The 72,089-nt window shown below is 44.8% G+C and overlaps 1 protein-coding gene across 1 annotated transcript; it reads right to left on the reverse strand.

Annotated features, from left to right (window-relative positions):
* Positions 1 to 24,513: 24,513 nt before the first annotated feature.
* EIF1B (eukaryotic translation initiation factor 1B) lies at positions 24,514 to 38,438 on the reverse strand. Its single transcript, XM_078663537.1, has 4 exons — positions 38,174 to 38,438; positions 37,508 to 37,671; positions 28,746 to 28,847; positions 24,514 to 24,856 (listed from the first exon to the last, which is right to left on the reverse strand). The coding sequence occupies exons 1-4, from the start codon at positions 38,202 to 38,204 to the stop codon at positions 24,812 to 24,814; spliced, it is 342 nt and encodes a 113-aa protein (XP_078519663.1). The 5' UTR covers positions 38,205 to 38,438; the 3' UTR covers positions 24,514 to 24,811.
* Between the last annotated feature and the right edge of the window lie 33,651 nt (positions 38,439 to 72,089).

Below are 72,089 nucleotides of genomic sequence, written 5' to 3' on the forward strand. Positions count from 1 at the left end.
CACCTCTCTGCAAGGGAGCACCCTGGCCCATACTGGAGGCTCCTGGTGGGCTAGTTGGCCCCCAGGGACCCCCAGTATGCAAGTGGAATTAGTTCCACCTCTGCAATCGCGCCAGGGGGCGCGTTTGCAGAGAGGTGCAGGCAGGGGGCGTGGCCTCCTCCCGATCCCGTTTTTAAAAAAAATACTTTTAAGAAGGGGGGCTGTGTAGCCCCCCCTTCTTTTTCTTTTCTATTTTTTGGCCCTGGGGACCCCATCTCCCAGGGCCTGCCGCCAATTCTTTTTTTTTTTTTTTTTTTACGGGAAGGGGCCGTGTGCCCCCCACTCCCGTGGCCTTTTCCGGCCCGGGGACCCCATCCCCCGGGGCATGGCCAACCTTTCTTTTTTTGTGTGGAGGGGGCTGCATAGCCCCCCTCCTATGCCCCCTTAAGGTCCCGGGGACCCATCCCCCGGGGCCTGCCTTTTTAAAAAAAAAAAAAAACATTTTATGCTGGATGGGGGCCAGCTGGATGGTGGCCCCCCTCCTGGGCAACTTATGGCCCCAGGGACCCCATTCCCCGGGGCCTGCCCTCTCCGTTGGGGACCGTGGGGGGGTCCCCCATGGTCCCTGCCGGCTCCCCGCATCCAGCGGGAGCCGGCATTGCTTTTCTGCTTGGGGAACAGCTACCATGCTGCTCCCCATGCAGAAAAACAATATGCTTTGATTTTTGAAAGAGAGAGCAGGTTTCCTGCTCTCTCTTTCAAAAATCAAAGCAGTTTGCTGTGGTAGGGTGGGAGCCGCGAGGCTCCCGCCCAACCATAGCAAACAGCAATGTCCCAGGGGTAGGCACCCTAGGACACTGCAGGAGCCGGCCCTGGGGGATGGTGGTCCCCAGGGCAATCAAGGGCTCTAGGAGGGGGGCCGTGCGGCCCCCTCCCACCTGTTAAAAGCCCCAGGGGGTGGTGGTCCCCGGGGTTGGGGGGTCCGTCACGGACCCCCCTATTTCACATATTAGAGCCCCGGGGAGGTGGCGGTCCCCGGGGCGTGTGGGGGAGCCATGAGCCCCCCCACATACTACTTAATAAAGCCCCTGGGGTGGCGGTCCCCGGGGCTCGGGGGGCCTTAGAGGCCCCCCAACATACATATACAAGCCCCAGGGGGGTGGCGATCACCGGGGCTGTGGGGGGCCCGTGTGCCCCCCTGCTATTATAATTACTTTGTCCCGGGGGTGGTGGTCCCCGGCGCTCGGGGGGCCTTAGAGGCCCCCCAACATACATATAGAAGCCCCGGGGGGTTGTGGTCCCCGGGGCTGCGGGGGGCCTGTGTGCCCCCCGCTATTATAATTACTTTGCCCCCCACACTTTTTTTTGATTTTCAAAAGAAACCCCGGGGGTGGCGGTCCCGGGGGCTGCGGGGGAGCCATGAGTCCCCCCGCATACTACTTAATATAGGCCCAGGGGTGGCGGTCCCCGGGGGGGGCCCCTGTACCCCCCGCTATTATAATTACTTTGTCCCGGGGTGGCGGTCACTGGGGCAGTGTGGGGGGATTGGGGCCCCCCCCCACACTTTATTTTCACTATGCCCACGGGATTTGGTTCCCCCGAGGGCTAATTTGAAAAAAAGCAGACCAGGTTTTTTTTTCACGGGGTTTGCGTACCTACGCGTATCCCGCGATTTAAAAAAAATATTTATTTTTTTGGGGCCTTGTTGGTCCTTGTGGGGCCTCCTGAGCAGGCCTAGGGGGTCAGGGTTTTATTACCCCGCCCCCTTTGCGTGTTTTTCGCGTTTCTTTTACTGCTTTCTTGTGCCTTGGTTCTACCGAGGCACAAGATGGCTGCCAACACTTCCTGGTTTGAAGTGTTGACAGCCAATTAGCATAAAGCTTGTGCTCGGGAAGGTACGGAGTACACTACAGAGTACGGTACTTCATCTATAGATATATCGATGATTTTACTTTTGATTTTCTCAGGAACTACTGAACGGATTTACACCATTTAACAAAAAGCGTGATCTGCGAACCGAACTCTACCTTTTTGCCAAATTTAGTGTAATTCCGTTCAGCAGTTCAGGCTGTAGCCCTGGCTGAAGGTCCTATGGAAAATTGCACGGGGAAAACACGTTTTGGGAAGATTCGTCGACCGGCGCCAAAGTTATTCCAAATAGAATGTTGCAGATTTCCTATGGAAACTAGGTCCTAACTATAACTATCTACTGGCGACCGCAAGTAGGTAATACGTATATATATATATATATATATATATATATATATATATATATATATATGAGGTATGTCAAGCTCCTATTGTCCACCAGCGCTGCAATCTGCCACACAAACGAACAGGAACCAACGAGACCCAAATTGCGGTGCAAAGTTATTTTATTTCTTCAAACCCAGCACCAGTCCGCCACGACGCGTTTCGGCTAAAGATAGCCTTGTTCACATGACAACGTCACGAGGGCTGGCCACCCTTTTAAAGTGCATAGTCGCCATCACATGATATAGAAATGGAAGAGTTACTATAATGTTGTAAAGTAACTCACACATGTTATTAAAATTACAGCTTAAATGCTGTTAGTTTGCACACTATTGCACATATCAAAACAGTATCAATATGTTTCTCTGTACATTCGTTTGTAAAATACAAACTAACACCACATGATGATAACCTCCATAGACTCAGAATTATCAAAACATTCATGTATAAACATTAGATTACAATGGTTACTCAATTATCGATAAAACCTCAAAAGACATATAAAAGTTAAAAACATAAATATGTACATTTATAACCATGTCCTAATGATGGAACTAGCTCCTAGGTTTATATATAGTTGACCATATTAGCAGCTAAGTTCATGTGTAGATTATACAGTACAGTTGAATAATGTGCAAAATAGCAAAGTTTTGTGCAAAATATTTCTATATGTATAGATGGCTTAAAAGTGCTAACAAGAAAAGTGCAAAATAGTGAATAATACAATCAATATGATTAAAATCAGTTACTTGATAATTCAAGAAAGGCGTCCAGGGTGCATGATAAAATTATACGTCCTATAAAGCTACAGATAGGCATTCCAACCCTAGGCTATCAGTGGACAGAATTCATTACAGATAGGTGTGGCAATCCTCCCCAGTATTCAGACCCTGTGGTGCCTTAGTATCCAAAAGAATAATATAGCGCGTTTCTAATTTGCGCAACAGGGACTCTCTATCACCTCCTCTCCTCTGGGGAGGAACACAGTCTATCACAAAATATGACAAGAGGGAAGCATCTTTCCCATGCCACTTGTCAAAGTGCCGGGCAACTGGATATGAGGGGCCAACGTTGCATATAGCTCGTAAATGTTGGAGGATGCGCTTGTGGACCTGGGGCCTCGTACTGCCCACGTATCTTAGCCCAAAAGGGCACTCTAAAACATATACTGCAAACTCTGTCTATACATATATATATTTATAATTGTCATTGAGAGATGGAACCTTTCATAGTAGTTTTAAGGAGTTGCATTGTTTTAGTGCAACATAGGTACGCTTTTATTACTGTGGTAACACCCTGACAAAGCTGACAGGCCTGACTTTTAATAACTACACCCCATTATACGGTGTCTAGTATAGGTGGGGGCTACTGTGATCATAGGGTTCAGGGCTCACTAGGTGTATTATTCTGTGGGTCTCCACAAAGGTATTTAAACCTGCCATCATGTATATATTTGCAAATTAATGCATGGTATTGATCCATAGTGCCTAATAAAGTACTTTTCATAAGTAAAAACAATAACTGAACCTGATTTATTGGGTACTGTTTGTTGCGTGCTTGTGGACTGAGATACTAACCTACATCATCTGTTTTTTTAAGTAGGCTTTGGACTGCTCTGTCTCACTAACCTAAGAGAGTCAGATGCTACAATAGGATACTTGGTTCCCAGTAGATGAAAGGTTGCAGACTTATTACTTGAGAAGGACCTACATGCTTTGCAACTAGTAACCCACCTTCTTATAACTCGAGGTGTACTTTCTGCATTGCAAAAACTCCCCCTGTACTACTTGCAAAGCAAAAGTAGCACACCAAAAATATGACATTCATTAACATGAAAAACAGAGCCATACTTGGACAGCCTGGAACAAACTTCCCAGAAGATCTGGAAATGTTTCTTCATCTTTTGTAAAGCATGTCGTCATGGAAGGATTTCACATGCTTCTTTGTGTCCCTAAAAAGATGAACAGCAGCCACCTGGGTGTAGCCAAATAGCATTCCTGTGCAGTGGCATAATCCATAAGGAGTAGTGAGGGATGTCAATGACCGCGACTGCATCATTAACTCTTTCTTGTGATAAGCTGATCTTAACTCAAGAGTAGAGTAACTGCTAGCAGCTTCAAGCACAAAGACCATTTTGTTATAGATTTAACTTGCTATCCCCTTCCTACCTAAGAACATGGGAAAGGCCTACTCCAAAGAATCAAAAATATGAAGTAAGACTTGAGAAATAATGCAGCCCACTCACACACAGTCCAACTCAACATACAATCACATACACCACTTTACCACACAATCACCCTTCACTAAAGATATTGACAACACTGAATGATAGCAAACATTAAATTGTAAAATATTATCTAAGATAACATAAAAGAATACATTATTTGTGCCAATAAAATATAAATCAAACATATAAACCAGCAATCTAAGCAAATAGATTTAAAAGAGATATATCATAGAAAATGAGACGTTGAAGGTACATAGAAAGGATGGCAACAGGGCTCGGTTTAGTTTCTTACTGAACATTTTCACTATAATTGCTCCACAAGTCTTTCCTATGCTTTTATTAATTATTTGCCCCGTGGTCCCCAACATTTCAGAATGAAGCCAGAACCATGCATTTATCCTTCATTCTGTAATTTAATGCAACTCCTGAGCCTCCACCCACCATGACCACTTCTTTTATTTTACTTCATTTTATTTATTGCTTTTATTTAAACATTTGTCGAACCAAGTAGGCAGAAAGAAATATACTCCAGCAAAATTAGACTGAGGGAACAGAGAAGCTTCAAACGTGTGCTGCTTTTGCAAAGTATGGGCCCTTACATAGGCACAGGGGAAGTGAGTGGTTTCAAAGGATGGAGATCTGAAGGCTCTGTACTTTAGAAGAACCTTGCACCACAGTAGTGGTTAGCATACCTTAGGCACCCATGTACGTAGTAAAGGGCACCTATTCTAAAGCGCCAAGTATGCATAATTTGCTCACATATTACCTTTAATGTATCTGTATTTCTCCTCACTCTCTTTAAGCTCTTGCTTTTTTTCATAACTTTTTTTGCTGCAAGTCTTACCCCATCATGGTGGTGAACAGTTGGACTAACTCTAATTGATATCCTTTTAGAGATGTATAATGCAATCCTTAAGGTGAGGTTTCTCCAATGACTCATAACGTGATAACATAACATGCTTTTGGTGCAGGATATATTTCTATCTTTGCAACTGAATGCTTCTCGGGCTTTCCCCGTTGCATCAATGCCATACTTTGAGTTACTGGACAAGATAACATTAGATGTTTTATGTGTTTTACTTCCCCCAGTGCTCATCTCCTAGTGTTGCCTGGGGTCCCCTGCCAAGTGCACCACTTTGTACGTAACTGATTTGGATTGTAGTATCCACCTTTCTGGCCACTATCAAAGTTTTGACTTTTCTGCAGATCTGTGTCATTTACAATAAGGTTAACCCTCTCTTCCAGCCCTTCTGCAATATTATGCTTACTGCTGCAATTTGACTATCACCCTTTTTCTCGGTGGTCCATTTATTAGGGCATCGTTTGGCACTACATATGATATGTAAACTGTACCAAACTTGGTTCATCATGCCCTACTTTCGAGGTAATGGCTGATTCACTAAATGTGAGCATGTACAACTGCAAAAGATTCATATTCTCTATTTGCTATGGGGCACAAAGTTATATTTTGTATATGCTCATTACAGTCGGCAAATCAAAGACTTTGGTACACAGATACACACAGTCTAACATGTCTGGCAGGTGTCATTAATGAATAAAGGCAAATTGTATGAAATAAATGGTTCGGGTGGCTCTTGACTAAAATAAAGAAGTGATGACAGGATAAAGGTGTACGAGGCTGTCCTCTCCAGTAGCAAGAAAAACTGCCTGGCACAGGCAACAAGGAAGGTGTTGTGGAAGAGCTCAGCTGCAGATGTGTCTTTATTGGGAGTCTACCAGTCCCACAGGAATGCAAATGATGTAAACACAAAGTAAGATTGCCATTGGCAACAAAAGGAGCAGATGCAGATCCTGTTCCACTGGTAAGCTCATGGCTCAGGAGAAGGATTCCATGCAGTATTACCTAGATGGGATAGAGCGGGCCTTGCAATTATTCAACAACTATGCAGACTTTGATTATTCGTAGCCTGGACAATAGCCAGTAGCAGATTAAAAGTTGTGTGGATTTTGTGAAATCTCTCACAAATTTGGCATGTGATGGAAACAGATACACAGTATTATCCACCACCACTAACTATACCATGAAAACGCAGCCTTCTAGATGCATGTACACGTGTGTCACAGATCAACACCACCTACACTAATATATCATACAAATGACAACACATACAACTTTGATAGTTACTGTGTATGTCTCTTCTCTATACGAACCACGCATGATGAAGGAGCACATTCTTCACACAGGTGGACAAGGGAAAAAATTGCTTCTTCAGCTGGTGCACCAGACTACCAGGTCAAGTCAGGGTGATTGCAGTTCCAACACATTAATGAGAGATAACAACAGAAAAACCTGCTGCTCAGACAAGGCTTTCACAGCATATTCTGCTGACACGAAGAGGGATGATGGTGAATAGGCTAGGGTTGTGCAAAGTTATTATTTACTACAGCTACGTAGGTGGTGTAAAATGTGCCATGCCGTCACTTCTGATGATTTGTATTTAAAATAAATAAACAAAACAAGTCATTTCCTTCATGTGACTCGGTGTTCAGAATTCTGAGCTAACCTGAAGTCCTAATGAGGGCTCATTTGAAGCTGCAAGCCAAGTAAGCGCTCCAGGAGGCTAGCTATATTCTCTTAAATATCCCTCTCTGTCACTCGCTGAATGGGTAGTGCCCTAGAGTACCACGGGTGAGAAAGGGAAGTGTACTGGCCTGCCATGTCACAAAGTGCTGAGGCGGGGTCCTGCAGGCCCCGGGAAGGCCCCCACCGATTGGCCATGTGACAAAACTCTGACTGGGTCCCGCTCAGAGCTCTGGTTGGGCCTGAGTGGAAGGCCCCGTCCTGGGCTCTATTATCATGCCACCGTTTGGGAAAGTGGCAAGAATGGCGTCCTATTGGCCTGAGGAGGACTCACCTTTTTGGCCAAGTGAAGAAGCTCTGGATCAGAGTTTCAGCTGGCCTGAGGATGGAAGCATGTATCCCTCTGACTTGTTTTCCGGGCCCATGTGTCACAAAGTGGCTGGAACTGAGTCCCACAGTCTGGGGAAGGCTCCCCTCCTTGGCTGGGTGAAGAAACTGTGACCTGACCCCTGGTCCATTTGGCCATGAGGTGAAAGTCCCCATTCTGGGTTACATTTTCCAGGATGCTATGTCACAAAGCGCAAAGGATGGTGAATTCACAGGCATTTGGAGGGCTCTTCTGCTTAGGTTGTTTAAGAAACTCTGTCTGCGCCCCTGGTCAGAGCTCCAGCTGGCCTAGCCCTGGAAGCCTCCAACTTCCTAGGCTCCATTCTCTGGGCCGCCATGTTGCAAAGTGCTCTGGATGAGGTCTGGCAAGTCCAGAGAGGTAATACCTGTGTAAAGATGCTCTGACCGGACCCCAGATGAGAGCTCATTGAGGACAGGGGGTTAAAAACCTTTTGGACAACCTCGGCTGTTCTTTCAAGCAAAGGGCTTCCACACCACCTTAACTGTCAGGCTCAAAGTTCGGCCTTTTGTGGAGGCCACCTAACAGGTTGAAGGACAAGCATCCTTGCAGTTTGCCCTCCCCACCCCGCCTCCAAGTGGTCTGACCACAGTGAATGGGGTCGGGTGGTGATAGTTCTGAATGGTGTCTGCCAGTCTGGGCCCTGCAAACCTGACTCTTGTCCTTCTTCACCCAGTACATTTCTACTGGAGTTTGTAATGATTATTCCATGGGGTGCCCCAGCCACTGAGGCCAGCACCCCTATGTCTCGTTCAGGCTATGCCACAGCCTACCTCTCCTTTCTGTTGTCACAGAGCAGGCTGAGCCCACTGGTGTCCATGTGGCTGGCCTGGCCTTGCAGCCGAAAAACATCCTTAACAACGAAGTTTTTATTACGACTTACCTGAACAACGAAGTTCGAACGATGACAATCCTTAATGACGACTTTCCTAAACCATGACTTTTCTAAACCATGAATGATCTAAGACTGCCAAGGAAAGACACAAAAGGCTTCTATATTTGTGATTAAGCAATTTACAAATATGTGCCTGCCTGAAACGTTTGAGGTTGCGAGGACCCACACCATTTAGTTATGCCCCCTCCTATGAGTGCTAAAAGAGAAGCTTCAGTTGTGACTTCTGTTTCTAAGTAATGACAAAATGGTAAATGCAAGCGAACAGGGCGGGTGTGCACATTTCAGTCGTGTGCAAGAAGAGAAAGCTATTTACATTTTTAGTACACCAGTGGGTCACTTTATGTATTAAATCCTGGGCGGTTTCCCTGGTTTCTTGGGAGAGAGGGGGGACCTCTACGGAAATGCTACTAACGGGGCAGATGCAGAGGGCAAGTCAAGGGTACTTCAGTTCACAATTTTAGGTTTGCCATGATTTGGCTGATTGTGTGTGGATACAAGTGCCCTCTCAGGATCCAGGGGTCCTCTGGTCTGAGTTACCTCGGAGTTCTGGGCTACAGGTCCTGTTACTTCAGATATATTTAACTGACTTGATCCACTGTATATACCATTTGTTCCCAAGGCAGTAAAAACACTTAAACTTCGTCCAAGTGGGTCAGGTTGGGTTTGAATCTTATTTTGCAGTGGGAATCCTGCCCCTGTTAGGTTTGGCAGAATGGACGTAGAGCATTCATTACAATTGGTGATTAGTCCAATAACCGTCCTTGGCTCAAATCAGGTTGTGGAGATAGCTATGTCCGCATTTGTAGCCGTGGGGCTTTCCTTATAGACTTATTGTAGACAGTTTGTTTTCTCTTCGGTGGTGGTAAGTCTGGGGCCACTTTAATTCCCTCTGGTGATTTATCAATGGAGATATTAGAAGACGTGTTTGACTCGCCAGAAATAAGTATTTGACTTGGGGGTGCAGAAATTGGTAAAGCTGCTGGGCATTCTGGAGGGGCCCTATTGGCCACGGAGTTCCCTTGTTCTCCCTCCTCCCTAATGGTTTGGCTTTGAAGACATTTTCCAGTCTCTAAAGATAACCTCCACTTGGTAAAGGCTATCTCCTGCGTAATTACGTGGGCAGCTTTGGTCAGAAATGAATCAATTTTGCCCACCATGCATCCCCCCCCTGAGCACCCCCCTGTGTAGCGAGTGTTTTCCTTTTGCCCATTTTCAGACGTTAGTCACCAAGAGCCCCCTGTCTCTGTTTAAAGTCTTTTATGAAGTGCTTGAATGTTCAAATAAAACAAAGTGATTATGAGATACCTCACTATGGGCCAGATGTAGGTAAATGTCATTTACCGATTCTTAAATACCGAATGTTACCGATTCGGTATTCAAGAATCGGTAAATGAGATGTAGGGGAAAAAAATCGGTATTTTTTACCGATTCGGTAAAAATCGGTATCGGACTTTCGGAATTTACCAAATCGGTATTTACCGAATCTGTAACTACCAAATCAGTAATTCCCATTCATCCCTATGGGCCAAAAGGCCCATAGGAATGCATTGGAAATACAGATTCGGTAAATACCGAATCTGTAAATACCGATTCGGTAAATTCCGAATCGGAAAGCAAGCAAAAGTGAAACTAATGAAAACAGCCAATCAGGTGCTACCACCCTCCCCCTCCCTACCAGGAAGTGGCTACCCAGGCAGCTGCAACTCATTAGAAGGTTCTGGAGAGGCAGTCACAGCTAAGCAGAGACACAGAGAAGCAGGGAGAGTTGTTTGGGAGTTTTCCACAAGAAAAATGGCAAGCAGCAGTGAGAGCCAGAAGGCAGAGAGGAAAAGAAAAATTAAGTTCAGCAGCATGGAGCTGCAGGTACTGGTGGAGGAGGTTGTGAGGGTCCACAAGCAACTATTTGGCAGGCACTCCCTCACTGTACCTGAGTCTACAAAACGGAAAATGTGGCTTGCAATTGGAGAAAAGGTCAATGCAGTGGGAGTCACAAGCAGGAACATTGAGGACCTGAAGAAACGCTTTTATGACATCAGGAGCCTCACTAAAAAGAAGATGTCAGAAATACATAAGCAGGCTGGTGTCACCGGTGGAGACAGGAACCCAGCGCCCCCCCTGACTGACCTTGAGGAGTTGGTGGCCTCAACCATCGAGCCAGACAGTGTTGTGGGACTTGGAGATGTGGACAGCTCAGCCACAGCTTCAAGAAAAGGTAAGACGCATGCGCAGCATGACACCCCATACCAACCTGCTTCCCTTTAGCCTTTGTGTACAGGCCAACCCCAGTCCAGTACTGCTAGCACTATACAGGAGCAATGCATTATGGGAAATGTAGTCAGCTAACGTAAGACCATGTGTAACTGCACAGACATCAGCAAGGCACTGAAAGTAAAGCATTTATTGTAGTGACTGTTACACAGTAGCACTCAGTTGACATACGCTTATTTATACCTAGGGGCAACATCAGGCAGTCGAGCCACAGCAATAGAAGGGACTGCACCAGCGAGGGAGGAGAGTGAGGAGGCAGGGCCAATCCATGTACAAGCCTCACAGGAGGAAGAAGACACGACTGCTATCACCCATGAAGATGAGACAGTACAGACCCCCGAGTTTCCGCACTCCCCACACCTTTCACAATCCCCTCCATTGGTTTTCTCACCAGACACCTCCCCATCACTGTCCCTGTCTGCACCTGCAACCTCACCAGCCAGAAGGAGAGTCGTGGCCCCACTGCCAGTAATGGAGGCAGCAGAGGGTGAGGCTCAAGCCACTGTACATGTGACTCCTGCTGCACTGCAGTCCACCAATGAGTCATTCACCTCGCGCAGACGGCAACGCAGACCCAGCAGTGCAGGTGGACCTGGAGATGGCACTGTGTTCTGTGGGCTGGAGGGGAGTATGGTGCGCATACAACGGATGCAGGGAAAATCCATACAGGCCTTCCACCGCCAATTTCGACTCCTAAATGAACAAATAGGAGACATGGGGAAGGGCATCAGAGACATTGTAGAAACTAATAGGGAGGTAGCAAAAACAAATGCAGACATTGCAGCAGGAATGCAGCAAATGAGCAACTCCATCACCCAGCTCTGCTCAAAACTGGACAGCCTGGAACACACAAGGCGCAGGGATGCCTGTGTCCACAATAGGGCCATGAATCGTCTGGCCACTGCCACATCCCAGCTATGCCGTAGAGGCATTAATATGCAGGAGAGCCTCACACAGAACACGGCAGAGGTCACCAGGGGCATGGCCAGGATCACTAGTGCCCTAGAGGCAATGATCATATCACACACTGCACTGAATCCTGTCCTGGATGTGGCAGAGGCAGACAACAGCAGTAGCTGCAGCAGCTTGGCAAGCGCTGTAGTTGAGCCACGTATGAGTAGCAGGCGCCCAGCTGAGGCTGGAGGCCATGCGGAAAGCAGTGACCAACATCCCAGTGGCTCAGAGAAGCATGGGCGCAAATGACATTGCCGGTGTGGGTGAAGTAACCCGGGACATACAGTCCCCACGTTCACTATGTTTATTTTGTTGCACTTCAGTGCATGAACGTTGTGGCAACATTAAATTACGTTCTTCTCATTCACAACCTGTCTGTGTCTCATTACTTACTCAGAAATAGTTGCGTGTAATCTCCTCACGTCTGTACCTGCCATCACTTGGTTTTGAGACTCCAGCAGGTTGAGTTTCTGGCACAGCAATGTCATCGTCATGATCCTCATAGTCTGACAACTCCACCTCAGTACCCTTCTTCACAGCAAGGTTGTGCAACATAGCACACACAGCAATGATCTTACAGCAGGTGATGGGGGTATACTGCCTTGCACCTCCGCTCTTGTGCAAGCATCTGAACCTGCTTTTCCAGATACCAAAGGTCCGCTCCACGACATTCCTTGTGCTCTTGTGGGCCCGGTTGTATCTCCTTTGGCTGGGTGTTGAGGGGTTGAGGTAAAGGGTGAGTATGAAGGAGCGGAGGGCATATGCACTGTCACCTAAAATGAAATGGAAATACATTACTCACATGCATACTTGTACTTCTTACTGCAATAGGTGTTATGGGGGTCGCACACTGTGTCTCACCTAAGAGGTATCCTTCTCCAAATTCCCCTGCAGTCAGCCGTGCATAGATGCCGCTGTTTTGAAATATATAGGAGTCGTGGGTACTCCCAGGGAATTTTGCAACAAGGTCAGTGATGGCGAACTTTGCATTGCAAATCACCTGCACATTGATGGTGTGCGTTGACTTCCTATTCCTGTAGATGTATTCTGTGGCAGCAGGGGGACAAATGGGAATGTGCGTGCCATCAATGCAGCCAATTATATTGGGGAATCGTGCCATCTGGTAAAAGTCAGATTTTGTTTGGACCAGTTCAGCATGGGTTGCAGGAAATGATATATAATGCTCCATCCTTTGTAACATGGCGTCAAGGAATTTTTGGAAAAACCTTGACAGGCTGCTCTGGGTCACCCCACCTACCGCAGCTGCCACACTCTGGTAGCTCCCAGACGCTAGCAGGTGTAGGCTGCACAGCACCTGCATGTGGGGTGGAATAGCGTGTGCCCTTGGGGCAGTATGCTCCAATAGTGGGTGGAGGTCCCTGATGAGTTCCGTGATGGTGTCTGGGGCCAACCTGTACCTCTGGAGTATCTCTGCCTCTGTGAGCATGAACAGGGTGATCCTCTGTCTGTAGACCTGCTCCTCTCTCTGCCATTCCCTCTCTCCTTCCTCCTGTAGCCGTAGCCGTCTTGCAATGACATAAAATGCCGCCATTGTGCAAGTATAATTGCATTTTGGGGCCATTTTTATAGGTTGCACCTGGTTACCACCAGATTTCAATCCATGGTAAATACCGACTCTTAAATACCGAATTTCAGGCAAATTCGGTATTTAAGAGCTTCCCTACATCTCAATCTTCCTTTTTAACAATTCTTATTTACCGAATCGGTAACTTTACCGAATCGGTAAATTTACTGATTCGCAAACCGTTGCGATTCGGTAAATTTACCGATTCGGTAATTATTCCGATTCGGTAACTTTACCGATTCGGTAAATTTACAGAATCTGACGATTTTTGCTTTCCTACATCCCAATTGCTCAATACCGGTCGGTAACTGCTGAAAATACCGATTTTCGGCCGTTACCGACCGGTATTGGCCTACCTACATCTGGCCCTAAGTTAGCTGAGAACCATACCGGGTCTCAAACTTCAAAGCACGCTTTGTAGATTTTGACCAAAAACAGCCAGGGTGTCTGGCCAAGCCCAGCCTCCTCCAGTCCCTGACGGGCGCAGATGGGCGTACCCTTGGCCCTGGCTTTACCCAAGCACAGCCCGCGCTGCGGGAGCCCGCTCTCCTTTTTAAGCACCCCCGGGCGCTAGCTGAATGACGGTGGCGGCAGCGGCCACAAGGGGGGCTGGGACAGGTAGTCCCGGGCTCCTTTTCCCCCAAACTTCAGGCAAGCAGCAGGACACAAACACCAGGAAAATCTTAAAACTTCTTCTTGACCAGGGCAGTGTGGCTTTTGCAACTCTTGGACACATTTTAGACGGGTTTCCACTCTATTAATCTGAATTGTTTGGACTTGTGATTTGTAAACAGGCATTTAAGTGATATAGGGTCTGACTTAGAGTACCCCACTCCAATCTACCCCACTTCCTTCTACCTCGTTCTATCCTACTTCAATTTAGCCCAATCCACCCCACTCAAATCTACCCCAATCTACCCCACTTCAATATACCTCAAACTACCCCCCTCAAATCTACTCCAATCTGCCCCAACCTACCCCACTCCAATCTACCACAATCTACCCCACTCCAATGTACCTCATACATCCTACCCAAATCTACCCCACCCCAATCTACAGAGCCCAATCTTCCTCAGTCTACCCACCTCCATCTACCGTAATCTACCACCCGTTTAATATTTCTGGGTCAGTGCCCTGGCACAACTTTTGTTACCGCCTGACCTAAAGGGCTGAAGGTGAGAATGAGGATTCTCACAAATGTGATGTACCAGTTAACATAAGGGATACTTACCACTAATGAAATCATTCATTGGCTAGAAGTACTGTGACCATTAGTCAATTTTCATGCAGTTTGATCTTTTTGAAGGTGGGGGCAGGAGGAGAAGAATATCTCGAGAGGGATACAGAGATACAACTTGTGAACGTTGACGCTTAAAGTAACTTCAAAACATACAGATAACAGGATGTGCAAGTGTCTACTTGTGAGAACCCACAGTATTTACTTTTTAAATTCTAGTTTCTGGGCCTGTGGTGTGGCATAGGAACCCTCATGGAAACTAAACCTTGTAATGCTCTGAGCAAAGTGTTTTTACTGCTGTAACCTTTACTGCCTGCTTTATAAAACACCAATAACCATGTGCAGCATGGTCTCTGTGCAAAGGTAATACAGTGTCAAAGAATACTGTTGGGTTGTGATTGAGACTGCACTGCACCATTCCTCCTGGGCAAAATGCATCATGTATAATGTTTTCACTATACATTGTCTATGTTCAATTGTATTTAAACTGTAACCACGGAAAGGGGTGTAACAGTGGCCCGTGGGGTGCGGGGGACCCCTAGCTCCAGCACAGCACTCTGGTCAGAGAGCTCTTGATCGAGCCCGGAGGGGGCCCCTCCACATACCTTGCAGGGAGCCCCCCTCAAGTTTCGTTACGCCAGTGACCACGGACTGAAGCACAATACAAGGTTCAGCACTGTTGCCTTGCAAACTAATTGTTGAGCCTCGAATCCAAAAATTAGCTAACTTTTCACATATCTTGGATCATCCACATAATTAAAAATCTGTTACATTTATTAGCACTTACTGAGATTGTTTATTTAAGCTTAATTACCCAGTTAGTAGAACAAAGGCCCCAAGAGACTGCAGATTGTTATACACGATTTAAGCACTGACCGTTGGAGCAAACAAAGGCCCCAAGAGACTGCAAATTGTTATACACGATTTAAGCACTGACCGTTGGAGCAAAAGAGTAGTTTTGAAATCTCCCTAGCCATCATACTCCATTTGCTTGATAATGCAGGGCAGGGAGGACCCGAGGAGTTCTTAATAGTAAGGACCAGTTTCTTCTTCACAGCAGAGGGTCTCATTAAGAAGTTTGAGGGGAAAAGAGAAAAGCTTGCAAAAATTAGCCACTGTGCTGTCACTTTTATTGCTACGGCACAAGGTGGGGCATTTAGTGGGCTGGTCTCCTTTCACTGATGCTAAGGGGAGAGAGATTATGTGTCACACTTAGATTGATGGGTGACCTACTAATCACAAAAAACTGCACTTTCCTTTTTAAGTCCCTTAACAGGCTCAGAAAGTAAAGGCCAGCAAGAATTTAGGATGGTCTGACAGAGATGAAAAACTCTCTCTGGAGCTTAGTGATTTGCAAACCAAAGCAGTTTTCTACCCTCAAACTAGAGCTGCTAACACTGGCGCCCTGACAGGCTCAGTGGAGGGCAAGCTTGCAGGGGACTATGAAGAAAGATGTCCAATATGGACTTCTGTTGGTCTGGTCTTGGCACCGTGCCCCAGGAGCTAAGGTCTTGCTTTTACGGTTAATCTGGTGGAAAGACAGTTCATAGAGGGTGGTCCTGGTGGCTTGAGAAACCTGATGTCTTAAAATTGAACTGCAGTTAGTGAACAGCATTAAATACCTTGCCGCAGGAGCACTGAAGATTGTGGCACCCATTGGCGGAAGGAAAGTCTTTAGCATAATCCCTGGGAATCCTTTTGCTGATCACCACTACCTCTGCCTCCCCACAAGAGAACGTTTGCTCATTCCCAAGCGCAAATCAGAACACCGAACTGTCATCACTACAGAGACCAAATAAAATATTATCTGCTGCCCCACAGGCACTTCCATACCCAGCTGTGAGGGTCATCCTAGGGCTACACCTGGAGGCTTTCAAGGAAAACAGGGGCAGTTGCCTTACCCACCAACCTGTCAAGAGTGACAGTCAGCTGTGAGAGCGGTTAATGCTGTACAGTTCCTGGATCAAGAACTAAATAGTCAAATAACTGGAGTATATCCAGAGGTCAGGGGTGGTTGCTAAGTAGCTGGTAATAAAAGTAAAACAAGGAGGATGCTGGAGGGCCTAGGTGATGTCAGACCCATCTATTCTGCAGCAAAAGGTGGTTGTTCTGTGGGGCCTGGTGCTGTTTAAGGTGGGAGCACAGGATAGCACCTTCCGAACAAGGAAGTGAATGGGTGACAAACATGCACTGAATTTTGATTGCAAATTGTTTATCAGCTGCCTTGTATTTTTTTTGTTGGTGTGTGTTATATATGTATGGTATTAAATAAACTGTAACAATACTTGGTGTTGAAGATACTACTGAAAGTACATATAAGGGTATTTCTATGTTTGAAAGTATTGCATGGTAAGGAGATAGTGGTGTTGTCAAATTGTAATTACCGGTAATGGGTAGTGTTTAAAGGGCGAACTGCATAATTGCACAGCTTGTGCCAAAGTGTGGAAAACTGCGCATTAAGCGTTGGGATGGTGGTCTATAGTCCTGCCAGCTCATAGTGCACCATCCCAACCCCAAACCTTACAGGGTAGCAAATGTGTGTGCAACCTCAGAACATGACAACTCTGATACCCCAAGCAAATTGCGATAACAGGTCTAGAACCTTTTAATTTGAACTCTTGTGCATACCCAAAGAAGTACACAAAACATACTCAGCAAGGCTTTACAATATTTATTGTAGCATTGTGATTCGTGCATAAAAGACGTCTCCTGAATTAGGAGTAGAATGAAACAGGTTAGCGCAATTAGCACTACAAGAACAGTGAAAGAATAAACATTTCCACCATTGTTTTAAGACAATGTATACTCGCATCCATATGACTGAGTACTCTGTATATATGTACTCCTAATAAACGCTCCCGAACCTAATCTTGACTAAGGTCAATCATCTGCCAAATCCCTGCCGGGTGGACTAACTCCCAGTTAACTGTGGTTAAGTGTTATCAGGCTGTCCGTCTTGGTGTAGAGCTGGACATCTGGTGTTGGTACAGAGGAATCAGCTGAGCTGGAATTCAGACAGGTGGTAACCATACAGGGTAAGCTGAGTGTTCCTCAGCCTAAACAAGGATGGGACTGTGAATTTATAACAATAGAACCCACTTGGCCCTGTCACATCCCGTTTGCACCACAGTTGTTTATTCTAGTTGGATAGTGGGGCCATCAACCAGACAAATAGGATATTTGAGCAGTGAACTTTATACCTTGTACTGAATTTTCAAGGTATCGGTATAGGCTGCCTAAAAGCTGAAATGTAAGCAATGCAGATTCACAGAATGTTATCCTGCATTGACACGCATGCAAATGTATGTCCAATGTTGTATGTAAAAGCGATTACATGCACCATGAAGCAAAATTTCCCTGCACTCCAAGGAATGTCGTGCATTATTATTGCAGTCTGAGTTGTTGAGAAAGACCTGTTTCACCACTCCTACAGCGGTCTAAAAGGTAAATTCCATGATTCGTGCACATGCACTTCTCCTAGCGTTTCTTATCGGTCTACTTGATGGTATTGCCAGTATTGCAAATGGAATTTCAATACCGGAAGACAAATATACCAGTGGATTATTCATCTGCGGAAGGTATTTCAGCAACAGTAAATGGTAATTTCTCTAGCTTCTCTATGTGTAATATGGTGTATGCTGCTTCTTTCCTTGGCATAATAGTCTGTTGCTTTGTAAAATTGTAAGGTAAATACAAGCATGTGGCAATAAGGTGTCATCTGCTAAGGTCCTTTTTAGGAGTGAGCAATTACAATGCAAAATTGGGGACGAACCGCATCCAACACAGCAGGTTTGCGCAGGCGGTTAAAAAAAATGCAAAGTACATGTGGAGCAATTAATGTAAGTGTTCTGATTTAATCCAGAAAGGCATTGTGTCTGCCGAACCATTCAACACTCATTTCATATACATCATAACCAATGCTAGTCACCATGGTTTGGGTGCAGTTTTGATGCAAAAGAGAAAATGTCAAAGAAGAAATCGTTGCATTTGCATCAAGGGCACATCGTGGAGCAGAACCCACATATTCCACTACTGAGAAAAAGCCTCTGGTTTTATGGTGGAGTGTGCAGTATTTTAGGAATTTTGTTTGGCGAAGCCAATTCATCCTACGTACTGGCCATAAGCAGAATTGTTTGCTACTGTCAATGGTGAGAGCACAACTCCACATATTGAGGAATAGCAATAATGGCTGCATGAGTACCAGTGCAATATGCACCAGGGGTCCAGAATTTTGCCGCTGTCTTGCTAGTAGCAGAAAGCAAGGGAAGAGAGGGAGATTAGGACATGGAATTTGTATGTGCAGTGGACATGCTACCTTCTGGTGTATTGTTGGAAGAGGAATGGTGTGCAGCTGCCTCGAAGGATAAAGTGTTGCAATAAGTGAGGGAATGACACGGAGGATTCTGTAACATTGGAAGTCTGCCAACAAATTATCCATTAATTAATGGTATCTTGTTGAGAGGTGAACGTTTGGTGGTTCCTGAGGGTGGTCAAATGTTTTGGAAATGGCATGAGGGGCATGGGTGCAATAAAGCATCATGTAAAGTCTTTTGGTGGCCTGAAATTGACAAAGCAGTTGAACACTGTGCGAGGGAGTGTAGTACGTGTTAGCTGTAGCTCTGGTTAAGAGAAAGTTATGGGACAAAAGAACCACGTCAGAACTGGGACGCCTCCTTTCTACAAATTGAGAAGCACAGTGGCTAGTACGGGCTTAAACAGAGACTGGATGAATAGAAATAATTTAGATGGTAAGAAAGTAGGTGGGGTACTTGATGTGTGAAGATGTGTACAAGAGGTCAGTGAATGTGCATGTTCTAGAGTGGTGTCCTAATTCAAAGCGGAAGAAGTTTGTGCCCGAGAAATCCAATGATTTTATAATGCCGATGCACTTTTGAACGTTCTCCTATATCGGTCATATCCCACCTGTTTGTTATAGATATTGAATTTGCTGGTTATTCTGATTCATGCATATATGGTTATTTTGAATGTTCTTCTCCAATTGTCTGTATTTCACCAAACAAGTTGTATTTGTGGTACTGTCATTTTATAGATATATGTATTTTATAGGAGTTTTCCTTGTCAATGTGGGTAATTTAGGAGGGAAGTGGATGTGTTTAGGATTGGCCTGTCATCGCAATCCTCGTGACAGGAAATAAAACAATGACAGGAGCAGGGATGACAGGTGAAGGATTCAGAGATTACCAGTTGATGCCAGATGCTTGGTGTAGGGGCGAATAAACTTACTTTGACTTACCTGAACCGGACGTCTTCTCATATTTTCTGTCTTCTACCATACACACACCAACAGTCACAGTTATAACGATAGAAAGCTACAGACTGTATGTGTTCTGACAAATGGGGAGGAATTTAGTTAAACATCTGCAAAACTCTGCCAATGAAAATAACTTTAACCCACTTTAGGGGACAGAGCTTCTGGAAAGCAGCACAGACCTTTATTTAAATATATAGAAAGTAACTTGTTATTCTCTGTTAGATGACACCTGCTGGCCTGCCACTAAATAGCAGGATCACCTAAAACAATAAGAGCAATAACGAAATATTATGCCATGAACATTGAACGTTATTGATATCACGATTGTAATCTTTCTTTGGTAGGATCTTCCACCTATGCATAAAGGAGTCAGATAGTTGAAGTTCAAGGGATAGGTTGTGAAGCTCCGTCCTCTACTACCAAAAGAACCTGCATAAACTGGAATAACCAATGGGGCAAAACATATCTACCCACTGCACATAACATTAAGCCCTATTTGGTAGGTTTGGATAACTCAGGAACCAAAAGTTCAGTTGAATATCTAGAACAATTTGATAGATTAACAGTAAACATAGGGTTAGCACCATCAAAAACAAGCCAGTGTAATGCTGAACAAGGTGCTAAACAGGTGGATTTAGAATGTAAAACAGACAAAAATTATGTATTCAAATAGAACTTGAGTCTTGGGTGACTAAAGTCTATCCTAGAAAAGACAGGCCTATGGGAGGCTCAAACTAGAAACAGTGAAGTAATATAGTTTTCAGCATTCCGAAAATTCCAAATCCTCTTTTGCAATAAAGATAAAGACACATTATGGCCCCCTTTATGCTGTTTTATTCAAAGGACTATGCGTTTGGGTCGAGCCTGGGCAGTGCATGCTCTGCAAGGCATGCTGTATTGGAGTATAGACTTGAAGCCCCGCTTACTCTCCGACCAAATTGGTCATTGGCTTGTGTCATTGTCCATGGTCCTCCGTAAATGCTGGCTTCTGATTCGTTCATAGGCTTTGTACCATGTCTTCATTTGTAACCTCCCATGAGGACTGGCCCTTTTACTTTGGTTTATACCAGTCCATCTTATTTACTTTATAAGCACTACTACAGGCACAACATGCTTTCCTGCAACATTCAGCGCACTATGCACACTTTCACAAAAAAGCATTGGTTTGTGAACTTAACAGACCAATGCTTTTTTTGGCAAAAGCAGACCATACCGCTATCACTTTAGTAGCGGCTGTGGACCTTTCTTTAGACGCAGCTCATCTGGGGAGGCGGTGTGGCCTCTAATAACATAAATGCAAAAAGAACAATTGATGGACAGAATGCAGAACATTGTCCTACATTCACCCCAGTACAGAGATCTGGGGCTAAATCCATCATTTTTTTGCTCCCTATGCCATTCCAGTTTGAACCAAGCCATATGCAAATTGGTCTTGACCCTGTGCCCAATGGGTACAGTCCAGCCCGAACTGCTTGGCCAGGTTTTCAAGCATTTTAGGACCGGTTTCAGAGTTTCACCCCTCATCAGCCAGGCTAGCTTGCCTCCTGTGAAATGGAGAGCATGGGACCCACATCTGGGCATACCCTTCCCACTTTTTTCTTTTGCATCAATTAACATAAAAGCACAGCATGGGTCACATGGGAACGGGCACTTGCATTGCAATAGGTCTTGCATTTCAGAAACTTTTACCTATTGTATTGTAAATGACAATGCCTTTTGTTATTCCAGGTTTTCTAAACACATGAATAGGGAGCATTGTAATTTAAAGTGCCATTTAGCTCAGGGTCCCGCAATTGCAAGACCTATTGCATTGCAAATTCTAGTTATACATACAACTGGCCAGTTTCATGGCTTTCAAAACTGGGTTGATCTTCCATGTAGTCAGTGGGGTTACTCATATAATTGCATCAACGCAAACAGGTAGTTTCTGCTGTGGGGTGTCCTTACACAAATCACCCATATCCAGAAAAGGGGGCAGCAGCCCTTATTAACAATATGATATACAGAATTGCGTTGGTAGTTAGATGACGCATGGCAAACCTCCTGTGACACCTCAAGCACAATGTACTGCTGCAGGGCATAACTATTTATTCCTGACCAACTCCAGTGTTTGTTTCAGACACAGTGCGCAAGATGTGCCTCCTGCCTTTTACCAGACAGAAAAGCATTACTTAAATTCTTAAATGAACCCTTAGCAGCCTCTTGCTTTGTCCTTGGTAAAGGAAAAACAAAAAACAGGTTCTATCATTGACAAATATGAGCCTGCTCAAATGTATATTTTAAATTTGCAAAGGAATGCCTTTTCCTTGCAACCGTCTTACAGTGTCAGCAGCTGAGAGAGAGATCTTACAGTGTCAACAGGCGAGACAGAGTGAGAGCGTTCTGGAAGCTTGCACACAAGCAGGAACTGTACCTGAACTAAAGTATTGCTGCTGGTGGTGGTCCAAGTACCCTGCTTTTAATTAATCTGCTTATAATTTCTTAGCTAAGCAGTCGCAAAACCTGTTTTGATGATTTAAATATTTATTAGAGAACTACCATTTCCCCTCACCGCTCCACTGTACCCTCCCTCTGAAAGCATGGTTACCTCGGACTGCTTCAAATTACGAATCCCCTTGACCATCGGTAAGTAGTTTGAAATGCTAGCTTAGGAGTGCGACAGAGATGAAGGGGCCCAACTCATTACAGCAGTATGTGCGTGCAAACAATCCGCATCCTATAAAGGCTCGCTGACGTTTTGTCGCGAGCATTCTCAGCTTTCCTTTCAACTTAGGGTTTGTACAGCTCTTTGTGTCACCCCAATTGCTAGCTAGAATCTTGAACATATTTTCCTTATTACGAGTTCTTCATTTGATATTAAACGCAGCCGGAGACCACACACAACCAAGCTCATAGTTATTGCAGGCGCAAGGAGGGCCAAACCGGGCTGTTGGACCATTTCCTCGACAAGCTCAAAATATCTGGTTGCTGGAGCATCCAAACCGCAGTAAAGCTATCAGATTTTTATCACCTCTTGAGGATGTAGTTATTTCGGAGAGTATACCTAATTTTATATTTCACTATACTAATTCACCGCTAATCCTTTATGGGTTCTAGAGTAGCGTGCGACTCGCAGAAAAAAGCGCTTCAACACCCCCATCAGGGGTACAAAGCGCTATAGAAATGCAAACAGCTTTTTCCCCCTCTTCTATCCCACCACTATCCTTCTGAATCCAAATAACTGACTAACCTATCCACCACTCAAATTACTTTCATATTTCACCATACCAATTCATCACTAATCCTTTATGGGTTCTGGAGTAGAGCGCTACTCGCCGAAAAAGAGGTTTGATGCCACGTCAGGGGTAGTAAGCGCTATATAAATGCAATTACAATATAATACATTTGACTTTTCTATTTAGATATCCCATTTTGAACAGCTTGGGTACTCTTTTTGGTAAGATTACAGGTGAAAATTTACAAAGATTTATTTTGGACAGGTATCTGAGCCAGACAGGTTTCAAATTAGGCATTAGTACATTGAGCAACTTAAGACCTTAATGAAGCTAATTCACAAGTATGTCAACCTGCGCTATTATAAGCAGTACTGTCAAAGCTCTCGATAAGTAAAAAAGTGCAAAGTATTATTTTACAAATATCATACCCAAAAAATATTTCACTCTGAAGTAAACGTAGAGTTTGGGCCTTCTTCTAACCTTACATTTAGTGCAGTTTGAGACTGGTTGCACAGTTAACTAAATGTGCAGACTAAGGACACAGCATTTCCAGTTTCACAGATCAGATAGTTTCATTGTTTAATTTAAAAAAAGTTAATCTACCTGGTTCCTTTAAATTTATACGGCACAGAATTCTGGAGTACTGTTAAACCAAGGCCTTGACCTAGTCAGAGAAGGATCTCATAAGGCAGTTTTATTGCCTTCCCGACCTATTTACTACTTTTGAGTATTTCTAACTCGTCAACATTAAATCTCCATTGTCTGAGAAACCTTTGGTGTGTCCACCAATTAAATGTTAGCAGGATAGTATTAAAGACCTGCCAATGGAATAAACTGAACGTGCTCTCGATAGGTCTTTCAAGCGAACCTTCGTGCAATTTAGGTTTAGTGCGCCTTTGATCTGAAACAAAAGAAATAGTATGTAAAGCTAAACAATTTAACAGAACATTACCATTAGGACTTGCATATGTGATAATTTCAGTTATAAAGGTTACACAAATATCGGACTAGTGCTGTAGACCTTGCGTATAAGTACTTCAAGATTAGGTATCCTTTCCCTGAACAGTTTTACAACAAAGAGGAATAAATTCAGCCAATGGTAGGCATAAAAAAACGTACAAGTTAAGTTCCTGTTTTGCACTTAGTTGAGCCAAGTAAGAAACAGTTAAAACGTATTGTAAATAACTTTAACGGACACCCCTGAAAGATGGGACTATTTAACGGCAGCATAATTTTAAAATGTTTATAACTTGACAAGGGCATGGAGTACTGACTGGTAATATGCAAGGTACACTCCTGTAAATATGCAAGGTGCACTCCTGTCTAGAGATTGTTTTATGGATATAAAACTGTCGCAGAATTGTTTTTATTGTACTGTTCATTTTGTGGAATATTTTTTCTGAACAAATCTACTGTAAAGCTAACAGAATAGGTTTGTCATTTTGTTTATTAAACCGCTCTTGACACAAGCCAACAAGTTTATGGTCCTACCCTAGACAATGGTCTATGGTGTTACCAATAACATTTGAATTAGCTCTACTAGCAAGATTCCACTATTCCGCACTCGTTTTTGTTTGCTGATACTAGAACAGAAAAACTCAATTAGTTAACCATCAAGAAGCTGTCAGTCATCAAAACAAAACTGTTTCCAAAGTACATTATCGCAAACAGACACTAAAATTTAACATTCATGGTTTAATACAACAAAGACATTTTTAATCAGGTGAAATTAACAATCCACATTACATTTCCATTGGAAATGTCTTAAACGCACATAAGTCTTATGTTACCATCTGACAGCTGTTTTCTTGTGTGTTCCTAGACTACATACTACGCATCTTCTGTAACCATGCAAGCACAAATCAAACTTTTGATGGTTGGATAGGTGAAAAGTCCACTCATTTCCGAGAATCATTGCGACAGCCAATTGGGCAATGTTAAAACATGCACTATATTTCAGGTGGTGATGGCAGACATTTCAGAAACCATGAACCTTCAGCTGTTCCTCCTTGACGATGCCAATCTGAAACAGAAGAAAGGGTTACACATTTTCGACTAAACTTCAGCAGTCACTGTCAAACTAATGAATTTTTTAAAGTTTGCTGATTCAAAAACTTAACGCTAATTAAATTAGCTTGTACAGCATGGTGCTAGTGAAGACACTTTCACAGTGATCAGTGAAATTGCATGCAATGCACTCCCGAAAGAAAAAACAAGCATTTACAATGCAATGGTTTCGCCTTTTGAAAAGTTTGAGCTATTGACATTGTAAGTGACAATTTTTATTTATGTGTTGGTTTTGAAAATAAATAAATGGCATTGTCATTTACAATGCCAATAGCTTAATCTCTCGCAAATGCGAGACCTATAGCATTTGCAATGCAGTCCTCGCTATGAAGAGGCCGTGTGTGTTTGGCACATCTCACAACGGAGGCACGTGTCATGCATAGAGTGGGATAAGTATCTTATGCTGAAGACACAGTTACACTGTGCAGGGAGAGAACGGTCATCTTGCAGTGCGAACATACATCTATCAGAGTGCTGACTGTAAAAGAAAGATGCTTATACGGAGGATATATATTTATATATACACACACACACACCTCACAGTAAACTCACACACACCTCATAGTGAGTACACGCACATGCCCCAATGAAGGCGGGTGTACAGTGAGAGCACGTGCGTCTGACAAAGTATCTCTCAGATTTCTGCCGATCTGAATCCCCCACTGTTCCTCAGGCTTACTGTATATTTTAGACCGCAGGAGCCGGCCACCGGTTTTAATTGTTGCAGGGAGGACATAAAACGCATTCCTGCAGTGTTAAGTCGCCTCTGTCCCCACAGCTACAAGGGTCCGTACATTTCTGTTACCAGGGCTTTATCTGCGCGAACAGACTTTGACATCACTATGGTGTGTGCCGCTCCTGCCAGGTGCAACAAATCAAACAATTCGCTCTGATTGCCACTTGGCATCTCATAGTAGCCAAAATGTATTTTATCTGCAGCTTCCACTGGTGATCCCGGACCTGTAGTACCGTTTGTACCTCTCTGCGTTCCCCTCCGTTCACGTTCCCGAGACCGCAGCATCGCTTCGAAGCTTCCGCCTGGGAGTTTCAAGCGCTGTAAAGAATGTACTTAAAAATAATAAACTTCAGAATCTTGTGAAAAGAATAAAATCCAGAATCTTGTGAGACCACGGCTGAAAACAGCGCGATCAACTGGCAAGTGTTCAATTCCCTACTTCCCTGAAAAAGATTTCACATGGACGTCAAATGTGTTCATTACCCATCGTGGACACCGACATCCCGCTGATGTCTGCGATGAATAAGTGAATCAATGGGTGGGGAGGTGAATGCATTCATTGAATGAAATGCAGGCGGCATAGTCGTAATTCCGTACACAACTCGCTGGAGAAAAGCAAAAATACCAGTCTTTCACCTTGAAATATTTAACGTTACTGCTGGAAGCTGGTCGTTTTACACATAGGCAAGGAGGGGGGACGGGAAAGCCACGGACAGCGGGAGGGGGGACGGAAAAAGGCACGGACAGCGGGAGGGGGGCAGGAAAGGCACGGACAGCAGGAGGGAGGGCAGGAAAGGTACGGACAGCGGGGGGGGGGACAGGAAAGGCACGGACAGCCGGAGGGAGGGCGGAAACGGCAAGAAAAAGCACTCACCTGGACTTCTTCCGGCGGCGGTCGGCCTGCAATGACCAAAACAAACCTTCCCCCCCCCAAAAAAAAATAGGAACCGCCCACCACCGCAATGACGTAGTCAAAGGGGCAGGATGAGTAAAAATGGCCGAACGCCCCCGAATCTGCTCCGCAATTGACGGACAGATCTCTGTTCCAATGGCTAGCCTCCATTTATGGAGCTAGCCAATGGAACAGAGGGGCGGGACATGAGTACACATCTCTAGACATAAGCTTTTGCCTTGCGCAGAAAGTCTGCTGCGCAGCCTTTCGGCGAGGCGAAACCTAAAAAGTGGAGATTACCTTGAGATTTAAGTCTTACACCAGAACAGGAGGTATGGACCCAAAAATTCAGAGTTTGCAACGTAAGGGAAAGCCCCTATAATACACTGGGCATAGCAACAATTTAATGGGGTTTCTGTAAGTTGCCAAGTCAGGAAGAGGGTCACTCTGGAAGAGAACTTCTGTAGATCTGGTTTGTGCTTCAACCCTGAGACGGATTGCATGAGCCTTCATCAGGACATTGGTCAATTTAAAGCTGAACAATTGATGTTCTGTCAGAAGATGATGAATTAGTTCTCGCAGAGTGGACCTGGGAAACTTCAATGTAATGGTACTTTAAACGGGCAGGTGAGAGGATGCAGCACAAGCTAGATTCCTGTGGGGAATGCCCAGAGACCACTGTGAAAAGGATTATGGAACGGTATGATGGTCAGGAGTCAAACAAAGGAAGCTCAGCAGCTAATATGGTCATCCCTTAATCTATAGCCTTAAATACGAGATTCAGCTGTTTATCGTGCTTCATATTGTATGAAGGTCAGTTTGTTCATAAAATAACTTCACTGTTAGCTCTGTAATATTCCATATACGAATAATTCCATTTGAATAGTTACAGATTTTCATTTGCTTGCATTCTCCAACCACAGCGACTTCACCAGAACCAACTTAAAGTTAAACATACATAGCATACAATGTGTCAATTCAACAGTGACCACACAACTGCAAAGTATGTATTGCCATAAAAGCAATCTCTGCCTCACATAAGAGATGTATGCCTTGAAATGGCAGGTATGGCGAACAGGATTAAGCACAGAGCTTAACTAGAAGAATTCCATTCATAAGAAGGTTGGGGAGGGAGAGAATGTCAAATAGAAGCAGTCGTGCAAGCCATTAGACCCTAGCAAAGATACCTCAGTACACTCCGAGTACAACTCAAGTTCCAAGGAGTACATCAGTCACCCATTCTCAAATATGCATCCCGTTTTCTCTGCCAGGTCAACGGAAATCTCATCTGCCTGAGCAGAGAAGTTATTTAAGATGAATCACATTAACTACCTTACTTCAGTGGTTGTGTTTTGCTTCGTTTACAAACACTTCTCTGGGTCAGAAAATCTCCCCTTATCTTTTTTCTTTTCTTAACAGTATGGAAAGAAAAGATCAGGGTAAATTTTAAAGTGCTCATATACTAACCGCAGTCCCATGGGCGATTGGTAGGTTTCTTTGCACAAGGTGGCATGCTGTTGTGCTGCAAACCCTGCCTGTGTTTGATGATGATGCAGAGGTCAGTGGAGCAGCATCAAGGCCTGTGTAGCTGGATTCAGCGCACTCCTAGAGCAGGAGCCACATTGAGGCCTTGAAATGGAGCTTCAGTTAAGATTGTGGCTTTACAACTACCCTACCGGTTTTTCTCACCCCTAGGAATAGGACGGTAGAGATGTAGGTGAACCCGTTCATGCAGTCATGTTGGCTTTATGGCGGCAAGGAATCTGGATATCCTGAATTCCCTACATTTCCAAAGGCACAGCGGATTGATTCATCAAAAGAGCCAGTAGTTCTGCTCTAGAGGGATTTGAAAGTTTCCCATTTCCTCCCAACTTTGCCTTGCACCTGGCTTTGTCCTTCACAGCAGACCGTCTCAATCTTAACGATGGACCGATTTATTCTCTTGTGAACACGGATTTTATACATTTTAGATGAGCACCCACATCTCGTTGCCTTATTTCCATCAGACTATGCACTGCGGAAATAGGGAGTTGGTGGAGTTTAGATATATTTATTTAGTATCTTGTAACAACTTTGACTCCTAGAATTTCACACAGTGGTAATTCGGCTGATTGCTAATAGCAAATAAAATAATTAAACGACCGTACAAGAACGCAGTAAATAGTGCTTTACATAACATGCATTTAGACCAACTAGAATACTACATTTTACGCTCACCTCCAAGAGGAACTGACAGATATTCTTCCTCTGATCACCTTGCAGCTGAATAACTTCACCGTATTCTGGATGCTCGATCACTGTACCATTACAAGCAAATTTCTGCAAGAGACATTTATAAGAATATGGATTAAAAAGGTTACCTTACCACAACTGATAGTGTTTTCATGACCAATAAATACTACAAAGTTCTTATAATTATCTTGTCAACACAGATGGAGGAGGCAGGGCGCACCCAGGCAACACTACGTGCGTGACCTGCTTGGAATTGTTGGCACCCTGATCCAATAGAGTGTACACATACAGAAAGAGAATAATACCACTTCTACGAAACCATTGGCAGATCTGGGCATATCCTGCTTTATTAGTATAAACACTTTCATTTAAAGTCACAGTAGACCATTTGTACAAGAAAAAAAAATAGCGATTAAGACAGAACAGTTTGCAGAACGAAGGGACCACCTAATGGTAAATACCAGTCAAGAGGTGCATTGCATCACTGCATCGTGATGCACTGTACATACAGACAGAGTAAAGTAAGAATATTGTGCTGAAGTGGCAAAGCAATTACAGCAGTGTCCAACTAGACTAGGTTGGAATGATGTTTTAGATTCCCATGAGTGGCAGCTGCCCTACTACACCAACACCATGCTCGTCTTTTATGCTCCAATATGCTTTGCTACTTTCCAGATTGTGTTGTCACCTGTGTTTAATGCCATCTATCTGGTTTGCTATCTAAAACAAATCTGCTACTGTGTGGGCATGAGCTGTAACCTAGTGGTGAAAGAATTCTCAAGGCTATCAAGCCGCATGTCGGTAGAACTAGGACTGCACATGTGCTGCCATTGGACAGTAAATATGTCCAGTGCACGCCAGCAGCTAAGGTAGTGCAGCCATTAAAAGCTCCAACACCAAGAGAAGAGAGTGAACAAAGAAATGTGTAATGACCTGTGTAATGAACGCATGGTAGCGTTAAGCTGATTTGTGCTAGTATAGTAAACTGCGGCATGTTAAAGCTTGGAGACGGAGGAAACCCCAACAGGGACAACAATTCTACAAAAGCAATCTGTCACCACAAACCACTTCCTATGGGGAAAACATGCTAGGTTATTAAAAAGTACTGATTTGTATTGCACTGGCAATTATTCAGCACTATGTTGAGGTAGAAATCACGCAGCAGTGATTAGATCATAATGTGGGTCAAATATAAAATACCCTATATTAAATATACCCACCTATGGGCACTGAGAATAACACTACAAACACATAGTAGGTACACGTTTAATGTGCAAACGATTAAAAACAGACTATGGACAACAGGAGCAGTGCAATTGTGAATCTCTTTCCTTCAACTGAGTTGTTTCGATTTCCTGTTTTTTTTTTTAAAAAAGACTGAAAAAGTAGGCTTATAATTGAACTACCAGACTAGTCAGGGCTGTTCTGAGACAGCCGTGCTTTTCGTTTGATCATGGTTTTGCCACACAAGCCATCAATGTTGCATAATTTGCATATTAAACTTAAAATAATGTAGATCAAAAGTTGCTAAACACATGGTAACGTGCAGTGGAGTAGAAGACCCTTTACAAAAGTCTACTGATCACCTTACAACTGCCTATTCATGTACTTCAGTTTTAAACTGCTACTAATTAGGTGACAGCTTTCACACTTATCTTGTGTACAAAAAAGACAAGTCAAAAAATGGGCTGTTCCATGCCTAATTATTTGCATTTTCTTGCCACATAACTTAGTCAACACATTTTGGTACTCCCCTGCCGCACAAATTCCAGTGGCCCTGAATAGCAATTTAGTTTTGATGACAGAAAAAAGGACTAATAAAGGTTTTCACACTGCCGAACCCAATAAACAGTAAGAATAGTCAAAGCCAGGGATCGAGTTGAGGGTGGACACACTCTACCCACTGTTTTCAGAGGTTAGACGCCATCTAACCTGCTGCAAAACTAGGCACTTTCAGCCGAGTGCTCCATTCCTTTTCTCCTTTTCCCAGGATTCACAAAAATATGCAGAAATAGTCCCGGTGTCATTTTCTGACACGGGACACCTTCACGTTGTATGCGTTTGTTCCAAGCAGCAACGGGGAGGCAGGGAAGGGGCCTATCAGATTCCAGCTACGCCCATAACAAAAGCAGGAGTTAAGGGGCCATCGTGCCTCTTTGTTGTGAGCATCCTGGCTGGGAGCTATTGGCGCAGATATCACAGGTACTTTAGCGATAAATGCTTTTGACTTTATACGGCACCTGTATATAGGAGATATGCATACACTGCAAGATGTGTTGGTCGTCCTGGGATTCACACAATTTAAATATCACTATCTTGTTTTATTTCTTTAATAGTGCTTTAGCACTACTCATCCCGATTGTATTGTATGGCACATTTATAGAGCGCAATTGTCACCCCACGGGTATCCTGGCGCTGTGATCCTCAATGGCCTGAGCACGATATTATAGTGGCAGCTGTAATTACAATGTCCTTGGGAAAAAGAGGAGTTTTAAGTCCCTTTTTAAAAGAGGATAAGTCACCCATGCTTCTAAGAGACAATGGCAGCACGTTCCACAGCCTCGATGCCGTATAGCTGAAAGAACGACCACCCATTCGCATCCTCAGGATCTTAGGAACAACCACCAGGTAGGCTGAGGCAGAACGAAGGGAGCTAGTAGGGGTGTACCAGGAGAACAGCTCCTGCAGGGAGATCGGCCCCTGGCCGTGGAGGGCCCGAAAGACCAAGCAAAGGGCTTTAAAGTCGACACGTTGGGAGACTGGCAGCCAATGAAGATCCGTAATTGCTGCAGAGGAAGAATCAAAGCGCCGACGAGGGAGTGCCAGCTTGGCGGCAGAATTCTGCACCCGCTGCAGTTTGCCCAACAAGGTTATGGGTGCCCCCAGAAGTAGTGCGTTGCAGTAGTCAAGTCTGCTTAAGATTATACTACGCACTACTTCTGGTCTGGCATGGGCCGGGAGCAGGGGAAGAATCTTCCGCAAGGTGCGGAGCAACAACATACAGGTGGACACCGTTTTATTCACAAAGCCATCCAGTTGGAGATTGGGTTCAAGCATCACCCCTAGATTCCGAACAGAGTCTGCCGCCGCTACCGTACCCTGAAAAGAGGGGGGCCAGAAATCCTGTGGTAAAGGCCGGGAGATAAGGTCCATCGAACAGTGCAACACCTCGGTGTTAGAGCTGTTGAACTGTAAGGAGTTGTTGCTCAACCATTCCGCCGTGGTGGTCATACAATGGTGGAAGGTCTCCTGTGACACCGCTTTCTTACCTTCAAAGGAGAAGATAAGCTGGGTGTCGTCGGCATAGTTGGTGACCGCAATGCCGAAAGATTTAATTAACTTGACTAAGGGGCGGAGGTAAAGATTGAATAGGATGGGACTGATGGCCGATCCCTGAGGCACGCCCTGTTCTACCCTTTTGATGTTAGATTTAAAGGGTGGCAAGGCGACCACCTGGTGTCTGTCACCAAGGCAGGAGATCAGCCAGTCCAGGGCCAAGCTGACACCCCAGCCTCCTTCAGCCTCCTGACCAAGATGGCATGGCTGACCGTATCGAACGCTGCAGACATGTCGAGCAGCACTAAAAAGGCTGCTCGACCTTGGTCGGCACGCGAACCAAGGTCGTCCAAAACAGTCACCAATGCAGACTCTGTCCCATGGGCTGGTCTGAAGCCAAACTGCACCACATCCAGGCAAGCATTGGTCTCTAGAAAGTTGGACAGATGTTTTGTGGCCAGTTTCTCCAAGATTTTAATCAGGAAGGGGAGCAATGAGATGGGCCTATAATTTGCTGGACACATAGGGTCCAGCGTTTCCTTCTTCAGGAGCGGGGAAACCACCGCAAGCTTCCAACTATCCGGGACCCGGGCGGAGGCCAGGGACTGGCAACAAATCGCATGGAGAGGAGGAAAGAGCTCATCACCGAACAATTTCCAAAATTTGTGCGGGAGTGGATCAAGGGGAGAGCCTGAGGATACTCCGTCCGCTAAAGCGCAGAAATCCACCAAAGAAGGAAGGGGGAAACTATCAAGCCGGGCTTTCCCGGCCTCCACCTCCATAGAAAAAGGCGGTGCAACAAGAGATGGCAGCTGGAGATTAGAATCTGACGGAGTACTCAGCTTGGTCAAGGGAGTGTGGATAGACTCGGGTCTGACCTTCGTAGGACACACTAAAAGAACAGCGGCCTATTGCTTTGGTCTGTTGAGAGGCTTAAGACCTGTTCTTAAGTACTTTGATGCCCCAACTAGACAGTTAGTAATCCAGGCCACTGTCATCTCTCGCCTGGATTACGCGAGTTCTCTTCTCGTCGGGGCCAATCAGGCTGAGCTTACCTGATTACAACGGGTACAAAATGCCGCAGCCAGGGCGATTGTCGGCCTCCCTAAATTCTGCTCGGTGGCGAATGTTCTTCGCTCCCTACATTGGCTCCCAATAAGGAAGCGTATTCTTTTCAAGGTACTCTGCCTGGCTTTTAAGATCTTGAGAGGCATTGGCCCTGAAATCTTGTCTGGCTCTCTTTCCCTCTATGTTCCTACTCGTACTCTTCGCTCCCAAGGCCAGGCCCTGGTTGTAGTCCCCAGATACAGGCTTTGCCGCATGGGCGGCCGCTCCTTTGGTGTAAAGGCGGCCTCAGCCTGGAACTCTCTGGTGGAATTGCGCCTGTTAGAGGATCTTATGGCTTTTAGGAAAGCCTTGAAAACATTCCTGTTTTAGTTTTTCACCCCCAGTCTCTGTTATGTGCTTTAGAGTGGTCCCCCCTGGTCCTCTCTTTTTAGCTGTGTTATGTTTTTTATGCACTCTCTTGTCAAATGCGCCAGGACGCTCCTTAGCTGGAGTAGCTGTGCGCACAATAAAAACCTATAACATAACAAGATGGTAGCGATCTTGTCCTCGAAGGCCTTTGCCAACGAGTCACACAGCGATTGAGAAGCTGGGATAGCAGTTGCGGCGCAGGCCGGGCGTGACAAATCTTTAACGATTTTAAACAAGGCCTGAGATTTTTTTGAGGCAGATAGTAATGTCTCCTCTAAGAACCTAGCTTTGGTGCATTTGATCTGCGCTTTATAGGCCGCCAGTTCTTGTTTGTAGAGAAGTTTATCAGAGTCAAGGTATTGCTTCCTCCAGACACGTTCAGCTCGCTTGCACTGAAGTTTGAGCTGAAGAAGATCCCTTGAGAACCAAGGCATGGCGAGTTTAGTTCTGTCCCGCGTTTTCCACAGCGGAGCCAGAGTGTCCAAGGAGACAATAATTTGCTGGCTAAGGAAATTATAACGGTCGTCCACACTGCCTCCCAACGTAAGGGCTTCAGAGAGAAAGTTTGGCAGGCTTGCCTGCTTCAGGAGCCTGGACCATTGTCTGACAAACTTGGTGGCTCCCAAACTACCGCTCTTAGTGTAGCCTGCTGGGAGCGATATGGAAAATTGGACGAGAGCATTGCGGTAGAATATTCCCTACGATTACCTGGCTTGTGTCTGCAAAGATCAAATCCAGGGCGTGGCCCTTTAGGTGGATCTGAGAAAGAACTAGCTGCTCCAGATGGATGTTACAGCACGCTTGAGCCAGATAATTGAAAGCTGAGTTTGTCGGTCCGTCCGGCCACAGATTGAAATCACCTAACACCATAAATCAAGTCCGTAAGCTCGGTAACGATAGACAGAGCACTGGCCGGGGGTCTATAGCACAACAATCCAGTGTATAAAACCCCACCTTGTCCCTTCAAGGAGACTCCCAGCAGCTCACATCCCGGGATTTCCTTAATTTCCAACTGGGAAAAGTCCAGTGACTCCCTGTATATCAGTCCTACTCCTCCTCCTCTAGCCCCAACGAGAGGATTGTGTCTAATTTTGATTAGTCAGGGTGTCAGATCGTTTTACATTTTATTTATTTATTTTATGTTTTATATGACACTAGCTTCATTAGTAGGTATCAGAACGCTTTACATACTGTAAAAAAAAAACAGACGGAAATTGCATTACATAGTAGGCAGGAGGTAACGAAGCAAACCAGGGACAAAAAAATACAGCTTGAGAAATAAGGTGGTTAACAGAGTCCGGTCACCAACTATCCTTGAATGTCAAGAGGAGTATATCCTTGAATGTCAAGAGGAGTAAATTCGGATATTGAAGTCTAGGTTTAGTGGACGTTGGTCAGGAAAGTATTTGTTAAGGAGATGTTGTTTCAGGTCCCTTTTGAAACAGGAGAAGGAGAAGTTGCACCTGAGGACTCTAGGGAGAGTGTTCCACATCCTGGGAGCGTTGCCAGAAATCAAATACAGATTATACACCGACAATAAATCGTGAATACACCAAGATAAAGGATGTGTTCCATAAGAGAGAGGGTTACAAGGTGTAAAAGCCATATGCCCTTTATTACTCATTGTGCTATATTAGAAAAATTACAATGTATCAAATGCAAGTAACAAAAGGATGTCTGTCTTAAAAGCAGTAACTTCACTATTTACATAAAATAGAAATAGGTCCTCTGCATGTTATATATGTGCTTTGCAGGAGACATATTAACCCTCTAGGCTACCATGATTCAAAACTGGGACTAGGCAAAACAGATCTCTCCAGTAAATATGTTGACATTGCAAACAATTAAGCAGAACAGATTTACTTCCACATTCCTCTTTGTAGACAATTTCTTTGAGGCAGGGTTTAAAAAAAAAAAAAAATACACAAGTAGAAGGAAGTTTGGTTGACAGCACAACCCAAACAAGTTGCTAAAGTGACTCCAGTGAGTCGACAGTTCAATAAACAATAATAGCACAAATCCAATAGTATGCGTAGCCAAAATATTTTAATTCTTAAGTCTTCATCAATGTTGACCAGGAAAGACAGAAACAAGAACAGCCGACACGTGTTTCGTCTTGAGAAGACTTTTTCCAAGGCTAATATCAACACTTTGCGTCGAGACTTGTTGTGTAATGACGCTTGTAGGGTAGTGTTTAAAACGATTTGTATATTTGCCCAGGTACTGGATCAAATAAGGGGAGTATATCCCACCGTCAAATATCAGCAGTGTGGGTCAGAAACGTCCAAAAAGTACAAGGCCTTTCCAGACGTGACAATCGTAAACAAACAGCAGTTTGCCGCGCGGTGTCTGCAGCCTGGGCAATGCTATTGAACTCTATCCTTTCTAAAAAAGACCGGACCTCCATGATTACAAATAGGCAATGTGATAATTCAACAAGTAGTATGGATAGTTTATAGGGGAACGTCAAAAGATGTCCTCACTTAGTAATGATGTACTTCTAACGCTCCCAGGCACAGGTAGCCTGTCCGGGAAAGTAAACTCGATCTTGTCAGATCCCACCAAGTAGAAGCCCCGCTTTTGCGGAGAAGCATCAATATTTTGGCACAACACCAAATGCAAAATCCAATTTGTTAAATATTGTAATGCGCTCAAATGTACTCATGATAGACTTGCTAAACATATGTGAGGTTTTAACCCCTTCGATGCTGCGGACGGCACATGTGACGGTGGGCCTGTACGGAGGACGGCCGGGGGCTGTCCGAACCCCACCCACTGATTAGAATGTCAGCACTGCAGCAGAATTCATGCCACAGTCAAGGTGTTAAGATCTGATGTCACTTCCTGTGAGGTCATGGGTTGTGATGCCACTTCCTGTAATGTCACCCATTCTGCCCAACCCTGGCGAGCCCCCCGCTTTTTTATTTTAGGACTTGTGCCCTGGCCAAAGCCAATAGGTCTCCAAGATGAGCCATTGCCTTTGGATGTCTTGTAAATGGTCAACTTAAGTTGGCAGGGTATGCCCAGACGTGGGTCCCTAGCCTGGCTGATGAGGGGTGTTACCCCGAAACCGGTACCAGGATGCTCGATTCTGGTCCAGGGATGACATGGCAGTTCAGGCTGGACCGTTCCCATGAGGCACAGGGTCAAGACTGATTTGCATATAGCTGTGTCTAAACTGGGGTGGCAAAGTGAGCTGAAGAACGATGATGGATTCAACACAGATCTGTGACTGGGGCGAGTGTCCCGTCCCTCATCTCCTGGTGTTTGCAATGGAGCCAAGTTACCAACCAACCTAGGCATCAATAACCTAATGGACTCCCCCCTCACTTTGACCTTCAAGGATGGTGGTTTCACTGTTTCAACCACCTGCGTCTTTCTCCCCTCACTGTATACATAAGTATTATGTATTTGCATATATCTTTATGCACCCACATGTCCTGCAATGTTATGCAATTGTTCTTTTGTTTATGTAAAGCGCTCTGAAACCCACGGGTCTAGCTAGCGATATATAAAACTTAATACATAAATAAAGTGCCACTGTTCTCAAAGACAACTGTGAAGCATCTTGTTTTGAGTCCTATATTGCTAGTTGGATAGGTTGAGGGCATTTAGTATTGCTATTTAGTCCTCGAACATGTGATTCATTTTCAATTACATGACAACAGGTATTCATTCCAGAAAGACTGGTTCGAGATGAAAGATCTTTCTCTTGTCGTGCCATTACCACCGATCATTCCCAAGTAATACACTCGACATTAAGTATCATACAGGATACCATACTCAATTGTGACCAGCTGTTCAAACGGGGGTTTACTGTTAGTACAGCTCAGACAACATGCGAATTATAAAGAGGGATAATAGAGTCAAACGTCTTGAAGTAAGCTATGCGCTAGCTTTAATGTGACTGAAGGTACGGTGGTGTAGGGAAAGACCGGCGTGTTGAGACCAGGTTAACAGTGTGCAATGTAATTTGTACTTTAGCCCTCCTTTACCTTTTTGAAAGCTTTTACAAGTTTCTTTTTGTCGTAATCATCTGCGATCCCTTGCACGGTGGTCAGCGTCTTGCGGCCGTTCCGCTGCTGGATCCTTATGTGAATGTAATCCTCTGTCCCTGCCGGGAGTAAGTCGTCACCCTTAGTTGCATCGGCAAAGGGGTCTATAAAAGAAGACACATAAACACATCTCATGTGGAAAAAATATTGACCTGTTCACAGAGGAATACCACCAGATTTTTTAAAATATCCATGGAACGCCGCCTGAAGGTAAAAAGATTCTGTCCCAGCTCTTTCCCGGGTCTGATAAACACGGGTATCGGGTTTCTAAGCTGGGGATTGCATCAGATTCGTAGCAGCCGCCCTAAAGACGAGAAAAGGGCCGCTGAAAAAAACAAACCGATCACTGCAGGCCATAAACAAACAAGACACTTTTTACAATATTCAAACCATTTCTAAAACATGCAACTGTTGTTAAATTAAAGCATACTCGCTTAGTATGCAGCAATAAGGGTCTTTTTTTGGGGTGGGGTGTAAAACAAAAAGAAGAGTAATGCCGCCTCGCTTCTGCAGAAACATCAAGCCAAATAAGAAAATTAGCTGGGCGGCAGTAGCATATAGAAAACATTACAGCAGAGCCGTTTTGAGTAAAAAGCCTGACCTTACCGAAAGAGCTGAGGTTCTGGATAGTGGACATGCGATAGTATTAACAGAACGCGGCAGCGATGAAATAGAGCGGAGCGGGGTCTCCGAAGCTCGTGTTCTCCCTGAATGGGTCCGAGAGGCTGCGGGTTGGCGATTAGAGTGAGGTCGAAAAAAAGGCAAAAACAAAGACAACAACGAAGCAGGGAAGAGACAGCTGAGAGGATTCAAGAACGGACTCGCTCCTACCACAAAATGGCCGCCAGCCCGGAGACCGACGCCCTTTCGCTGCCTGCGGTCACGTGAGACCAGCCCCTCCCTCTCCTCTCCTGTGTCCCAAGTCCTACTGGGAAATGAAGTACGTCTGTTAAACGATACATTGTCGCATCCTCTAATGAGACATACATTAACCATAGTGCAATGTGCGATCACTGTCCACTCCCTCTCTATGATAGAGGAAATGTAGAATAGAGTGTTCGATATCTTTCCATATGAGCGTCACTTGTAAGCTTCTCTGCTTTCGTTTTGCATAAACTATTGGTTGAAGCCGCTAATAAATGTGTTGGCAGGATCACTTTTACGCAGAGATTATGAACATTGTATTAAGTTATATTTTATTAAATTCTTACACGAGCAGTTCTAGAAACATTTTTCAGAATAGTGTATTATACTATAAATTCAACTGGGCTGTTCGTGTTTTTTTCAAATGGAGGAATCTGTTGGGTGTTCTGTTTTCTCCAAGCTGTTTGTTCAAGCCATTAACTTACCTCTCAATTGTTGACTCTAAAATGAGGGTGATAATATTTCAACAAGGATCTCTGGGGACCTGGGATAATAACTATAACAAAACACACTGGTGCCTAGTAACAACACTTTAGATGCAAATAATAAAATGGCGAATACAATGTATTCAAACAATTATGGGAAAAACAATTTTATGACACATAGCAGCGCCGTGCAAATTGGTGCAAAATAAACATCCTCGCAGCCCTGCCAAGTTCCAAGTATCAGGGGTCAGACTATCACAGTTAAGTGCTAGTGCAAGCATCAGCGCAATAAAGTGCATTAGTCGTTCTTTTATAGCGCCCCAGAACCACTCCACAAGGCAGGCTCAATGAGGCTGCAGTGTGGTACATTTAAGCAGGCAGTGCTAGCTGCTACTTGTAGAGCATCCTGTGTTAAACACCTGTGTCTCTATTATTTTATAGCTTACAGATCCCATTATTGATCTACTGTATTGTGTAAGGCTCAATCAGGTGCTGCGCCTGGCAGTCAACCTGAGCCTGGCACCTCTCATGTCTCATACCACAGGGGTCTCAGCGCGTGGTCATGAGTGCTAGTAATATAAACAATTAAATTAGCTAGATTCTGGCAGCCCCCTCACTTAGATCAGGAAGCCACCTTGCTGTTGTCATTTTAAGGGCAAAAGCCACTCCACTGTGACCACTCTAAAGTGTCTGTATTGCCTATTATAATAATTTTTTAATATTTTATTTATTGCAGTTTCATACATACGACAGTGCAAAAAACAACAGGTTCCAGCATGATAAGGACAATGCAGAGAGAACATACATAGCAGCAGCAATTGTTCATCCTGTGGTTACGTCATTAGATGCAAAATTATGAAGACATCCATAGCATTTTACTCCAGCCCTACATCAGCAAATCCCAAATTCAATAATTGAGAGTGATTAAACATCAGGTATCATTACATCCACAGTAAGGGGCTCTATCCATTTCCCACACAGAAGCAAGGTATACAATACATTATGTAGGTTGCGAGAATGGGCCTTTAGCAGTGGTGGCTGGTGACATTTGAAACTGGTGAGGCGTAAACTTTCTGTTGGAGTGCAAAGTAACATCCTAAGCTTCGCCCCCGAGAACATTTAGTAATAAGAGTGCGTAAATGGTGCATTTTCAAGTAAATTTGAGAAGCAGGAAGCAATTGTGAAAGTGCAGTTATTACATTAATAAAAGGATGTCATATTTCCCTCTGCCTTTCCACTTAGTCTGTAAAGAATTATCCCGAAGGTGAGTTTGAGTCCTTTCCCTTTTTACTTTTATCAGTTTCCTATTACAAAGCCAATGTCCTCCTGTTGAGGTAACGGGTTTTTAGTAACCCGTTTGGTGCCAGGGGATAACACCCGAAGACCTCTGGCTTCTCCCTGTTCTGGACCACAGAAACACGGAGTCTTCTAGTCGAGTCAGAGATCAGGTTTTATTGATAGCTACCAAGTAACAGGTGTCCTAGAAGCACGACAAACACGGGTCATGTGTTCTCAGGAGACTGTTCGTTTTTACAGAACCAGCCTTCTCCTTATATACAAAAATAATAGCTGTAAGCAAGAATTCTTGAGTTTATGATATGGCTATACACATATTTCTGCAATAATACAAAAGAGCGAAGTCATGTAGGCAAGCCCGTATTTTAGATGTCCAATTTGTGATAGATTACTCAGCCAAGCCCGGAACTCCCATCAGATATCGGTGAAACCCCAATAAAGGAAGGCACCTCCTAGTCATAAAACTGGCCATAAACAGGGAGCGTGGACAGGTGTGTATGTGTGTAGAAAACATGATCTGTGCGCGGTGAATGGTTTATGGTATGTTGTACATTGATGCTATCTGGTTTGGCCACTGGGCGAGGAGCTGCCTAAACAGGTTTGGCTGGAGGCAAGGGAGTCAGTTGGGACAGGTCAGGGGGAAGTCAGGGAAGGTGGACGTGTCCTTTTAGATCAAGCTCGACCTTTAATTGGCTTATCATGAGGGCAAGACACAAGATGGATACCGTTTACAAAATGGAGTCTGGGGTTTGGGACGGAAACTACGATTCAGGGGTGTTAGCATGCCTCGATCATGACGCAAATACATAGGAATGATGTCCTAATCATTATCGGTTCGTCGACACCAAATTCGTCATGGTACGTTGATGTTTCGGGACACGGATATCGGGCCTCGATACCGGGACAACAGTAGAGTCCAGAATTTCAGAACCACAGACCCTCCTTTTGCCCTCATATAAGGCAATAAGTCATGTTAATCCGAGTCTAAATCTGTATGAAGGAATTTGTGGAGATGCTGCTGTAGCATCATTCTGTTGCTCAGTTCGTCCCTTGACACAGGCTTCCGTACACATGAAGTAGCACAGAGGCCACATAGTGCCGGAGCGCACTGTACACATAGGCAGAACATAAACAGAAGTGCTAAGATCATCTCAATGAAGATCAGTGTTTTCCATCCCCAGGTAGCGATCAGTTCCCAGAACCACCCTAGTAAGGACCAGTCCCCTTTTTCTACGTGAAGGGAACCAGATATCTCGTGTAACTTAGAGATGGCCTGGTACACTGTCGGTGCGTTATCAGGGATGAAAATGCAACAACTGGATTGGATCACTCTACACACACCACCACGATCGGCGAGTATGATATCTAGGGCAACTCGGTTCTGAAGGGTCATAAGTCGATCCGACTGAAGTTCGGTCGTCAAGTTGCCAAGAGCTCCGGCCGTTGTACTCACGGCGGATTCAACTATCCTTGATAACTGGCGAATATTCCTGCTGTTCACCATAGGCCCCCAAAATGGCAGAAAACCCTTTGCGAAGTCAGCGAATTCCTGACCCGCTGTGTCGTCTTTACTCACGACACCTCTAGCTGTCCTTGTCCGATGGTAATCTGCTCTGGCCGTGTAGGTGGGAGGCAGCAGAAATGCGATAAAGCATGTACCTGAGAAGTCAGGGGGCAACCAGGTGTGGGCTTGGTCATGGCAGACGAAATACGTGCCTTTGGCTGCTAATAGTATAGGGGAAGTTCGAGAAGCGAACACATATGTTTCCGTGCATATACTCTTTCCTAATTGTGCTTTGGGATCCCTGCCGATACCTTGTAAACATAAGTGACCTCGGTTGGGTACTATCCAAACTGGGCGGGATTTCTTTGCTGTCTGGCTCTTACTCAGGTAAACCCCATATTTAGTTACGTTTCAACGAGTGTACGGAGTGAGTTCATCTTTGGGAATCGTAAGATAGGTGTCGAACTCTCTACTCATATTTGTTATCCCTGCTATTAGTGCCTTGTTACTGGAGTCACTTTCAGTAGAACGTGTCGGGTATGGTTCTAGGGCGAATAGGAACATGGTCTGGAAAGCCCACAGAGAACCATAATAGCTGAATGGCAGGATGAAGTATGGGATACCCTTATCAGTCGTGTGTGGCATGAGTCCACATATCCAACAGTTCGATGTGTTCATGATGGACTGGTGTTGGTGTAGGAGTTGAATGAATGAGTTATTTACAAATTCGAGTCTTCTGGCAGATTCGTGTTCAGGTAGAGGGTGAAAGTAGTGTGGAGAGATAGTAGGAGGAGGCTGTGGCCGGGTGTCATTTGAAAAGGTAACTTGGAATACGAACAGAGTATAGCCAGTCAAAAACATTGTTATGCTACACAACATTAAAATACATGTTATCAAAAACTTTCTTTTGGACAGTACAGTGCATAGTTGTCTTTCAACGTTTGTGAGTGTGGTAGGTCTCTTTACCTTAGGAAACTCCATCCTCTAGTTGCTGCCCGCGGTGGTAGGTTGGTTCTGCCAGGGGGTGCGCTCTGTTCAGTCCGGGGTAACTCCCTTGGACCAACCAGAACCGTTGACCTAAACGTCCCCAGTTGCACTCCCCAGCCTTCAACCGCGACCCTAGCAGCAGAACCGGATGGCGGTTCGAAAATCAAAAATGAGCAAGTTTCCTGAGAGTGAGAGAGCTGAAAAATCAAAAATAGTTCTTGGGGGAAGGGAAAATCACATTCGTTCGTTTTTATTTAGTCTCTTCGTTTAGACCTTAAATTGTACCGTCGTTTTCCTGGCACGGTGTGGTCTTCAAACAATGTCTCAGGTTCGGTAGTGTCCAACTGCATAGACTGTGGCACAAATCCTTGTAAAATACGATCACTCTCCTTTTCGGTACCAGTTTCTTTTAGACGTGCATCGCTGAAAGGGATGAAACGAGGTATGGATTCTGTCTCGGAGTCGGCAATTCCTTCGTTGACCCACCGGTCGTATGGAAGGGGCAGAGGGACCCGTTTACAATGGGTCCCGTGCACCCAGTTCTTTTTACCTTCCACCCGAACCGCTGATCTCGTGGAAAGAAGTACCAGGTAAGGTCCGGTCCACCTCGGCTGTCCGTTGTTTGTGCGCTGAAAATTCCGCACCAAGACCCACGAGCCGGGTGCGATGGAGTGACCTGGATCGTCAGAGGCTGGCGGAGAGGAACCTGTTGGTGTAAAACACGCAATTTAGTTGTCAATTCGCACAAATAGTCAAGCAGTACGGGGTACTCTATTTCGCTAAGTTTGTTTGGCCTTGGCACGCCCCAGACGTTGGCTGGGCGGCCAAACACTATCTCATGGGGGCTAAGTCCTAATCTGGAATGGACTGTCATTCTGGTTGACAAGAGTGCTAGGGGCAAGGCGTCAGGCCATTTAAGACCTGTGCAGGCTTGGATTTTGGCTAATTTGAGCTTCAAAGTGCCATTGTAGCACTCTACTAATCCAGCTGATTGGGGGTGATTCGCAGAGTGGAATTTTTGTTGGATGCCTAAACACTCACACACTCTCTTCATCACGCGTCCTACAAATTCACTTCCATTATCACTCCAGACGATTCTAGGCATGCCAAATCTCGGGAAGAACTCTTTGACAAGGGCTTTGGCAGTTGACAAGGCTGTATTGTCCTTAAGGGGGTACGCTTCCACCCACCTGGAGAAAGCGCAAACAACAACGAGCACATACTTCAGATTGTTGCATCTCTCCATGTGAATGAAATCGAGCTGCAAAACCTCAAACGGATACGTTGGAGGCGCAAAATGACCAGCTGGAGTTGGGGTTCCCCTACCGGGATTGTACTTCAAACACACCATACAGTTTCTGACCACATTCTCTGCATATCTCGGGATATTACTATTTTGCCATACTGGGGCCAATACTTTACAGATTCCTCTCGAACTGATGTGTGCAAATCCGTGAGCCATTGTGACTACTGCGAGTACATATGCGTTAGGTAATAGCCATCGCTGGTGTTCTGACAATTCGACCCAACAACCATTCGCATCTAACCTACCCTTACTTTCTCTCCATTCATTCACCTCTTTCTCAGTTGCCTCGGCTTGTATAGATTTCACGCTTTCAATGGTGTCCTCACACATTCCCACATCAGTAATCCATCTAGCTGGACCTACAACATACATCCGACTCATTGTGTTCCTTGCAGTCTCTTTTGCAACCTCGTCTGCAAATGCATTCCCGCGGCCAACATCATCCTGAATCTTTTTGTGTGCACTGCATTTTACAATGGCAACTTGTAGTGGCAAGGTCAGTGACTGGAGGAGCTCATTAACTAGCTGACCATGTTGTATCTTTGCACCATGTGACGTAAGAAATCCGCGTTCACGCCACAATCTCCCAAAACTGTGAGCCACACCAAAGGCGTATTGGCTGTCAGTGTACACATTCACTCGCTTTCCTTTCGCTAGCACACATGCTCTGGTAAGCGCAATTAGCTCTGCAGCTTGTGCAGAATTATGGGAAATGCGCACAGTCTCTATAATGGTGTGTAATGTCGTTACGGCATATGCTACAGTCGTATCACCATTCGGCAACTTGAAGCATGAACCATCAACCCATAAAGTATCGTTGCATTCAGGAAGGGGAGTGTCCTGTAAGTCTACTCTCCCTTTTGTCTCTTCTTCTGTCCTAAAACAGCAGTCATGTTTATCAATCTTGTCTGTTCCTGTCGGAATGGGTAATAACGTTGCGGGGTTCAGTGTATCACACCTCTTTATCTGGATGTGACTTGCTAGCAGTGTAAGTTCGTAACTGGATAGTCGAGCGCTGGTAAGGTGTTGTGTCGTCGTCCTGTTTAGTAAAATGTCTACTGCATGTGGAACCATAACGATCAGAGTATTATTCATGACTAATCCAGCGGATTGTCGGATGCAGACAGCTGCTGCGGCGGTAGCCCTCAAACAACTTGGTAGGGCTTTAGCCACAGGGTCTAGAGTTGCCGAAAAATACGCGCATGGGCGCTGTCTATCCCCAAAATGTTGTGTTAAAACTGATAAGGCACATCCTTCCTTCTCATGGACATATAATGTAAAAGGCTTGTTGTAGTTGGGGTTTCCCAACACGGGAGCCGAACGCAATGCATCACGCAACTCGTGGAAACTCGTCTGGCAATCTTCAGACCAAGGCATAGGATTTGGCGTGTCTTTGCAGAGTAATGCCAGCAAGGGTTTAGCTAGTAGTGAGAAATTCGGTATCCATTGTCTACAGTACGATGTAATGCCCAAGAAGGCTCGAACCTCTCTCTGTGTCCTTGGGGCACTCAGTTCTGCAATTGCCTGTATTCTTTCTGGTGTCAGTCTCCTTCCCTCCTTCGACAAGATGTGACCTAAGTAGGTTACTTCTTGTCGGCAAAATTGTAGTTTGGAAAGAGAGACTTTGTGCTTCATATCACATAAGTGATGCAATAATGATAACGTAGCTTTCTTGCAAATCTCTTCAGTGTCTGCAGCGATCAGCAGATCGTCTACGTACTGAATCAGAGTTGAACCATTCGGTAGAACAATCGTGTCTAGTTGTGTTTTCAGGGCCTGACTGAATATTGAAGGGCTTTCGCAATAGCCTTGAGGAGCGCACTTGAAGCGGAAGCTTCGTCCTCCTAAATTAAATCCGAAAATATCTCTACTCTCCTCAGCAATCGGGATGCTGAAGAAAGCGTTCTTCAGGTCGATCACCGAGAACCAATTTGCTGAAGCTGGAACCATCGTCAATAAAGCAGTAATATCGGGGACAACTGGAAACTGTGGGATAACTATCTTGTTCACTTCTCTGAGGTCGATCACAAACCTATACACAGGGGGCTGTGAAGGATCGGTACGTTTTAAAACCGGTAAGACTGGACTGTTACAAACATTTCCTGTTGTTTCTTCGATGACGTCTTTATCAATCAGGTCATAGACAATGGTCAATAACGCCTTTTCACATTCGCTAGATATTTTGTATTGGGGAATACGTGGCAACCTAACGTTGGCTTTCAACGTTATGACATACGGTGCTATCTCCAAACGACCTACATCATTAGAGCCGTTTGCCCAGAGTACATCAGGAAGACACGACAATTCAGTGCAATACTTTCTTTTGACACATACATTGGAGAAACAATTTTCTTACCTAAAGTAAGCTGTACTCCCAATGGTGAACAGTACAAAGTCGCATATAACCTTTTTAGCAAATCCAAACCTAACAAATTTTCACCGCAACCTGTGGTAAGAATGAGGGGTGCTTCTAATTCGCACGGGCCAATAGAAAGAGATACAGGACTGGAGATCGGGTTTCTAACAGGGGCGCCAGAGAAACCTACTGAAACATTCATTTCGCCGGACAAAGGTGCGCCAGGAAGTTTTGAGTGCATGATAGAACTTTTTGTAGCACCAGTATCCAGCAGAAATGGCTCTGACACTCCTGAGGTGATTACTTCGACATAAGGTCCATTCTGATCTACTGGAACTGAAACAACTCCCTCTCTTTGTCCATGGCTGTCCTAGCAATTATTACCCTCATTTTCGTGTTCGGTGTAATAGTCGTCAGCATAGTACTGAGCTGACCTAGATGATGCATTATTCTGTTGGTCAAAGCTGTTCATCGAATTCTGAGGCGGAAAAGAAGTTGTATTCTGCGTGAAATTTCCACGGCCCCTACCTCTAGGGGCATGTTGAACACCTCTTCCCCTTACACCTGAAGCACCGCTCAGACGTCGCGCAAGAGCCGGACAATTACTTTTAAAGTGACCCTCTTCCTTGCAATACGCACATTGATTCGGGCCATAAGCAATACGCTGGTGGGAAAACTCGTTTCCTTGCGCGTTTCTCGAGTACTGCTGTTGTGGTTGATAATTGGGCGGACTAGCCGTACGAGGCGGATAAGCTTGCTGGAGAAGAACTTTAGTTTTTAAATCTTTCGTCTTTTTGTCGACTTTATCTAGCTCGTCTTTGCGCCTATTTTCATAGTACTGGGCTGTAGCTAAAATTTGAGCTGACGTAGAGACAGCCCAAGCACTCTCTGAATCTTTTAGTTTATTACACAGTTCAGGTATTAAATTATGTACGAACTTGTCTACAAACAATCTTTGACCACCCTCGGTAGCCATATCCTGACCACTATGATCGGTGAAAGTCTCCTCAAATCTTGTGAAAAAGTCAGACACATTCTCATCTTTCTTCTGCTTGCACGCAGATAGCTTGTCCCAGTTTACGCGTACCTCGGGCATTATCGTTTTCATGTACGCGATAATTCGACCGGGAAGTTCAGCTATTAACGGCTCAGGTTTAGAACCACCAATTTGTCTAGCATCGATAGCGGCAATGTTTGCCCATGAGTCACCTAGTTCTTGGTCATGGTTCGTATGACGTATTTTGCTCCATAGAGGATGTGGAACAACGTTCCCGAACAACATGTCTATGTCCGCTAAATTCATTATACATGAGCTTGCAGTTTGCGATAACTCCTTATAATACCCAGTCGGGTTTTTACGAGGATCAGGCAATGTCTGCTTTAGTGCTAAGACATCGGATCTTTTCCAGGGGACATGTACCCATACACGCTGGAAATGAGGCAGAATCGGTGGATTCGCATTCGCATCACCTTCCCTCCAAACCGGAGGAACCTCTCTCATGGGGTACTGTCTCGCTCTTTTCCCGTCTGGTGCATCGTCTTCATGACATGATCTAGAGACGTTTCCTTTACTCCTATAAGAGAGCAATAATTCTATCGCTTTCTCAACATCTGCACCTATAATCATACCTTCATAGAACTTAAAGCGTGTACGCCATAGTTCGTTCATTGTATATTTGGGATCATTTGTCTTTACATCTTCGCCTAGATATACACACATTTCTTCGAATACGTATCTCTGAGTGGGTGCATTCCATTGACGGAAAACTTCCATAACAGACTGAACATCATATCTAACAGTGTCCGTAATCCATTGGCGTGCTAGTTCATTCAGCACTCGTCTTTCCTCGTAATCAGGCAGTTGACTACGCAACTGTCTATGTTCTATTTTAGGGGTCGTTCTAGGCGACCCGAAGAAAGGTGAAAGCAGACCAGTGACGGTACCTGTCACTCTTTGTCTAATAGAAGGAGAAGCTTGCGGAGGAGCAAGTGCATCGGAAAAAACAGGCTGATGCAAAGAAGAAGTAGAGGCAATAGTAGAGGAAGTTGAAACAGTGACAGACGTAGTATCATAGGGAACAGTTGGAGCTGTAGGCAAAGTGGTAGAGGTAGATGGAGTATGTAGCAAAGATGGCGGCCTTTGAGAAGGCTGCGCCGGAGAAGTAGGAACCAGCTGAAGAGTAGCTGGCGTGTGTGCAAGAGCTGTGTTTCGTGCGCCGGGGCGTGGTATAGAAAAACGCTTTGGCGTTGTAGTAGCGTCTAACGCATACGGTGGAGGTGAGCTTAATAAGTGGGACATTAATGGATCTTTCTCGGATCTTTCCTCTTGACCTTGTCCCTTATTTGGTAACATCGGGTAGCATTTATCTACTGCTAGTTTCTTGCTCCTAAGTATTTGTTCCTTTTCTTGCTCTTCCTCGTTATCCCTGTATGCAACGGCAGCTTGCACCATTGACATACCTCTTTTATTCCTTTTTGCTAACTTTATTTCTTTCTGTTTGGCTTCTTTGCGCCATAAGCGAAAAGAGTCAAACATCGCCGGCCGGGCTTTTCTCTTAAATAATTTGACCTCTAGGTTATCTAATATTTCTGAGTCGAAACTACCATATTGGGGCCATTTTAAAACACCATCCTTGCGGGTGTATTTTATCCACACTTCATTATATTTGATAGGGCCTACGCCGTGCTTTACGTAGAGCTCGTATGTTGGAGTTCCAATCGGAGGAACCGGACAGGAATCCTCTAATCGGGAGTCCTTACTACAACCAAGACAAAACAAGTTTCCAAGTCTGCTAAAACCAGGCATCTTTGCTCACTAGTCTAGCTTCAAACTTCAAAGGATTATCTGTTACGATATTTCTCGTGAATACACAAGTCCTTCGGCTTTGGGGCTTGCAAGTACCAAATCAAGGCGTATCTCAAGGATACCAAAAACTAAGGACAAACTAAGGACTGGGAGACGCTCCACTTATACTTAACTGAAGTATTTGAAGATCGGTGACGTCGCTAGAAGACTCGTCTATCGTTTCGCTCTACCAAGGATCACTGGGTCCAAAACAAGGCGATAGTCAGGGCAGCAGTCCTTCGTAGCCGTCGGGACGCGGGGAACCTCGCAGCAAAGACCTTCGGAACCACGTCGACATACAGGGGTCGCTGAAGTGGCTGGCCGTCCTCCGGAATCTTTACACGAAGCTCCTCACGAACATCTGGCTTGGACCGTCGCCGCTTGATACCGCCCCGAGTTGGGCGCCAACTGAGGTAACGGGTTTTTAGTAACCCGTTTGGTGCCAGGGGATAACACCGAAGACCTCTGGGTTCTCCCTGTTCCAGACCACAGAAACACGGAGTCTTCTAGTCGAGTCAGAGATCAGGTTTTATTGATAGCTACCAAGTAACAGGTGTCCTAGAAGCACGACAAACACGGGTCATGTGTTCTCAGGAGACTGTTCGTTTTTACAGAACCAGCCTTCTCCTTATATACAAAAATAATAGCTGCAAGCAAGAATTCTTGAGTTTATGATATGGCTATACACATATTTCTACAATAATACAAAAGAGCGAAGTCATGTAGGCAAGCCCGTATTTTAGATGTCCAATTCGTGATAGATTACTCAGCCAAGCCCGGAACTCCCATCAGATATCAGTGAAACCCCAATAAAGGAAGGCACCTCCTAGTCATAAAACTGGCCATAAACAGGGAGCGTGGACAGGTGTGTATGTGTGTAGAAAACATGATCTGTAAGAGGTGAATGGTTTATGGTATGTTGTACATTGATGCTATCTGGTTTGGCCACTGGGCGAGGAGCTGCCTAAACAGGTTTGGCTGGAGGCAAGGGAGTCAGTTGGGACAGGTCAGGGGGAAGTCAGGGAAGGTGGACGTGTCCTTTTAGATCAAGCTCGACCTTTAATTGACTTATCATGAGGGCAAGACACAAGATGGATACCGTTTACAAAATGGAGTCTGGGGTTTGGGACGGAAACTACGATTCAGGGGTGTTAGCATGCCTCGATCATGACGCAAATACATAGGAATGATGTCCTAATCATTATCGGTTCGTCGACACCAAATTCGTCATGGTACGTTGATGTTTCGGGACACGGATATCGGGCCTCGATACCGGGACAACAGTAGAGTCCAGAATTTCAGAACCACACTGTAAATAAACCTATTGAGGTTGTTTGTGATGGGGTTACAGGAGAGGAGCTGTGAAAAATAACCCACTCTTCTCTAATGTGGAACCGAGGCACACTGCACAGCTCAGCTCACCAGCACGAAGTTTTCTTTTCAGAAAAGCAATGCATGGAAAAGAAATAGGGTAATGTGGAAAAAAGGTTATATTAACTGGTTTCATAGGGGACTTTCCATAACTTTGTCTCGTTTGTACATTGGATAATACACAGAAAATGGAGAATGCGCAGGGGGTGGGTGGCAGGGAATTAAAAAAATAATATAAATATAAAAGGGAAACTTTAACTTACCTCAGCCGGTCCTTGCCACCTCTGCTGCTCCCCTTAGCGCCTTGTACATGAACAGCCAATCCTCTCAGTTCACGAACAGTCAATCCTCTCAGCCAATACTGGCGCTGCCAGCAGCGCCAGGATTGCCTTATGGCACGGCTGTTCTTTGTTGTTAGGAGCTCGAGGGGCTCCTAATTGGCATGCACAAAAAAGGAAAAACACAAGTGCGCATGAGTGAGCACGGTGCGAAAATTCGCCCTCCGTCCCCACTCATGCGCACTTGTGTTTTGCTGCTGCCTGTTGTCCCTGGTGACGGTCTCACAATCATGTCAATCAACATGACGACAGACTGCCCACCCCCTTCAGTTTCTGAAGGGGGTGGGCGGTCCGACGTCATGCTGACTGACATGATTGTCAGTTCTCCCTTGGCGTCTTTCAACTACTTAAGTTCAAAGACGCCGAGGGAGCTGTGGGCGGGGGGGCTATGCCCCCACGCCCCAATGGACGCACCGCGCCTGGCCTTTAGTAGGTTCCATTGGGTGCTCTATAAGATACAATTTGAGAGGATCCCATATGTCCTGAGGTTGGGACGAGAGTGGAAGGAGTTCGGCATAAGTATATGCTTGTTCTTGCCAAAGTATCATATCTCCAATCCACTCCTTGAATTTAGGCTCTCGGCCCCTGCCCCACCGACAAGCCACCCGCCTTCTGCCAAGTAGTATACTAAATGTGACAAATTTGCTGTGCGACGCTGGTATCTCCTCTGCAAAGCCGAGAAGTGCCAGCAGTGGGGGCAATGAGATTTTCAAGAGTGTCATCAGTTTCAGCTCCGCAATCCCCTGCTGCCAATATGTACCCACTGCGCTACATTCCCAAGCAAGGTGCAGAAAATCAGCAGTCTCTGCCTTGCACCTGTCACACCGGGCCGTGTTGCGGAGGCCGTATTTGTGTAGCCTAACCAGGGTGTAATAGAGGCAATATAGGAACTTGTAGTGAGTGATGCGCAGTATACTGCTAGAGGGGACCAGCTCAGGCTATGATTTATGTTAAAATTGCTATGAATGATGTCTGACAATTTCCACCTCCACACAACTGTAAACGCCAAACTGTCAGCATCACATATGCTGCTCGGATGCCCTGCTGTAAAGGAACTCTTAAATATGTGGTAATATTCAAAACCACAGACATTTTAAGGCATAAATGATGTGTGCTCTCTGACTGCTCTGCAGCCAATGCAGCTTAGGTCTCACAACAAACCAGAAACAGGAAAAAATATTCTATAACCATTTTGTTGGTCTTTAGGCAACTACATACATAATAACCACACACCTTAAATGAATGATGATAAATCATGCAAGTGACACAAAATAATGGGAAATGTATTCTATTACTTTAATGTTAGGGAACATCAATTTGGTTAATATAATCAGTGCAGATATTTTGTGTGTTACCAGAGAAGAACATACATTTGTCCTAGTTATAGTGCTGTAAGGCCCCAGCTTGTGACTGAAAGCACTGTGAATATGTGCATTTTTATTAGGATTGTATTACACAAAGTACAAGATAAGCTTCCAAAATTGTGTAGAAATTTAGTGTTCATATAAAGTAAGTGTTAACCTTCCACTTCAGAGTTTTTGAGTCAATTTCTATACATTTTTAGGTTTCACCAGCGCTTGCGCCGTCCTTGAGAAATCTATTGTTTTTACTATAAACTTAAAAGGGACTCCCGTCTCCTCTCTTTCCTGGTTTCTCATTGGTTCCTGTACGTGCCTCTCACCTTTCCTCTATTTCTATTGGCTGTATTATATTTTCCTGCATTTACCAATGCTTGTGCCTCTTCTGCTTTGGTGGAACTATATTTTCATGAAGTTTTGCTTTTTAGGTCGAGTCTGAGTCAGCGTGTAAGCGCTAGCTGCTGTATTTGAGTATGGAAGAGAAGCCCCGCCCACTCTCTGTCCATATTTGTCATTCGTTTGTGCCATTGTCCTTCATAAATGCAGGCTTCTGATTGGTTAATAGGCTTGTTAGTACCGCCTTGTCTTCCTTTGTAACCTCCCAGTGGAGAAGTGTGGCTCACTGGTTAGAGGAGGCAGACCTGGACGCTGAGATCAGACCCGGGACCAGGGTTCAATTCCCGACGCGGCAGGGTCTTGAGCCCAAAATGTCCACGGACTCGGTAATTCTCGCTTCGGTGCCTACTCGAATCACAGGTTCACACTCTGCAACTCTGGGCAATAGCTTGCTTAATCTCCACTACGGCCCCCCGCGGCGGGATGCCTGGCTTTCACCTTGGGGATACCCAGTAGGGGCTATATCACAGGGAAAAACCAGGACGGGTTCCCAATGCAAAGCGCTTTGAGACCTGGCGGTGATATTGCGCTATATAAAAATCCATCCATCCATCCATCCCATGGCTACTGCCCCCTTTACTTCAGTTGTTACTTGATACCTGTGATTTAGTCTTGTAAGCGCTACTTCTTGCTTGAGTTCCTCTCCTGCCGGCACCAATTCTAAGCTGCCGGGATAATCGCAGCCACTTGTTTGCAATGCCATAGGTCTCGCATTTAAATACGAAGCCCCTTGCATTGCAAATTTTTTTATTTGAAGCTATTACAACCCTACCGTTTACTAAACCCGCCCTACCGGGCGATTTTGTTTTATTTTATTCGCAGCCGTTGCAGCCCTCCCGCTTACCCACACCCCCTATTTTCGAGACCAATAATAGATGGCTTACTTTCTCTTTAAAAACATTCTCTCCCAGCTTTAGGTCCAGCCACCGCGCTACGTGCAAATAAGTTGCTTCATGTTAAAGCAACTGCACTGTCCTCTGTTCCACGAGAAGCCAGCATTGTCACGTGGTGGGGGGTCAGAGATTCGTTTAAAAACAGGCTGAACGCAACAAGGATCACATATCTCATGATGCAGAGCTTCCATCACTCAGGAAAGTTAGCACTTTAAAATACGACAGACAGAAAATATTGCCATGGAACATGCTTCTGTTTTCTTGTACCTTGCAACCGCTCCAGAGCCCTCCGTGGCAGGCAGTTCTGTATACAGACCAGTCAACACCTTGGCTCTTAAAAGGAGGCGGCTGGCGCATCTATGCAGAGTTACTGCCCCCCAGACCAGGTAACTCGAGGGTACAGTTCATCTTTGCATCAGCTAGTGCGCTCCGCTCACATGGGCCATTCCTAACACTTTAGGCTCACAGGAAGGATGTGTGAGCTGTTCAGCACAGTTCTGACTCTAGCAGCCCTCCCCCCACATATTACTGCTTTATCAAATGTCGCTGAACTCGGAGGTCACGGCTTGAGTCGAGGTAAAGAGCTCAGAGACGATGTGACATGGAAGCGCTGGAAACACTGCTTTTACTATTATTGTTAGTTTATTGTTCATTAATCAGCCAGTGCTCTCTCTATATGAACACTGCTGAGGAGATGGGTGGGTGTTCGTCTGTATTTCCAGTGCATCGGGACAGGCCAGACGTAAAAGTGAGGCTAAAGCATTAGCCCTACTTTGTCTGTTCTGTCCCAGTTTTTCCTTTTCAAAATCTGGTCACCCTACAAACATCTCACCGCACCTGTGTTGCTCTCTTTCTCTTCTGCCCCTTGTTCGATCTCGCTATCTCTTGTCCTTGTCCCGCAACCCCGCCTCTCTTTGTGTTGCTCTTCCTCGTGCTCTTTCTCCCCTGCCAAACACCCCCTTCTCTTACTTGCTATGCCAGTCATCATGCCTTTAGGTTGGGATAGAAATTAAAACCCTGTGCAAGCATTTTAACAATGAAGGTAGCTATGTGGGTTGAGCGCCGGCCACACAGAGCATGCTAGTGAAACCAACCTCCTCCCCCAGCACCATCGTGTGCTTGGAGCACTCTATGTTGCAGGTATGAGCGAGGCTATGTTGCAGTAATATGCGACATCGCTAAATACTGTGCAGTAATGAGCGAGGCTATGTTGCAGTAATATGCAACATAGCTAAATATTTATATGATCCCAAAGGCGAGACCGATGACATTGTAAATGCTTGTTAGTATTGCAGCATATTTATATCACAATTTATCACCCGGAGAGATTAATTGATTTGCATAGAATCACAGGATGTTGCACTGTGCCGCCGAGACTCGAACCGAGATTCCAGCTCTGGAGTACGCAGCTATGGCCGCTGTGCCACATCCTCTTGTGTTATCTGTCAGGGAGCTCTATCTTTCTTCCAGACGATGATTGATGAAAACAGCTCTTTATTCATTACATAGGTGTTAGAAATGGCGGTCTCTAGTTGGCAGAGGTAGGTACCTTTGTCCAAATAGGGGTCCTTGCATCTAGTCGGGGTAAAGGGGATACACTCCTAAAATAAACCCTGCTCACCCCCCTTGGTAGCTTGGCACAAGCGGACAGGCTTATGTCAGAGGCAGTATGTAAAGCATTTGTGAACACATACAGTAATACAGTGAAAACACTCCAAATGGACACCACATCAGTTTAGAAGAAGAAACTATTCAAAATCCTGAATACTCCACTTTATGGTCTTGCAACCTTATGTGGAAAATAATTAGCAAATGAATGGGCTTCCGTAGCGGACTTGCAGCTTGTTACAGCAACTTATTGAGAAAAAGTTTGCAGTGCAAATAAGCCAAATCTAACACAATTTGAATTAAAAACTGTAAGATTCGCAATGAACTAGAGACAAATTAAACAAGCATTGGCATAGCCAATAGGTCTCGCCTTTGGGACCTTATAAGTGTTTAGTTATCCAGCACAATATCCTTGGTGCAACAACATCAACTGTTGCTTGGCTAAACACTTATAAGGTCCCAAAGGTGAGACCTATTGGCTAAGCCATTGCTTGTTTATTAATCTATTCATCATTTTCGATGGCGATCGCAAATTAATCCGGTCTGTAATGCCTGGCCTTCCAATGGCTTAGCTGACTGGTTCCAACTTCGGTGAAGATGGAAGTCTTGCGATACTTGCCAAGTGCAGGCCATGTAATCATTTGGAGGGTTCCAGGTCTAAATCAAGGGGGTGAGGATGCTGCATCAGCGCTGTGCCCTTCAGTCAGTCCCTAATATTACCCCATAAAAGCACCCCTACTTAAAACGCAAAACAACCTAACATATCACCTCACAGGCTACAGCTGCAGACTGGGGCTGCTTTGTGGTTTTGCAACATCAGAAGACAGAAATGACAGTCGGGGTGCCCCGGACGCCTTCTGCGCAACCGGCTCGTGGTAAAAGGCAAGGCCTTTGTGGTGCAATGGCGTCAGCGCCTGCTTATGCGCAGATTGCAAGTCCTGCCAGACGGTTCTTGGTAGGGAGGCCCTATGCTTTTGAGTCGGATGCAGTGGTAGAAATGACTCCTAAAATAAAATAAAAAAGGAGTAACTGAAATAGGCGGTGTTTTATTTCTCGATTGCTGAGGTAGCCACTGAGTTTAAGGTTAGTGGTGACGCAGTGATTCATCTATTTCATAGCAGCTCTGGCAGTGTGTTAGTGGTGCAAGTGTTCATTCCCTCATGTTAGCGGGTTTTGCCTTAATCTATATGTTTACAGCTTCGGACTGCTATCGGATGTATTATGCCATTAAAGGTAATGGGGTAACCCAGTAACCCTCAGAACCTGGGTAGTTTAACTAAATGAAAACAATGATTTTGTTGGGAATCGGATGTATTATGGCAAAAGTCCGTCAGCGAGCTTGTGCGAGTATACGCTAGTGCTGTGTGCACGGTATTTTTACAATATAAGTGATTATTCACCATTAACTGTCTACTCCCAAAGACGTGCCTTTAAAAGCTAGTTGGCTATGTTCGCTTACCGATTTAATGCGGTGTGTTCCTCATCTTGTAATAGTTCCGTGAGTGTTTAGAGTTCACTTTCATGCTCACGTTTATTAAATGGTGAAAGGCGCGTTGCGTGTCGACGTACGGCACTAAACGTAGAAAGTGGACTAATGTAACATTATAGAAAACAGGGCGTACACTTGCATCTAGTTAACTCGATGCGCAATGTGAGTGAGTTAAAGAGAGTCTATGCTGTGATTAATTCTCCGCAACAGGTTCATTTGAAGGTGCTTCATAAAGTGAAAAGCGACAAAAATAAACAAGCATTGGCCGCGCGGCAGTAAAGCCACGCGGCAATGAAAGTGGCACACAACACACACACACACACACAACCACACACAGCCACACACAGCCACACACACACGCGCACCCTCACGCGTGTGTGTGGATGTGTGTGTGTGGTTGTGGGTGTGTGTGGGTGGGTGTGGTTCATTGTGTGTGGTTGGGTGTGTGTGGTTGTGTGTGGGTGTGGTTGTGTGTGTGAGGGCATGGTTTTGTGTGTGTGGTTGGGTGTGGTTGTGTGTTTGGGTGTGGTTGTGTGTGTGGTTGTGGTTGTGTGTGTGTGGTTGTGTGTGTGAGTGTCTGTGTGTGTGTGGTTGAGTGCGTGGTTGTGTGTGTGGTTGTGTGTGGTTTTGTGTGGTTGTGTGTGGTTGTGGTTGTGTGTGTGGTTGTGGGTGTGGTTGTGTGTGTGTGGTTGTGTGTGTGTGCGTACTATAATCCATGCAAGTTGCGTGCTGGGAGCAATTAAATTAGGCCCGATACCAATTTATATAGTTGGTAGGCAGAGACGAGCAGAGTAAATAAGTTGTTGTGCATGGAAGAGACTATAAAGTTTGAGATCAATAAGTTTATTCATAAGACTAATAATAATGAGACTATTTTGATGCAACTCGAAAAAGTTTGCACACTATGGTAATTTACATTTGGATTGAAACGAAAGTGATTGGACGGAGGCAGAGGGGAAAGCACAGGCAATAAAAACAAGCAACTTAATGACCCGTGACGGAGGAGACAGATGGCGGCTGCACGCTCGCGTGAAGCCAAGCGCTAGGCCAGCCAGTAGCACTTTGAAAACTCACCTACTAAATGTCTAATTTTCTTTTTTGTAGTAAATTGTGTGGCTAAAACAATGTTAATATGCCGTCACTGTGGAATATTTTTTTCTTATTATCGTAACGTATTCAGGTAATCCTAAAAATAACCAGAGTTGTCCCTTTTGCTTGTTTATAGTTCCACGCTGTTTCCCGTGAGAGGCAGGCCATGTACAATTATACGCGTAAAGAGAATTCAGGGGAATGTGAGTTAATTGCTTGGTCTTTGCGGCAAAAGCTGCCGACTTCAACAACAAAAAAAAGAAGACCCATTGGCCGCGCGGCTCACTGAGGACATCAAAGGGTCGCCGCGAAAGTGATCGCGGGCAAAAGTGAAAGTGATCGTGGGCGCTTAATGAGCATGACGAGGTTTGCCATATAGCGCATCTGCTCCTAACCGCGCGCCCGCGCACATGCACTGTAGCTCTAGACTGGCCAATGTAGCATTTTATGAGCCCGCACTAAAAGGCTCGCTAGACCAGCGCATGCGCTGAGTCAGGCGAGACCTAAAAATAAGTAATCTTTATCTAAACCAAAACAAGACCAAACAACAAAAAATCCACAATACGGTTATCAAGATATCCTCAAAAATAGGTTATTCCCAAAAATGAAGCTTGGAGCAACAAATAACTCCACCTGGAGTTATAACAACATTGTGACTGTTGAAAATCCCAAAGTACGGCGCCGACTGCGAGGTGCAGGCATCAGACCCGGAGTCAAGCAGACCCACAAAGTACAGTACCTTGGAATTGATGAAAACCAAGACACTTGACGGCGTCGGGTAGGTGCAGCTTTGTAGGCGTTGCGTTGGTTCCTTACGACCCCAGGGGAGGTGCAGCCTCTGTTCCTTATTGCAGCGCAGGGAAGGCAAAACGACGGTTCCTTACTGCACCGGGGACGTGACGTCACAAAGGCGCCAAAACCACTGTTCCTTACAATGGTGTGATGTCGATCAATTCGGGGTTCACCCACGTCGAGGATCGGCTCTGCAATGATGAAGTCAGCTTCAGAGTCGATGCGGCACAGCAGCAGGCGTCGGGCCCACATCACTAGTCAGAGCAGCGCTCACGGCTTCGGGCAGGTTACAGTGTCACTCACTGGCCTCGATGTGGTACGGCGGCCGGCATCGGGTCTACTTTGCAAGTCGGAGCAGTGCTCACGGCTTCAGTGCAGATTACGGCGTCGCTCGCCGGCGTTGCAATTTCCTTCTAAAACATCAGTTCTAGATGCAGGCAGACAGAAAGGGTGACATCTTTGTGTTCCTGAGACTTCAGAACAGGAGCCAAGGTCAGTTTCAAGCCCTTGAAGATCTTTTCTTCAAGCAGGTGACAAAGCAAAACAGCAAAGTCCTTTTTCTCCTTTCCTTGGCAGCAAGCAGCCACTACAGGCCAACGCCAGACAGCAGACAGCACAGGGGCAGTATTCCTCCTCAGCTTCCCCGGCCCTTCTCCTTGGCAAAGGTTCCTCTTGATTTCCCAGAAGTGATCTAAAAGTCTGGGGTCTGGACCCCTCTTTTTATACCCAAAAATATTTGTTCTCTGAAGGCAGTGAGTGTCTGTACTCAGCCAAAACCAGTTCTGTGGAGGCACCGTGGAAGCACTTTGCAAGTGCACAACAATCTTCATTGTCAGTGTGAGCCTTGGCTACAGACACACCACAGGGGGGTGGAACCGTCATTGTGGAAGGCAGGCACAGCCCTATTCAGGTGAAGGTCCTACTCCTCCCACCACTCCAAATGCAGACCAGGCTTATTCAGCCCTGCCCTGACTCATCAGACTTCTGAAGCAGCTGCCCATCTCCCGCCCCTGTCATCCAAAAGCCAGACTTGCAATACACAAACCTAGCAGAGGCACACTGGATGGTTAGGAAAGAAAATACCTACTTTCTTAAAGTGGTATTTTTAAACACAGAATGTAAAAATCACCCTCACTAAAAGATCCACTTTAACATTCTGAGTTCAGGCATACTAAACTTTCTTTCCATCTTGTTCTGAGGGTCAGTTATGTTTATAAGATGTTATAAACAAACTACCCATTCTGTCTTATGGGAACATATAGCCTTGCAATAGTGAAACACGAAATTGGCAATATTTCACTATCAGGACATGTCACACACATCAGGGCATGTCCTACCTTTTACATACAGTGCACCCTGCCCTGGTTCTAATTTAGGGGTGACTAACATGCAGAAATGGGAAGGTATGGGGACTGGAAAGTGTGTGCACTTGCCAAATCGACATGGCAGTCCCAGACTGCACTCAGCCTCTGCAATGGCAGGCCTGAGTCACATTTTACAAGCTGCTTCTGTGGGTGGCACCATCAGTGCTGCAAGCCCATCAGCAGCATTTGATTTACAGGGCCTAGGCATACACAGTGCACTGTACTAGAGTTTGACAAGTAAATTAAATAGTCAATCATGGAAACTCTAATACATAACACAATTTACAAAAGAGAGCATATGCACTTTAGCACTGATTAGTAGTGAAAAGTGCACAGAGCCATAAAACCTCCAACAACAGGTCAGGTCAGAAAAATACAGGAGGAAGGTAAAAAGTTCTGGGATGACCCTGAAAAAAGGGCCAAGTCCAACACAAGGTGAAAGCAATGCATTACCAATGCTTGTTAGAGCTCATCATCACTAAAAAGAGTGCCATTTCTGATAGTGGTCTCTTTCTAAGCACCTTTTTGAGCAGTTTTATTTGCGAGAAAGCATCACATTACGTTTCAATCATTTGGCAGTTGAAAGTCACTTATAAGTGCAATGAAAATATGGAAATGTCACACATAAGCAATCTGTAAACTTGGTAGCTGTGTATTAAGGGTTATGGGGTATTCTTTTTGAGCATGAGTTGGGAACAAAGAGAGGATACTGGAGTGAAGCGAGATAAAAGGAGCAGTTAGAGGGAAAGAAGATGAATAGACAAAGACCAACATAAGGATTACTTTGGGAGAGTAGAAGGAAAAGAAGAGGAAAAACAGCAAGCAGATGCAGGAAAGGTGACGTAAAGAAGCTGAAAGATGTAGGGAGTGAGGATGTAACTTCAAGAGGTAGATCATGGAGAGACAAAGGGTACGAGATAAAAGAAAGAATTATGGGGAAGTAAAATGTAGTGGAGGCAGGCCAGAGAGAAAGCAAGAAAAGGCTAAGCAGCAAAGAGAAGGATGAGAGGGGATTGCCAGGATTTTCTTGGTCTATAACAACAAGGAAAGTGTGGATATTGTGACTGCAGCATTATCTCAAATCATGAGCGAGCCAGCAGTAGATGGGGCCTGATTTCAGGTAGGGCTTTAATGCAGAATATTTGAATTTCTAAAAGAAGTTCTAAATTTTGAGGAAAATTCACATTTGGAACTTCCTCGACATAGGCATAGTACTGGTGGATTCTCCTCCGGTTTTAGCACTTGCAGAAATATGATTTTTAATTACATTCCAAACAGGTTAATTCTAGATATTGACTTTATCACATGAACTTAACCGCTTTATTCTCTTTAAGGTGTCACACATAATCAGGGCCACTGAAATTATGCAGCAGGGGTGGGCCAAATTATGCGACAAGGTTGAGTAAATTATATGGCAAGAAAAGGCATATTATGTGGCTTAATGTGGATGATTTGGGGGATACTATTACTTCATGATTTATGTCTTTTTTACACTTGTTAAGACTATCTGGACATTGGTTGCACCTCATTAGTACTGTTTAACAACCAAATAAAGCAATAAGCAACAGAAATGTGACCATCAGCCTTCGCAAAGAGCCTTCTCAGGGCTCGACAAATCCACTCGCCCCCTCGCATATGCGAGGGAGAATTGATGAGGACGAGCTATTTTTAGGTCCTACTCGCCCTTTGTGGCGAGTAGGAAGACAAACTAACTTTTGTCCTCTGTCTTTGAAAACGGAGCAAAAGTGACAAGATAACAAGATTTAAAGGCATTTGTATTGCTCACAAAGGGAATGAGCCATAAAGATGCCTTTAAATCGTGTTAACTTGTCACTTTTGCTCCGTTTTCAGAGACAGAGGTCCAGTAGTTTGCAGTTAGGTCAAGGGGATTTTCCAAGGTACTAGACCTGCAGGACTAGCACCATTTTTTGATTTTTCGAGCCCTGCTTCTACTGCGCAGCAACACGTTGCTTTGTTTTGATTAACTTTTGAACCGGTTGAGGCAGAAACAATTTTTGGGGTAAAATCTGCAGATTATGCAGCAGATGATGAAATATGTTGCAAATCTATAATTATGCGAAAATTGCGTCAGCCGCACAATCACATAATTCCAGGGCCCGGCTCATGATGTAATGAAATGTCACACAGACATGCACAGAAAATATGAAAATGTCACACATATATGAAGTGAAAATTTGGCAATACTTTAGATGCAAAGAGCCAAATGGTGAATAAAATGTATTCAAAGGGGGTTATGAAAAAGTATTTCAAAACACATAGCAGCTCAGTGAATATTTGAGCAAAGTAAAGTTGCTTGGTGCTCTCTTTAGAGGTAAAATACGCAAGTGATAAATCGTGATCACCAAGTGAATCAACAAACACAAGAACGGCTTGGCCATTTACAGCAAATTCTCCACAATTATATAGGTTTTAAGGAGAAGGTCCAAAGGCCCCCTTTGAGTACTCATTGTCCCAAAATAGCTTGAAATTGGGTTGTAGGTTGACTAGTGTATGGGCCCTAGTTTAGCAGCAACTATAGTCCTAGTCAGTATAAGAAGCAGGCAAACCCTAAAATAACCTGTGCTCTCCCTTTGGTAGCTTGGCACAGAGCAGTCAGGCTTAATTTAGAGTCATTGTGTAAAGTACTTGTGCAACACTTCAAACAGTAAAGCAGTGAAATACCACACAAAAAGATTCCACACCAGGATCGTAAAATAGAGCTTATTTTAATAAATAATACAAGACCAAAATGACAAAAATACAATAAGTAGAACTTGAGATATTACTTTTTAAAGAATAATCTATAAAATAGCACTTAGAAGCAACAAGCTCTTATTTTGGATATGTAGTTGTGCCGAATCGGGACAAAGTCAAAAGTTCACTCTGACTGCGATGGAGTACAGGCTGGCTACAGGGTCCCCATGAGGCCTGCTGAACGAAAGTAAGTTGGTACTGGCTGCGTCGACTTCGAAAATGCGGGGTGCAGCCGAAGCGATGCATTGGAGTCGATCCATGCAAAAGGGACGATGCACTGGCCCTGATCCACGCAGCAGGAACAATCCATCGGCTCCGATGAGCGCAGAGATGTAATGCAGGCATTCATTGTTGAAGATTCCGCAGACGAACAAAGTTGCGTGGACCTAGTGCAGTGGTGGTTCTGAAGGCAATGCTTCAGAGATGATCCTCGCAGTAAAGGTGATACACCAGTTCTAGTCACACAACCGGAGCAATGCACTGGTTCCGATCCATTGTACACAAGAGAGGGTACCCCTGTAACTGAACGAGTTCCTAAGTCAGGGATTAAACAACAAAAGTAAACACCGGGCGTTGAATCCCCAACGGAGGGGAAACATGGCGGCAGTCGGCTGACTGCTGCAGTGCTCCGCTCCGTTCCCATTCTCGAGTGCCTGCAGCTTGCCTCACGCGGCTCGCTAGCATGAACTTTCACATCATTACGTTTAACTAAACGTCTACAGTATAGCTTAAGAGTAAAATTCCGAATAATTCCCTTTGTACATCTTGCCTGCTGTGAACTACGGGCTTACCCTATCCGATGTGTGTTGAGGAAGGCGTGCACCGCGGAGCTGGGGAAGCGAGCTCTGTGACCGGCTGTGGTAAACGCCCTACGTGCAGGCAGCGCGTACCTGAGCTGCTGCACTGGAGACAGGCCGCCCTGGAGCTCTGCAGGAACAGGCGGGTACGGAGCCTCCGTGGAGACTCTCATTCAGGCTACGCGAGCCGAGGCAGTAAGGGCGTGTTTGCTCTCAGTGCGATACCGTGCCTTTCCACAGCTGATTTTCCCAGGCAACCCGAAAGTGCCTCGCTCGAGGAGGAGGAAGCAGCCAGTAGCAGCAGCGTCAAAGGGGTAAAAGACAAGTGTGGTGGGTGTGAGCTAAGAGCCACGAACCTACCCCCTGGTTGTATGAATGCCGCAGCGTCTGACAAGAAACAAAAAGGTAAAAGCGCAGCGAAGAGTCTGGAGAGAGCTAGTGCTTCACGTAAAAGGAGGGGTAAAGGCGTGCTGTTAACTGTAGGGGAGAAGCCTGGAAGGGAGTTACCTGAAGCTTCAGAGAGTTCCCAAAATTCCGCAAAAGTATCCCCTGACCTGAAAACTTCATCATACCTTTCTACTGAAGTCAAAGCAAAGAGGGGAAGAAAGCGCAGTAAGGCAAAGCCTCTTCCTGCCCCTATTCCTAAGATTACCCCATCTCTGCGTTCTTATTTCAAGGTTATCCCGCAAGTGCTGGAAATTGGTCAAGAATATCAGCAGAGGGGTAGTACTGCTATTGAATTCAATCCAGGGGCTAGGGATATGGCGTCAATTGAACATGACTTAGCTTCAGCCACAGCACTTATTAACCCTATAGATAGCTTGGTCCGGCATGAAGATTTTGACCCTGATTCTGCATTACATTCTGCAGAACATCCCTGTTTGGGGGGGGGGGGCGGAGATCCACACAATAACCAGATTAGTCGAGCAGGTCCAGTCGTTGAAGTTACCGCTTCACGAACGGAGAAAGTCGTTCCGCCCTCACTCTTAGAGGGTAGTTGTAAAGATCCTCCCAGCAATATTGCTTCGGACAACATCGAAAATAACTTTGAAGAAGGAACACTTTCAGAGCCTTTTTTGACATCCAACCCTGCTTCTAATTCTGCTGATGGCGATCTTCTTTCTTGTTTTGAAGCAAATGGAGCTTTAGATCCCAATTCAGCACCCATCTCGGTCGCCTCGTTGCAAAAGATGTTTGCATCACTATCAGCCGAGATTAAGCAAGGTTTTGTCGAGTCGGCCTCAAATCAAAGAGAAATAAGGAACTTTTGCGAGTCTCTAGATGAAAAGATAGGCAGTCTGTCGGTTAGAACTCAAGCCTTGGAAGAAACAGTGGGACAAATCTCTATGCGAGCTGAGGGTACCCAGGAGGACGTCTTGAAATTAAAAAGGGAAGAGCTGGCCTTATCGGAGAGAATGGAGGTTTTGGAAAACAACGCAAGGCGCAATAATATACGCATCCTGAATGTTCCCGAAGGCAGCGAAGGTACTGATATCAAGAGCTTCATTATCGCTTTACTAAAAGAATCTCTAAATCTCCTGCATTCCAACGAGGAGTTAGCGACCGATATACAACGTATCCACAGGGATCCATTCAGGCGTAATCCACAGAGGGCAAAGCCGAGAAAAATTCTCGTAAATTTCCACACTTACTCCTTGAAGGAGCATATCTTGAACCTAGCCTTAAAGCAAAAATCACTAACAGGCAAAGGCTTTAACTTCCAAATACGCTCTGACCTGTCCAGATTTACCCTTGATAAACAGTGGGAGCTAGGCAGAATAATGGACGCCTTTCGCAAACTGGGTGCAACGGTGCAGATGGGCTTCCCCGCATCTCTTAAGATAATGCTGGACAATAAAATGTACAATATTCGATCAGTGCAGGCTGCAGACGAACTTTTAATGTCTTTAGGCAGCAGGAAGGAGAAAGGGGCTAGTTGAGTGGTAAAATATGCTTAACTCTTCAATCGATAAAAACCTCTTTCTAGTTGTAATTCCCCACCCTCATAGGCTCGGGTATAATAAAAAAAAAAAAGAGTTAACATAAAATATACACACACAAACTTAAATATTCACAAAAAGGAGAAAAAAAAGAATAAAAAGGAAAGGGGAAAAAAAAAGACAATAATAAAGATGTAGGCCTTTTGCTTAGATGTGGTAAAACAACAAGAATCTATTTGGAGGAAAAACCAAAAGGGAAAAAAAATAAACACTTATAAAATAAGTAATAACATCTGAAAGGCGAGATATTACGATATATTGAGAGGCACATGAGGTGGGGACGGGGAAGAGCAAGGGGCACTTACTTCCGGAAACTTCCGGTCAGTGAGTACAAGGGTTTCCCAGGGGAGGGGGGTGGGTTCCAGGGGTCACTGGGGGGTGAAGGGGCACAATAAAAATAGGAAAAAATATCCACTCTTGTTTGAGCTCCAATCATCGTACTTTTGTAAGTTCTTTTTCCCAAGCGTCCTTACTTATTGCTGGCAGAAAAACATGAATCTTTACACACTGACAGTCTCTCAAAGTAGCCCATATTCCCAGTACTATGAGTAGGCTCAGGATTTTATTCTGGAACGTTAATGGTCTCCGCACCAGACCTCGTGCTAATAAAATCATGCAATATCTTCGAGACGCTGATGCCGGGATCATTATACTCCAGGAGACACACTTAATTGAAAGCGAAATGCTTGAGCTAGCCAAAAGGAATAGGTGGATAGAATCCTCAATCTCAACATCTCAATCATTAAACACGCGGGGGGGTTTCTATTCTTTTTAAGAAACCTATGAGTTTGAAAATTTTACATCAGAAAGTAGATTCTGGAGGGAGATGGGCCATTGTAGCAATAGAGATAGGAGGTAAGGTAATAACATTAGCAGGCTATTACGGGCCTAACTGCGATGACCCTTCCGTACTAGAATCTCTATTTCAACATCTTTTAAGCTTTCCAGAGCCAGCGATCATAACCGGTGACTTTAACATCACCTTGAACCCTCTACTGGACAAATCTCCTAATAGTAGACAGATAGTTTCCTCTAAATCTAGAAATTGCCTTCTAGGCTTAATGAATCAATACGGATACGTCGATATTTGGAGGCTTAGAGAGGGCCAGAGGCAGGGCTTCTCATTTAGAAATCTCAAGTATAGACACAAATCAAGAATAGATTTTATCCTAACTAGCAGAGCTTTGGTCGATTCTATCATCTTAGTAGACTATATCCCATCGCACCTATCAGATCATTCCGCGATGAAGCTGGAACTAGAGTGGGGAGGCAAGCCTCCCACAAGATTGTGGTCCTTTGATAGATCATTCCTCACATCAACAGATGATATAGAATTTCTTCAATCAGAAGCGTGTGAGTTTTTCACTATCAACATGGACACAGCCCCAGCAGGTACTGTTTGGGACGCTTTTAAGTGCACACTAAGAGGCATCGTGAAGAATAGGGCGGCTCATAGAAGAAGGCAGTACATGGAAGAAGTATCTTCTATTGAGAATAGCATGTCTGCCGTTCAGTCCGATATTGATACTGGTAGATTTATAGATAATCATGACTTATCTCTGAAACTTGCAGAGATAGACGGACTAAAGAGTAGCCTATCATCGGTCCTAGAGAAGCGTGTCTTACAGAAATGGGAGGCAAGCAAACTCTCTCACTTCCAGTATGGGGAAGGGGCAGGAAGATTACTGGCCTGGAAAGTCAAATCAGATCGGGTCCGAAATAACATTGCCTCCGTCACATTTGAAAATGGCACCTTTTCAAGCGATGCAGAAATTAGGGACACTTTTAAAACATTCTTTCAATCAATCTATCACGAAGATCTTAACGTCACACATAATGATATCACGAGCTGGCTAGAGGGTATCTCCCTACCATCCTTGTCACTTGAACAGAGTAAATTTCTGGAAGAGGAAATAAGCATTGTTGAAGTAGAGATGGCTATAAGGGGAGCAAAAGGGGGCAAGGCGGCAGGTACCGATGGTTTACCGAGCGAAATATACAAAAACTTGATATCAGAGGTGTCCCCAATATTAGTGGCTTTATTTAATCAAATATTGAGGGATGGAGAAGTACCACCTGCTTCTTGGGACAACGCCTCTATAACCCTCATTTTGAAGCCAGGGAAGCCTCCCTCGGATTGTGGCTCATATCGGCCTATTTCTATTCTAAACTAAACGCCGACTATAAAATTTTTGCCACTATATTGGCCAAACGGCTTGGCCAGGTTGCGCCTGATATAATACACTCCAACCAAAAAGGCTTTATAAGAGGGAGACAGCTATATGAGCTCACTTATGAACTAGTAGGTTCCATAGATGTGGCCAGAAAAGAAGTTCTTCCCTTATCTATTCTTACGTTGGATGCCACCAAGGCCTTCGACAGGGTGAACTGGCTGTACCTGTCGGAGGCCTTGAAAAAATTTAACGTCGGAGATAAATTCCGTAGAGCAATCGATTTGCTATATCGTAGCCCTTCAGCTTCAATCTTGATCAATGGGGGCCTTACGGCACCATTTAGGGTAACTAGAGGAACCCGACAGGGCTGTCCCCTGTCTCCCCTTCTTTTCGATTTATATATCGAGCCCTTCGCGCAAACATTAAGAGACAGTACACTTATCAAACCTTTTGTCTTCGGAGACTGGGAAAAAAAGTGGCACTTTATGCTGATGATATAATGATTTTTACAACAAACATTAATGCAGCATATCCAGAGGCCATTGACCTAGCTCTCAAATTTGGAAAAATCTCAGGATACGAAGTGAATGCCTCTAAAACTCAAGTCAATGTCTTGGAATATCAACTTAATTACAGGCAATGAAACTTCAAGACCTCAACTACGATATCTGGGGGTAATTATAGTTAAAGACATTGACTTGATTGCTTCTTTAAATTTTGACAAAATAGCAGCGCAATGCCGAAAACACATGAGAGACTGGTCGCACCTTCCGCTTACTATTTTAGGTAAGGTTAATCTGGTAAAGATGTGTATTCTGCCAAAGATCTCTTTTCTATTTAATTCAATTCCACTTTTTTTTTTATCCTAAGTTAATTTCAAAGCTACAGAGCGCGATTTCTACTTTCATTTGGAATAACAAGAGCCCAAGAATCTCTTGGAAGAAAATAAGACGCCGCAGAGAGAAGGGAGGGCTGGCGGGACCAGATCTTCAGGTCTACGCATGGGCGTTTCCGCTCTCGCATTCACGCATGCTATTAAAAACACCAGCAGCAACAGGGGTAGGCCGCATGTTCTCTACTTTATTGAATTGTGAGGGAGTAGGACAGGTCAGCTTTCTGTTTAAATTCGGAGACCCCAAATGTAAAAAATAAATAAAATTGAAGGTATTACAGGGGATAGCATCCACGTGGTATAGAGTGAGGCACGCGATCAAATTGGGGTATTACTCAGAGAATGCTCCTATATGGGACCTACCCGCTCCCCCAGCTTGGGCAGAAGATGCACTAACACATCCACTAAGAGAGGCCGGAATCAACACTTGGGGAGACCTGTTCATGGATGGATCTCTACTTCCTTGGGACTACTTAACCAACAAAGTCGGGCCAAGCCTGTCGAGATTCAAATACATACAAATTTCAAGCTGGTCTCAGACATATAATGCACAGCCAACCCGGGTCAGTAGCTTACCTATAGGTGGTAACAGTGAACTAGTGACGTGCCTGCTGGACAGTCCCCCTGCAAAGAAGGAAATATCACTCTGGTACAACAAGATCATAGAGGAAACAGACGGTAAATTTTGCCTTCCGACATCATTATGGGCTGATTCAATGCCAGGTATAGACGTGGAGGAGCTTTGGTCGGCTTCTTGTGTAGTGTTGTGGGACCTGGTTAAACCTGCTTGGCTCCGCAGGAACCATCTTTTCACAATACACAGGGCATACTATTCCCCGCAGAGGCTGACAAAGTTTTCTTCGACAGGCCCGGTCTCATGCCCAAGGTGTGGACTAGCTGCTGCATCCGACATTCATATGTTTTACGAATGCCCAAAAATAACTTCATTCTGGGACTCTATTGGAAACAAACTATCCCTGTCACTGGGTTATCACATTTCCATTGACCTTGCCCTTGTTATCTTCGGCCTGAGAGGCAAAGCCCGTAATGCTGCTTCTAATTTGTTGTTTTATTCTATTCTGGCGGCGCGTAGGGAGATCTGCAGACTCTGGAAAGATGCCCAGCCGCCTACCATACACGAATGGTGGTCATCGGTTCTCCAGATTTCTAAACTTGACCTAGCCAGGGGTGGGAATCCTAGCAGGAGAGCTTTTTGGACACAGTTAGAGCAGTAGTGTTGAGCCTGGGGTTTTATTTTTTTTTTCCCCCAGGTCCTTTGATTAATGCGGGCATTGCCTACCCTTGTATCTATGGCAAGGAGCCATGGTGCTTATGGGGCCTCGGTATCTCGGGCACTATCTACCAACGAATAGCCCTAAGCTGGATCTTTGAAGGCCTGTGTGAATGTGCTGCTGGGAACTGGCCTCCCCTCTCTCCTACGATATCCCTGCCAGCTAACGCTGAGACAGTACAGAAGCACAGCCTAATTTCCTGCTCTGTGGCAATTTATAGTTTTGATAGATTGGAGCCATGCACGCAAATGAGGATAACAACAAAAAAAAAAGTAAACACCAGGGCATATTTACAATAACTGGCGCATCCCTGCAAATCAGCAGGGATGCGCCAGTTATTGTGCGTCACAGCTCCGCCATCATGGATGCGCCGCATTTACAATGCGGCGCACCATGGTGCAAAAACAGCACAGATGCGTGACGCATCTGTGCCTAAAAGTGACGCCTTGCTGGAGTTGCGTCGCAAGCGCGACGCAGCTCCAGCAATGCTCCAGGGGCCCTATCTAGTTAATGCTGCGTCAATCCTTACGCCTGCTTCAGGCAGGCGCAGGGTTTTGACGCAGCATGGGCCTAAAAGTGACTGAGTGAAATCTTGTAGATTTCACTCAGCCACTTTTAGGAGGCGTTCCTGCGCCGGAACACCCCCCCTGCACAGGAACGCCTACATGTGGCGCAGGGCATTACAACGTGACGCATCTCTCAGATGCGTCACGTTGTAAGTACCGCCGCACCATGGACCAGGATTTGCGCCGCCGCTGCGTCACAAAAGTGACGCAACGGCGGCGTAAATGAAGCGCAAGGGGCTTGTAAATCTGGCCCATAATACTTAGGTAACCTATAAACATATGGGCAAACAGATGAAAAGCTCTTTGAGCCATGTTGTATTTGCACATGTTGCTACTTTATTAGCTGAGCTGAACTGAATGTTCTCCAACTTGCGTGGACACACCATGAAGACCTAAAATGTTTGGCCATTGTTTAAAATTGAAATAATTGTATTCTATGTTGGGCAATTACATTATTATGTATTAAAATACGATTTGGCACATATCACTGATGTGCAATAGAACACAAATATACATATACACTGTATAGGTCTAGTTCCCATATAAATCTATACATTCTTTGCATCTATTCTAGAAGCATGATTGTGGGAGTGTGAATGAATATATAGTAAGCCTGGGCGTAGTTTGCGTAGCAGCACTACACGTAGCTTCACGTAGTATACTTTAAACTTTGCATAGTACACGTAGTCTGCGTAGCGTAGCTGAAGACACTGTGTACTTGTCTGTACTGTGCTAAAATTGCAAAATAATTGCAAAAAGCTTCCTGAACATGACCAGATATGATAAAATAAGCTTTTCTATCTTTATTTTTTTTGTTGTAAAAAATATACTTTATTTAAAATTCTTTGTCAGGTTTACATTTTAAGCAGTCCCTTATCTTTGGGTGCTGTACATTTAACCATTCTCAAAGAAGCGCACGCAGGCTATCTTTGGTGGTTTTCCATCAAGATTTTTCATTTTACCCATCCAGACCAACTTCTGATTTTCCAGGTTTCCTTTGCCCACTCTTGTCCAAATCTATGGGTGTCTATGCACATGTAAGAGAACATTTTATTGAAAACAAGTTTTGGCATTCTTTTACCGTGATTGCTTGGTGTTTGTACAAGGAAAGGTTCCTGTTTTCCCACATCACCTCTTTCACACAGTTTATTACTCTGGTGAAACTGAAAAATTGGCAAGCAGTGGGAGATGTGATGATTTTGGGATCCTCCCTAACCTAGGGAGAGTACCAAACAGATGCCTTGAAAACAAAAAAGCACATCTTATTGAACGATTTAGTTGTGGTCCCATCCTCTTAGGACAAACCCAAACACAGTTATTGGCAAAAAAACATTCCCAACCAAAGGCCCTGCAAAGCATTATGGGATGAAATTAGCAGTGGGCAGTGAATATTATATAGTATACAATATCAAAAGAATTCTACAAAGAGCTGCAGTTCCACTGGTCGTCCCTAGATGTCCCTCACGAGTCAAATGCAAATGCTTGATGAAAGGGTTTCAATGGTTTTGCATTTGACTCGTGTGGAACTGCAGCTCTTTGTAGAATTATTTTGATATTGGATACTATAATATTCACTTCCACTGCTAATCTTGTCCCATAATGCTTTGCAGGGCCTTTGGTTGGGATTGTTTTTTTGCCAATAACTGTGCTTGGGGTGGTCCTAAAATGATGGGATCACCACTGAAGTTCAACAAAATGTGCTTTTT

The sequence above is a fragment of the Lissotriton helveticus genome, chromosome 10 (genome assembly GCF_964261635.1).
Source record: "Lissotriton helveticus chromosome 10, aLisHel1.1, whole genome shotgun sequence".
NCBI classification, from domain to species: Eukaryota; Metazoa; Chordata; class Amphibia; order Caudata; family Salamandridae; genus Lissotriton; species Lissotriton helveticus.

Excerpts from the sequence above, each read along its gene's own strand:
- EIF1B (XM_078663537.1), bottom strand. The coding sequence starts at position 38,204 with ATGTCCACTATCCAGAACCTCAGCTCTTTCG. Across the intron at positions 37,672-38,173 it reads CCAGAACCTCAGCTCTTTCG|ACCCCTTTGCCGATGCAACT; the intron begins GTAAGGTCAGGC and ends CTTCTTTTATAG. Across the intron at positions 24,857-28,745 it reads TCTGTCAGTTCCTCTTGGAG|ATTGGCATCGTCAAGGAGGA; the intron begins GTGAGCGTAAAA and ends CTTCTGTTTCAG.